Source organism: Rhipicephalus microplus, chromosome 9 (genome assembly GCF_043290135.1).
Source record: "Rhipicephalus microplus isolate Deutch F79 chromosome 9, USDA_Rmic, whole genome shotgun sequence".
NCBI lineage: Eukaryota > Metazoa > Arthropoda > Arachnida > Ixodida > Ixodidae > Rhipicephalus > Rhipicephalus microplus.
In genome coordinates, this window is record NC_134708.1 from 71,057,486 (window position 1) to 71,124,276 (window position 66,791).

Sequence of the window (66,791 nt, forward strand, 5' to 3'; positions counted from 1 at the left end):
CGGATGTCTTTCTGGTTAACCTCCCTGCCTTCTCCTTTTTGTTGCTTCCTCCTTTCAATTCCTAGAACAAGAGTTTTTTTTGGCGTGTAAATTCACTATTCCATTTTCTCATGATAATCAATATACTCGCTGCTCTAACAATGTTTCATATGTAGTGTCAACTACTGCTCAGGCCAGTGGACTCAGTTAACGCACATATGCAGGACAACTGTTTCCCCGCTAATCAAGGCACCACTGTTGCATCCACTCAATAACCTCCACGGGTGCAGAGAATACTGAGAACTATGTTAAGCGATATATCGTGGTTCTGGTGCGTAAGAGATTATTATTATTATTATTATTATTATTATTATTGTTGTTGTTGTTGTTGTTGTTGTTGTTGTCGTTGTTGTTGTTGTTCATATTGGAATCCAACTAAATAAATAATTCTAGGGGGGAACCATAATTATTGACTTGTATGTCGAGTAGTGGCTAGCGATGAAAAACTGTCGATAGCACTATAGGTACTATCGATAGTTGAGTCACTATTGAACTGTCTATGAGAGGAAAGAGCTATCGATAGTACTACCGATAGCAAATTTGTTAGTGCTATAGATAGTGAAAAATCAGAACGCGTCAACTAATTGCAGCTGAGACTAAGCTCATCGAGTGCGTCGTATGTGGTGGATGGAGCCGGGAGCCAAGGATGGGTGACGAGAAAGTCGGCATACTTGTGTTTCTTGCCATTTATTTATCAGAAAAAAAATGGGGGCCGCGTCCAAGAAAATTGCCTTTCGCAAGTGAATTTTTCTCAATGACAGGCCGAATGCTTTAATCGCCTTTATAGCGTTATATTTGGATGACGTATTTTCTTACAGACCAGCTGCAGCCAGGGACATTTCACTGAAATTTTCGAGTGTCGACCGAGTTCTTACTCTACTCGGCAGATGTTACTCTTAACCTTCGCGATGTGTAGGTTTTGACAAATTGTAAAATATGTGTGATCCTTGAACCAACAGGCGCTTCGTAGCTTTATCGAGAATGTCGAGCTCGGCGTAGGCGACCCTCCGTCCCGCGTGAACGATGCGTGAGTCCATGAGGATGACGTCACCAAGTTTTGCCGGAGAGAGAAACCTGGGAACGGAATGGAAAAAAAACGTTTATTACAGAGGGAAAAAAATGAAATAAGGTTTCAAAGCAGGTGGGCGGGGCCCCTAGTCCAGGGCTCCGCTGGCTTCAGCAGCCCGGGCGCCTGGTCTAGAAGCGCCACTGGAATATCCTTTTCCGCGCTGGCGAGCAAGTTCTCCCAATGCTACATAGTGAATTTTTTTCGCCGGAATCTGAGGCGTATTAATTTTGGCCAGCCTTAACTCATATGCCCACGTAATGTGAGCCGGTGTTTGCTGTCCTCCACACCACGTGCAAGAACTGGCGTATGCGGTTGGGTGCATCGCATGTTTTAAACGCAGGCTAGGATATGTAGTTGTCTGCAGGGGGTGCCACTCATGTGCTTCTTTCACACTCAGCCGAAAATGGGGCGGGGAGTATTGCCGTTGTTGTCTACGCTCGTGTTCTAAGTTATCCCGAGGTGTGGGGGGGGGGGTGCCTGGAGTAGCAGACGAGTAAGGACGAGGGACAAGACACGCGTGGTTGGGTTTTTGTTTCCTCGCATTGTTTCACTGCATGGTTCCCGTCATCATCAACATCAGCCTGACCACGCCCACTTCAGCGCTTTCCCGCCAGTCAACCTGGTCTTGTGCTTTTTGCTGCCACGTTATACCTACGAACTTTTTAATCTCATCTTGGTAGGAAGCGCAGCCACTATTACGCAGAACACACAACACAAGCGCTTAATAATAATAGTGTAATAGTGGCTGCGCTTCCTACCAAGATGGATTCGTACCAACTGGACCGATACAATTGTTTATAATTCTCATCGACCCACCTAACATTTTGTCTACCCCTCGTGCATTTGCCTTCTTTGGGAATGCACTCATTACCCTTAATAACCAGTAGTTATCCTGCCTACACGCTACGTGCCCGTTCCATGTCCATTTCTTCTTCTTCTTGATATCAACTATGATATCCTTAACAGCAGTTTGTTCCTTGACCCACTGTGCTCTTTTCTTGTCTCTTAAGGTTACACCGATCAATTTCCTTTTCATCACTTGATTGCTCGTCTGCAATGCAAGCTGAGCCCTCTTTGTAAGCCTCCACGTTTCTGCTCCGTGGGTAAGTAACGGCAAGATGCAGATGTTATAAACCTTCCTCTTGTGGGTTAGCCCCGCCACGGTGGTCTAGTGGCTATGGTACTCGGCTACTGACCCGCAGGTCACAGGATCAAATCCCGGCTATGGCGGCTGCATATCCGATGGAGGCGGAAATGTTGTAGGCCCGTGTACTCAGATTCGGGTGCACGCTAAAGAACCCCAGGTGGTCGAAATTTCCGGAGCCCTCCACTACGGCGTCTCTCATAATCATATGGTGGTTTTGAGACGTTAAACCCCACAAATCAATCAATCAATCTCTTGTGGGTTAGCGGCAGAGTACCAGTCATGATTTGAGATTGTTTAACGAATGGTATTTACCCCATCAATATTATTTTAGTTACTTCCCTCTCATGGTTCGGCTCCATGGCTACTTCCTGTCCTGAGTAGACATATTCCTTACAACGTCGACTGTCTCTGCACCTATCACAAAGTGCTGTTTTCTTGCCGAGAATGTTACGCCTGACTTTAGTTTCATGGATATTAATTTGCACATCATCTGTACAGCTTTCAGTGCCCAGCTCAGTAATCATGAGCTGTAATACATATCTTCAGTTACTCATCAAAGCAAAGTAATCAGTGAATCACAGGTTACTAAGATACTGTTAGTTAACTGTTATCCCCAACTCCTCCCAATTTAGGACCATGAAATCTTCCTGTAAACTGTATATTTTTTCCAGTATGTTTACGTACGGTTCATTGATGCCCTAATTCCGTAGTACCTGCATCATTGCTGATGTTTCCACTGAGTCAAATGACTTCTCGTAATTTATGAAGGCTATTTATAGGGTTGTTTTGAAATGAGAGCGCACTACTTAGACATGGACAGAAAGACAGGGGCATGCGCTTATGGACGCACGCACGTACCGATGGATATACAGACAGACGAACGAACGGACGGACGGAAGAACGGACGGACGCATGGATGGATGGACGCACCGATGGTCACACGGATGAACAGACACACGGACGGACGCGTGGACGGACACATGAACGGATACAAGCAAGAAATGATGGACGGACGGAAACGCGGATGTACTGACGAACGCTTCGCCCCCCAAATCATCATTCACTCCGTGGATATGTTGTGATTCTTTTTTACACCATGCAGCCAATCGCACCGTTCGCCGCTCGTGGCATTTTTCTGTCGCGAGAAACGCGGTGTGCGTTCCCAGCTCTAGTAGCTAGCGTGCACGGTGAAAACATACTTGAGGTGAACAAAACAAACAGCGTTCTCTGCTCGGCGTTGGCGTTTCACAGTGGCATCTCTAGCACACATTTCCAGTTGTTTTTGAGAGGCGCTTAGCCAGTGGAACTGTCGAAAGTGAAGTGCGAATGGACGAGAAAGTGGGGCCAGGGAGGAGAGATTGCGAACAGCAAGAGAAGGATCGGCGAAGCGCTGCACCTACGCTCTCCTACATTCTCTCGCACTCCATGCTCTGGTCAACGCCGGCTAAATTTCAAGGCGGAAAGGCTGCCGCAGTGACGTCAGAGGTTGGGGGCCCAGTTGCCCAACTGAGCATGCTCAGTAAGACGTCTTTTCCACATCTTTTATCCGGCCCAATCAAGCCGCAGCAGCTGCGAGAGCGAGAGCCTTGGTTCTCCTACGACGTGAACGAAACACAGGCTTTCCGCCGCGTTCGCGGCGTAACTGGGCCCCCACCCTCTGACGTCACTGCGGCAGCCTTTCGGCCTTGAAATTTAGTCGGCGTTGCTCCGGTTGCTAGGGGCAAGGATAAGCGCGTGCGCCCGCAGCTATGGGTGAGGGAGTTAGAGCGAAGAGTGAGAGCGGTGCCACGGACGCCGTAGACAACGCCAGATGCCTGACATATACTGATTAAGAAACTTACTCACGTTCAACAAAAACTGAATTCTGCACATATGTTAGTACAGTACCTTCTAGAAAAGTGAAAGTATTGCTGCAGCCTCATCACGGCAAAGTAGTAATGAGAAGAGTGGTATAGACGTTGTAAATCGTTCAGTGCTTACTTAAACAGCATTTATAAAGTTTGATGTTATGGCATCGACGGAATTCATTCATTACACAGAGGCAATGCATTTCGCAATTAAGAAAACTTTATGGAACCACAGTGCGTGCCTGCAACGCGCTGCACTTCACAGCACCTACATATAGTGCATACGCATACAGCCTGAGCGTCTGGCAGAAAGCCTAGAGAACCTAACAAACTTGTGAGCTTTACATGGGCAGCAGGATATGTTTTTGTCATAATTGTATAAAGAACGTCATCCTCTATTACTGGACAAAAAGATTGCCACTCCAAGACACAAGAGTTGACTTCAGGTAGAAGCTAAGTAATTCTAGAAGACTGTATACAGAAGTTCCACACTTCAGGCTGAAAGACAATTCATCATTATCCTGCACAATGCAGCTTTGAACGCTTGCCATCAGCTCATCTTGAGGTATCGAATGGTACAAGTCCTCAATGTCTATACTGAAAGCGCTACATTCGCTAGAACTATCGGTGATCAGAAACTGTACCACCTCTTCAAAATTACTGACACGATAAGGATCCGGGATAGCAAGAGTTTCTAAACAGCTTTGCAGGTACCTCGAAACAACATTTTGCCACGTGTCTCTTTTGGACACAATCGCTCTGAAAGGCATTTCCGGCTTGTGTGTTTTGACCGTAAAAAATATATCAAGTATTCAGATACTTTATATATATATTGTGGGCATTTGTAACTTACATCGTCCTCATCCCTGCATAATCACAATCACCATCATCCGCTTGTGTCTTTGCCCTCATTGCCACTCTGGTTCATCATCATCGTCATCGTCTGTGTGCTGGCTCTGCCCGTTCGTTTTGCGAGGTCTTTCCTCAAATAAACGCTGCCGCAGCCAAGACTACCAAGACTTCATACGTGGTGGAGGTGGATTTTCGGTCCTCTGACCTCCCGCAGCCCGCTATACCCCCTGGAGCTTCGTTCAGGCCGCCGCTTGCGCCCACAGTCAGGCAGCATGTCCCAGACCGAGCCTGCCGGCACTGATGTCATCAACCACGCACCGCCGCAAGCTGCCCCTCCTACTTACATACACGGACATCAGCGGGAACCCCCGCTCTTCGCTGGTAGTCGTGGAGAAGACGTAGAAGACTGGATCGACGACTACGACCGCGTAAGTGTCGCTAATCGGTGGGACGAGGCCGCCAAACTGCGTTACGTCCCATTTTATCTGACCGGAGTCGCAAAGACATGGTATTTTAACCACGTCATTGACTTACCCGACTGGGTTACCTTCCAGCAGCAGCTGCGGCACGTCTTTGGGACACCAGACATTCGATCCGCCGTCGCGAAGAGGACACTCGATACTCGCCGACAACATCGCGGTGAATGGTATACTTCATACATCGAGGATGTCCTCGCACTCTGCCGGCGTGTCAATAAATACATGCCGGAATCGGACAAAGTGCGCCGCATATTGAAAGGCATTGGGCCTGTTGCCTTTAATGCCCTCGCTGTGCAAAACCCAGCTACCATCGCTGATGTCGTTGCGACATGCCAGCGCCTTAATGCGCTGGACTCCGTCCGCCTGCAACCAGACATCGGCGACCACCACTCCACGTCAGATGGCCATCTGCGTGACCTCATCCGGGACATTATACGCGAAGAATTGCGGTCCATGGGCTTCACACCTCCTACACCACGACCTACTCAGCCTTCGGGAATGCCCTTATGTGACATCATCAGGGAGGAACTTACATCCCTGACTGGCTCTGCGCCCGTACAGCCACCTGCTTCTCACCCTTTAGCCACGTACCCTCAAGTTGCTGCCGTGCCTCCCAGCGACGCCCACGCGACATTGCCACGTCGATCCTACGCGTCAGTTGCTGCCGCTACCCCTGTGAACTACCATTCCGTGCCCCCTGACCCTTCGGCCCACCTGACCGCGCTATCTCCAAGTTCCCCGAATGCCTTCTATTCTCCACCGTGGCGCTCGTCTCGCCCTGTATGCTTCTACTGTGGCTATCGCGGCCACATATCCCGTTTCTGCCGGAAGCGCCAGCAAGATGAGCGTCGGAACGATGTGCGTGAACGGGATTTGTACAACGGGGCGTCTTATCAAGGTCGGCGTTATTCGTCTCCCCCGCACCGGTCTCCATCTCCTCCTGCGTCGACTGCACCACGAAACAGCCGAAACACGAGACGCTGCTCGCCTTCGCCCTTCCGCCGTTCCACTTCTCCACTTCGGCCCGCCTCATTCGCCTCTGATATTCGTTCGGAAAACTAAGTGATGCAGTTTGTGGAGGAAAAACTGCATTCGGAATTAGAACTGAAATTCCTCCATTAGGCCCGTGTAACATGGTTTCTGTGGAAGTGGAAGGAGTGCGAGTCGATGCTTTGGTGGACACAGGTGCGACAATGTCTGTGATACGTGCTGATTTGTGTGAACATTTAAGGAAAGTAATGACGCCTTACGATGGTCCCACGTTAGTTGCTGCCCAGGGGAACATCATTCGCCCTTCCGCGCTTTGTACTGTGCGTGTTTTCATCGACGGCATCCGCCATCATGTCCAGTTTGCTGTCCTGTCCCGCTGCTCTCACCAACTAATTTTAGGGTGGGATTTTCTATCATCTGCTTCCGCGGCGATTTGTTGTGGACAACGCGTCGTTCACCTCGCTGACACCGACTACATGCTTGACGACGATAATCAGAAGCCACTTCGTCTGGTCGCTGCGAAAGACATCGAACTCCCGCCACTACAAGAGCAAATTGTCACCATTACGTCCAACGGCATCTATCACGGGGATGTATTGGTCTCACCGTCACCACTTTGCGTTCGCAAAGGTATAGTTCTTCCGTCCGGTGTCGTTCGTTTTTGCAATGGCTCGGCACTTGTCACCGCTGTCAACTCTACACCGGAGAAGATCTTACTGCCACAGGGCACAACTGTGGCCCGTGTTGCTGACTTCGAGCCTGTACTCGTCACGCCACTTCAGGCCATCGCATCCAAAGAACCTTGCCTCGGTGAGCATGTTTCTTCCTCCGCCTTTACCACCACTATCAGCAGCGAATTGACATATTCACAGAGGCAGCAGTTGCTCGCATTGTTACAGAAACATGCAAATTCTTTCGATATTTGCTCGTCTAAGCTGGGCCGCACTAATACTACAGCACATCGAATTCAAACTGTTGGGACATCTATTGTACACCGCCGGCCCTACCGCGTGTCTCTAACTGAAAGAAAAATTATAGAAGAAAACGTTGCGGACATGCTTAAACGGGAAGTCATCCGTTCCTCATCTAGCCCTTGGTCGTCTCCTATTGTTTTGGTCCATAAAAAGGATGGCTCTGTGCGGTTTTGCGTGGACTACCGGGCGCTCAATAAGATCACACGCAAGGACGTGTACCCTATGCCACGCATTGACGACGCCCTTGATTCCCTACAAGGCGCGGAATTCTTTTCAAGTATCGACTTGCGTTCTGGGTACTGGCAGATCCCCATGCATGAAGACGATAAGGAGAAAACGGCATTCGCAACCCCCGACGGGCTATATGAATTCAACGTGATGCCTTTCGGGCTCTGCAACGCACCCGCGACTTTTGAGCGCATGACAGATACCGTGCTGCGTGGCCTGAAATGGAAAAGTTGCCTTTGCTACCTGGAACACACTATTATCTTTTAGTCAACGTTTCCTGAGCACCTAGAACGATTGGATCAAGTTTTGACGTGCCTTGCCGGCGCCGGGCTTCAAATAAACACGAAGAAATGCTCTTTCGCTAGCAAATCTATCAAGGTCTTAGGACACGTCGTTAGCAAAGATGGCATCCGGCCCGACCCTGACAAGATTTCTGCAGTCCTTCACTTTCCGCGCCACGAAAAACCAAAGGAGCTTCGCAGTTTTCTTGGCCTTGCCTCCTATTTTCGCCGGTTTATCCAGAACTTCGCTTCTATTGCTGCTCTATTACACCAACTACTTGCTTCCAACGTCCCCTTTCTGTGGTCTCAAGAATGCCAAACAGCATTCGACCTGTTGAAGCGGGCACTCACGTCTGAACCTCTGCTCTGCCACTTTGACGAAGCCGCACCAACTATCCTCCATACCGACGCTAGCGGCCTTGGTATAGGAGCCGTACTTCTACAACGCGACAAGTCTTCCCTAGAGAAAGTTATTGCATATGCCAGTCGCGTACTCACCGCTGCTGAAAATAACTACACTATAACTGAGCAAGAGTGTTTGGCTGTGGTTTGGTCGGTTCAGAAGTTCCGTCCCTATCTCCACGGGCGTCACTTCACAATCGTTACGGACCACCATGCCTTATGCTGGCTTTCTACACTGAAGAACTTGTCCGGACGCTTGGGTCGGTGGATACTACGCTTGCAGGAGTACGACTTTGATATAACTTACAAGTCAGGCAGAAAACATCAAGACGCCGATGCTTTATCTCGTTGCCCGCTTCCAACTACCCATATGAGCGTTGGTGAGAACTCAACCACCACATCTACCAAAGTTCATACGCTCGTATCAATAACGCAACCCTTTTCGGATGACGAGCCAACATTTATCTCCCGCCAGCGGTTCGATTCATACTGCAGACGCATCATGGACCACCTTTCGGGAGTTTCTCATCCACCAAACGCGCGACTCCGTCGTCAACTCCTGCACTTTAGGCTGGACAATGGGGTTCTCCACCGCCACGTCTACCACCCTGACGGTCAGCGCTGGGTGCCTGTACTGCCACGCTCTCTCCGACTTCAGGTGCTCGAAGTCTTCCACGACGACTTGACTGCTGGTCATCTTGGTTTTAAAAAAACTCTTGACCGCATTCGATGTCGTTATTACTGGCCTGGCCTTTCTTCTAGTGTAGCTCGGTACGTCGGTTCCTGCTACCCATGCCAGCGTCGTAAACTCCCCACGTCGGCACCTGCTGGACCTCTACAGCCACTTCCGTGCCCTTCAATGCCATTCGAGGTTGTAGGTGTTGACCTTTACGGGCCTCTCCCCGTCACATCTGCTGGCAAACGATGGATAGTGACTGCCGTGGACCACCTGACACGCTACGCTGAGACTTCCTCCGTTATTACAGGCTCAGCTGTGGAAGTTGCAGACTTTATTCTTCACGCAATAATATTGCGTCATGGGGCTCCTCGTGTACTGCTTAGTGACCGCGGCAAAGTGTTCCTGTCACAAGTTGTAAATGAAGTACTGCGCGCATCTGGAACTACTCACAAGACAGCTTCAAGCTACCACCCTCAGACAAATGGTCTCACAGAAAGATTTCACCGAACCCTTGCAGACATGATAGCCGTTTACGTCCAACCCGACCACAAAAACTGGGACACTCTTTTACCATTCCTGACATTCGCTTACAACACCGCCGTTCAGCGAACAACTTGCTACTCACCGTTTTACCTCGTGTACGGACGCACCCCGACTACCTTTCTCGACGTCTCCTTCTTTAGCAGCCATGGGAATTCATGTCAGTCTTCTAGCGAAGAATACATTTCCCGCCTGGCCCAGTCTCGCCATCAGGCTCGCATCAATACTGAAGCGAGACAGCACGAGAGGAAGATCATCTATGACGAATCCCACCGCGTTGTGTCTTTCCAACCTGGTGACGAGGTGCTGCTTTTGACACCTATTCGCACTCCTGGTCTCTGTGACAAATTCCAACCACGCTTCATCGGGCCGTACATTGTTTTAGAACAGACTTCGCCGGTTAATTATCGCGTGACACCACTCGTCGCCCCAACAGACCGCCGCTACCGCAGCACAGAGATTGTACACGTTTGTCGCATGAAACCTTTCACGCGACGTTCCCCATCACTTTGACTGACGGCGGCCAGGGTGTCCGCTTTCAAGTGGGGGGGAATTAGTGTGGGCATTTGTAACTTACATCGTCCTCATCCCTGCATAATCACAATCACCATCATCCGCTTGTGTCTTTGCCCTCATTGCCACTCTGGTTCATCATCATCGTCATCGTCTGTGTGCTGGCTCTGCCCGTTCGTTTTGCGAGGTCTTTCCTCAAATAAACGCTGTCGCAGCCAAGACTACCAAGACTTCATAATATATATATATATATATATATATATATATATATATATATATATATATATATATATATATATATATATATATATATATATATATATATATATATATATATATATATATATATATATATATATATATATATTCATATACTTGATATATAGGTACACGTTAAAGAACGCCAGGGGTTCGCAATTTTCAGAGCGGTCTGATAAGGTGTGTATTCTGATGATGTCGTGGCTTTAGGATGTCACAACCCAGAGGCTAATGCACTGTTATCTCAGCCCATGCAATTTATTTCTTCTTCTCAAGTCCGTTTATAGATATTCATCACGCACTTGCTGTCACTTCCTCGTGTTGTGTGTAACAGCGCTTTTAGGATGTTTATTGTGCCGTCTCACACAACACGGGGAAGTGACTGGAAGTGCCTGATGAACATTTATAAAAGCCTCATACGCACAGGCCTAGACTACGCAGCTATAGTCTACCAGTCTGCCAGACCAAAGGCATTCAAGATTTTGGATCCTGTTCGGAATCTTCGCATACGCTTTTCTAAGGGTCCATTTCGCACGAGCCCGGTGGAAAGCTTGCACGTTGAGTTTAACGAGTGGTCGCTACACCTGCGAAGATCTTATATATATGTCGTTTTTATATCATCTCAAAGTTAACGCCGACAAGGAACATCCCTCCGATTATTCTGTCGATGATCTGTCTAGTGATGCGCAGTTTGAAAACTGTCCTTCATTTCCACAGCCCTACTCACTTCCTTTGAGGAATCTAACCGCGGTGACGCGTGCGCCACTTGGGAACCGTTTATTTGCTCCCGCGGCATCCCTGGTGCCATGGCATTGGCGGACCATAGATTGAAATACGTATTTGTTGTAGTTAACGAACCACACGCCCATCGCACATATCCACCCACACTTCCTGGCACTACAACGAAAATACACATGTCCCGAGTTCTTTACAGACGCCTCAAAGTGTAACACATCTGTGTCCTACGCTGCGGTCGCTACATTCTTTACAGACACCGGTGCTTTGCATCCCGAGATAAGCATCTTCAAAGCCGAGGCTGAGGCGAAAATTACGGCCCTTAAACACAATGAACGAAGAAAGCTACAAAATGCAGTAATTTACACCCATTCCTTGAGCATGGTAGAAGCTCTGAAAACTGCCTTGGCACTGGGAGATTCGAGGCAATGAGATGGCGGACGAGCTAGCCGCATCCGCCCAGCAAAGTACTGTCAATACATGCACATCCCTCCATGTGCTTGACCTAAAACAATCTCATAAACAAAAGCTTTGAGCTTATTGGCAGGGCCCCTGCGATAAAGACACCCAAAATAAACTGCTCGTTATAAAGCCGTTTAATGACAATTGGACGTTGTTATCGAAGTCACGCAGCACACAAGTATCACTAACAAGGCATCGAATAAGACGCACACATATGAGACATGGATACCCTCTGTACGGTGATGATCCAAACAGGTGTGAAAGATGTGGAGAACCACTTTCCGTTCTCCACATAAGATGATATTAGAAAGAAGCGCTTTACATTGACTTTCTATAACAGTACCGACAACAATTTCCTTTAAAACTTGCGATGTTCTTCGGCAGGGACCCGCTTTTCAGATATCAGTCACTTTCTGATTTTTTAAAACGATATACATAGTTTTGATGTCGTATACCCAGGGATTCCGTAGCACGACCTCCAAGCAGAGGTCACGGCGGCGGTGACTGCTATAAAATAAGCGCCCACCTCGTGGCCCTTGTTGTCAAGAGCATTGACAAGACACTCATGCTGACTCCATGTGCCCATGATTTTGTTACCACGAGCACATGTCATTTATCTTCATAGTACACAAGTCACGTCACTTCCATCATATTTTACATCTTATACGTTTTACCTGTCTTTAGGACGAGGAATTTCAGGCCCCTATACAGCCACTGACTTTCACCACCTTTCCTCACGACTTCACATCCCCTGAACGTCATTGTAAATAACGATTCATTGTTATTGTTGCATCACCTTTCATGGTGCCCTTTCACCTAGCATGAACCTTGCATCTCTACAATCCATATATCATCATCAAGTTGGTATTTTGCGTGCCTTTTGCCATGCAGATTCCAACTGTGTTGATTTGTTGAAGTGGTCAGGCTTGTCAAGCTGCCTATATTGCAGCTTTTGGCCTGTTATCCCCACCATGAATTGTACTTTTTTTTCTTCTCGCTCTTCAACCTCGTTACACTTGTATCAATTTATATGAAATAACCCAATTATCAAATCTCAAAAAGCAACCAACTAGACCAATTTCGCATGCTATTAAAACATATGGTCATCGACATATTAAACGCATTCTGCTAATACCTGGCCTTAAGGTTGAGGCTGACGAACGGCGTGTCCTGGTCGTACAGCGTGCAAGCCGTCGTCCACGTGTACAGATCTAATAGGGCGAATGCCATGCCGGCGTGCAGATTGCCGTGCAAGTCGCAGTGCTCCTTCTCGAGTCGAAGCTCGTACACCACTTCTCCATCGCGTGTCAAACACGCTGGCTTCACCTGCATATGACAGGATAGCAAGCTGTTGTCACATCGCTAGCAATTTTTCATGGCACATTATTGTATCTGAGGCGTATATGCGAGTGCAGATAGTGGACAGTGTCCTGTCTTTCTACACTACTCTTCAGAGCGTGTACAGCGGAGAGCATGCCTAGCTGCATAGTCTCAGTTGCGCCTGATAAATTGTGTCAGCTTCACCCATTGTCTTCAAGGTTTGGCTATGTCTAACCCGGGTGCCCTACCTTTTGTATGCTCCCCCCTTATGTCATCTCAATCTGCGGGCGACCAATTTCTTACGCCGAAACCCACCAGTTTCTGGGCATCATTATTGATAGGGACCTCTTTTGGAGTCCGCATGTGACCTGTATGAAGAAGCGCCCGACCGCTATTTCCCAACTGTTCAAGTTCCTGACAGGAAAGACAAGGGGGATGTCAGTAGACGCAATGATGGAGCTCTACAGGGCCCTGTTTCTCGGTTTCCTCAGATATAGCTTGCCCGTGCTTAGCAATACCTGCAAGACCAATGTTCGCGTTTTACAGGCAGTACAAGCCCAAGCGCTGAGAGTGTGCCTCGGTCTGCCCAGATGTACGTCAACAGAAGTAACAATTGCAATTGCTGGTGACTATCCGATACAAACTCACATTGTTGTAGAAGTCCGGAGAACGCACATCAGATACTTCGCACGTGCTCCCTGCCATCACCTTGTACTGTTGCCTTCAGAGAGGCGCCAAGCATCGTTCGCCAAAATGATTGTGAAATACAACAATGAACTTCCCTCAGGCTTCACTCCTGCATCTAAACCATCCATACCACCTTGGTGTCTTATTCGACCCACAGTGCATCTTAGTGTACCAGGGATCCGGAGGAAATCTGAGCTTTCGTCGCCCGTGCTGAAACAACTGTCTCTTCCTCTTTTGCACGAGAAATATTCAGACAGCATACATGTATACACCTATGGTTCCACGAACCACCAGTGTTCGTCAGGGGCAGTAGTTATCCCAGCAAGAGGTGTTACCATCAGCTTTAGGACTGACCACTTCACGGCATCTACAGCAGCGGAACTAGCTGCTTTGCGCGCTGCACTTTGTGTGGTCAATCGGGAACCACCGCAACAATGGTCGATTTTCAGCGACTCAAGGGCTGCCCTACAATCTGTGCTCTCAGCACTGCGTCGCGGCCCGTACGAACAGCTTGTTTTCGAAATTCGATGCCTTCTCCACACTTTACTCGAGAAAGGGCATCATGTGACGCTTCAATGGCTGCCAAGTCACTGCGGCATCATAGGGAACGAACATGCCGATACTGCCGCGCGGGCAGCCCTTGAAGGAACACGAGAAGAAGCCATACCACTTTCGAGGACCGATGCTGCCAGTAATCTTCGACGACTTGCGCGCGAAATGACGTTTTCACTATGGTGCCCACCAAGCATCGATACCAATCGTCAACACCACCAGTCCTCTTTGATGGCTCTCCGCATGCCCACTGGACTCGACCGAAGAGAAGCCACCCTTCTTCATCGCTTATGGCTAGGAGTGGCATTTACAAAATCTTACTCCTTTGTCATAGGAATGGCCGACAACGCTCTCTGCGATGCCTGTCATTGCGAAGAGACGCTACGCCACATCCTGTGTGACTGTTCGTTGTATGAAATCCAGAGACAGTCACTGGCGTCCGCTTTTGCGCGCATCGACAACAGCCAAATGTCTGTTGACACTATTCTGTCAAGTGCCCGAGAGAAGACTTTGCAACAGAGGGCAACGAAAGCTCTGTTGAAATTCCTACGTGACACCGACTTGAACAAGCGACTGTAAAAGCAATGTCAAAAACCACGAAAGACAAGACTGGACTATGACTGAGTGTGCGCGCGTGTGCTGCCGAATGTGCTGTTTCTCTCTTCCCTCTCTGCTCTCTTTTATCTCCCCCATTCCTTTCTCATGCGTAGGGTAGCAAACCAGCTGCCTATAGGCTGGTTAACCTCTTTGCCTTTCTTTTCCCTCTATTTTCCTTCCTTCCCCCGGTTTGTCATTCGTGTAATCAAAGGTCCACAAAGGATCTGTACATTTTAAACTTTGTAATAGGTTAACCCCGCATCATGACGTTCGCTGAAGAAGAAGTGACAATGGTACACCACCCTTTCCCTCTGTTCTGGTTGGAACATGATTCCAATCTAACCATCTCTTTGTGTCTGAATAAAATGTCACCTAAAGCCAGGCTATTTTATGGTGCAGTCTGTGTGGAAAAACTAGTCCCCTTTAAGACGAGCTGTAGCAATCTAAACATCAGTGTGAGTGTTCAACATTGTGGAAAGGGCAAAGCTGAATCACGGCGACCACCCACTCCCCCTTGCTGCCGTGTTGGTCAATTAGCAAAAACAAAATGTTTGGAAAGGCACTTTTTGTTGATCTTGAAAACACAACTGGACAGGCTTGGTTAAAACTTATGGCAGATCTTGCATCCCCATAATGTTTTTTATGAGGAGGACAGCGTCCTTCCTCTTTTCCTTTCCCCATATGGGCGCACGCCTGGGGGCGATTCGCTTGCGAGAAATACCGCAGTCCATGTAATGGAGTTGAAACTGTGCTTTCCGTATCGTGAAGTTTTAAAAGCGGTATTTCACGGACCATTAAGTAAACATGGGAGTCTTATCTTCAGCACAGGCACGTAAACCTTGTGGTAATAGTAATTCTAGTCACTCTTTAAATAGTGCAATTTTTAATGCTACCACAACAGTCTAAAATGACCGCTCAAGGAAAACCATAACATAATCTTCTGCCGTACGGTGTGAATATCACAGAAACAGCATCACAGTTTTCGCTGCTCGGTTACGCTATCATAATAGCAGTGATTATTGATGTGCGAACACTGAAAAAAAACTGTAGTTGTGTTTATTCCCGGTTATAGTTTCCAAAATTCCTTCAAATCGTAACTGAGACCATGCAGGGTTGGCAGCTTTGGCTACTTTTCGCCAATTGCGCTAACTTTTTTTCATGCTGGTAGCGGCTGAAAAAAAAACACGTATTGACCATTTGGCTACTTTGTTGCTACTTTCTCTGTTCCCTCGATTTGAATCAAATGAATAATACCACGAGGCGTGACTGCCGCTTGCGTTTGAGTGTGTGGTGTGAAAACATGGCAGCAAAGGCACGTTTTGAGCTACTAAAGTTACATTTATCTGCAGCTCTATGTAAAAGAAAATACTTTTGGACACGTGGCTGGGACTAGGTGAGGGTGGAGGGGGGTAGGTTTTATATGTGGCCTCATTTCGATGATCAGGTTATTGCTGTGCGTGAATTGAAACTAACAGGAAAATCTAACGTTCTTCGTGCCCATGATGCTCGGCAGCCGTCGACGTAGGAAATCGGCTATCCAACGAACTGTTCTATGTTGGTATTTATATTAGGTAAGACATGTGGTGGCCAATATGACTTATAACCAATCTTTGGGATGCGCCAAAACTTCATCATATGAACATGTTGTGATGTAACGGTGAAGGAAACTTTTATTAGGCCCAGAAGACATGATGAAGCGACCAAGCTCAAGGCACAGAACTCAGACAAGCCAAGTCCCCAGAGCAGATGAAGATGACGATCACTCACGATGATGAGTATGTGTAAAGATAGTAGATGTGCTTAATGAATGCCTACACTAACTCCCCTCCCCCCCCACGTGAAAGCGGTCATCCTGAACGCAGTTCTTGGCCGCAGTTTAAAGCGAAGATGAACGCCGTATGAAAGGCTTCATGCGGGATACGTGGACTATTTCTGCTGCCCTGTAGCGACGCTCCATCGGAAGAAGAACGGGTGCGACGTGATAATTTACGGGAGACGTTTGCTCCAAGACAGTGTAGGGGCCAATAAAACGTGATTGAAACTTCTCGCACAGTCCGGGAGTACGAATGGGTGTAAGAAGGAGGACTTCGTCGCCAGGGATGAAAGACACGGCACGATGAGAGGCATCATATTCAAGCTTGCAATCCTGTTGCTTGGCTTCAGTGTTGACGCGAGCCAGCTGACGGCAATGAAGTAGACGAGACAGGTGTTCTTCACTTGAAGATAAAATGGTTTGACAGGCGCAGAGAAGAACGAAACGTCGAGGAAAGAAGAGGGAAGCGACCGTGGACGAGGTAGAACGGCGAGTAACCGGTTGGGCACTGTACAGAGGTATTATACGCAAAAGTGACAAATGGCGAAATGGTTTCCCAGTTTCTGTGGTCGGGTTTGAAATAAATCGCTATCATATCTGACAGTGTACGAAGAAAGCGCTCAGTCCGGCCGTTCGTCTGAGGATGGTAACTGGAGCTTGTTTTGTGTGTACTGCCGGATGCCTTGAGCACTTCTTCGACGAGTTCTGAACGAAATTATCTTCCACGGTCGCTCAGGATTACACGAGGAGCTCCGTGTCGAAGGATTATTGCTCGAAGGATGAAGTCGGCCACTTCCGAAGCTGATGCAGAAGGCGCGGGAGCTGTTTTGGCGTAACAGGTCAGGTGGTCGACAGCTGTAACTATCCATCGATTGCCCGTGACAGTCATAGGAAACGGACCATACAGGTCAATGCCAACTACCTCGAATTATTGCAGGGGACATGGGAGCGGTAGTAATTGTCCACTACGAGTTGATGTAGGTAGCTTGCGACGCTGACAAAGGGCGCATGAGCCAACGTACTTCGCGACACAGGTGGACAAGCCCAGCCAGTAGTAGTGACACCTTATGCGGTCATACGTTTTCTGAAAGCCCATGTGTCCAGCAGACATGTCGTCGGGATATGTCTTGAGGACTTGAGCCCGAAAAGAGTGAGGTAGAACGGGCACCCAGCGTTGACCATCAGGGTGGAAGATATGACGGTACAGGATGTGGTTGTTGAGCTTGAATTGCGTCAGCTGTCGGCGAAGACGGGCATTAGGGGGCCGGCAAGTCCCATCAAGACAGTCCATGATGCGGCGACAGTGAGGGTCAGCACGTTGGTGAGATAAGAACAAACCACACTCGCTTGGATAAGTTGGTTCCACAGTAGCTAGTGACCAAACATGTAGGGAAGAGACGGCCGAAAGCTTCTCGAGTGCGGCAGTGGCGGGTTTGTTAAGCTGCTTCGAAGAGAGCGGGCAACGTGAGAGTGCTTCGGCATCTTGATGCTTGTTTCCCGACTTGTATGAGATCGTGAAGTCGTATCCTTGTAAGCGAAGAATCCAGCGACCAAGGCAGCCGGACAAGTTCTTGATTGTCAAGAGCAAGCACAAGGCGTGATGGTCCGTAACCACAGTAAAGTGGCGGCCATAGAGATAAGGTGGAAACTTTTGTATCGACCATACGACCACTAGGCACTCCTGTTCGGTGATGGTAAAATTCTTTTCCGCAGGGGTCAGCGCACGGCTCGCGTATGCGACGACTTTCTCGCGTGAACGTTTGTCTCGCTGTAGGAGAATTTCATCAATGCCTCGACCACTCGCGTCTGTATGCAGGAGCGTAGGCGCGGTTTCGTCGAAATGGCAGAGCACTGGTTCGGATGTGAGTGCACACTTCAGTTGGGCAAAGGACGCTTCACATTCAGGAGACCACACAAAGGCGACGCCTGATCCGAGCAACTTGTGCAATGGTGAAGCTATTGAGGCGAAGTCTCGAATGAATCGGCGAAAATAAGAAGTGAGGCCGAGGAAACTGCGCAAATCTTTCGCCTTTTCAGGACGCGGGAAGTGTTGGACAGTGGAAATCTTGTCAGGATCGGGACGAATACCGTCCTTGCTTACGATGTGGCCTAACACTTTAATCGTCTTGCTCGTAAAACGGCACTTCTTGGTGTTCAGCTGAAGGCCTGCGTTTGCAAGGCACGTAAGAACTTCGTCCAGTCGTTGCAAGTGCTGAGGAAAGGTTGACGAGAAATTAAAAATATCGTCTAAATAGCACAATCAAGTCTTTCATTTCATGCCTCGTAAAACTGGGTCGATCATCCGCTCTAATGTTGCTAGAGCATTGCAAAGGCCGAATGGCATGACGTTGAATTCGTACAGCCCATCTGGTGTTGAAAACGCTGTCTTTTCTTTGTCATCCTCGTGCATGGGTATTCACCAGTAACCTGAACGCAGGTCTAGGCTTGAGAAGTACTCAACACCTTGCAGTGAATCCAAAGCATCGTCTATGCGGGGCATGGGGTAAACATCCTTGTGGGTAATCTTATTAAGTGCTCTATAGTCCACGCAAAATCGCATGGAGCCATTTTTTTTCCTTATTAAAACAATTAACAGGAGATGACCAAGGACTCGCGGAGGGACGTATAATGTTCCGTTGCAGCATATCGGCTACAATTTGTTCAATGATCTCACGCTCGGACGAAGAGACGCGATATGGTAGACGGCGTACGATGGAAGTGCCGTCGGTCTGGATACGATGCCTAATAATGGACGTCTGTCCTAGAGATGAGGAATGGGCATCAAGCAATCTCCTATGCTTTTGTAGCAAGGCAAGCAACTGATCCGTCTGTGAAGAGGTCAGCTCTGGACTAATAGTCGCAGCAAGAACAGAAACGCTTGACGAACGTCCAATATAAGGAAGGTCAGAACACGCTGACATAAGCGGGACAACAGAGACAGGTTGAGATTCAGAAACGCAAGCCATTGTGGTGCCTTTAGGAATGAGAATTTTCTCAGAAGTCTGGTTTGTAGCGTAGAGAAGTCCGGAGCCATTGTGGAACCGCGCTAGACCTGAAGCAAGGGCTATACCTCTTGTGAGACAGCGTGCAGATGGTTGGACAAACACGTCACCAGAGTCGATCACATTAGAAGTGATGGCAACTATCCGCTGATGACCAGGTGGTAGCTCGGTATCTTCAGCAGCGAGAAAGTGAACGAGCTTGTCATCCGCATACAGAACATAGTCAGTTTCCATCATATGAACAACATTTTTTCGACAGCAGATGGAAGCGTTCGCCGTAGTCAGAAAATCCCAGCCTAATATAAACTGGTGGGCACACGAACTCAGCACAGCAAATTGCACAAAATGAAGAAGACCAGCTATGAAAACACGAGCGGTGCACATAGCGGTAGGTCTAATGGCGTCCCCTTGAGCAGCGCACAGTGTAGATTTATCATAACGGGTGGTGACTTTTCGCAGACGGGAGCAAAAAGAATGATTAATCACAGACAAACAAGCACCAGTGTCTATTAAAGCGTCCACGTACACACCTTCTATTAAAACATATATCGTATTATATGGACGCACTGGAGGAATTTCTGTCTTTTCGTTCGATGCAGCTTTTCCTCCAAAAGCAGCAGAGGTTAGTTTTCCGGGCGTCGGTTGGTGAATTGCGAGACAGGTCACAATGGAGACGTGGAACGGCGAAGGGGTGAGGGTGAGCGGCGTCTAGTAGAGCGGTAAGAACTGGTTGGCTCAGAGGTCGCAGTTGGAGACGGTGAGCGACGTAGCGGCGGATCATAAGGACGACGTTGGAAAGCGAACCAACTTGTCCCATCATCCCACCCGTAGGTGTCGAATCCACGACGCTCGTCCTGCTGACGCTTCCGACAGACGCGTGCAAGGTGGCCCCGATAGCCGCAGTAATAACAGATCGGACTAGGCGGCCGCCACGGTGGGTGAAAGGGCAGGCTAGGCGCACTCGGAGTCAACGAAGCCAGTGGGACAGGCGTAGAGTGTGCGGGCATCGGTTGTACGACGGGTGGTGAGCCAGCCAGGACTTGTGCGTACGTCGGCTGGAGTCGAGGTACTGGAGAGTCTACATACGCTGGCCTGGTCATGACCGCCACCTCCTCTTTGATAACGTCGCGCGAAACAGTGTTGGAGGGGGGAGGTGGACTCGGTGTCATTGAGAGGCCGAAAGATTGCAGCTCTTCCCGTATAATCGCCCGGATCATGGCACGCAATGAGGCATCAGTCGTGGTGGTGTTTTCAGCGCTGTCCGGCGGTAACCGTTGGGATTCAAGTTCCTCTAGGCGTTGGCACGTGGCAACAACATCAGCGACTGTAGTCGGGTTTTGAATGACCAAGGCATTGAACGCGACCGTGCCGATCCCTTTCAATAGATGACGAGCTCTCTCTGATTCAGACATGGACGTGCTGAAACGGTGACAGGGAGCAAGCACATCCTCTATGTACGATGTGTAGGACTCACCGCAATGTTGCTTGCGAGCATCCAGTGTCTTCTTCGCGAGAGCTGAACGAACCACCGGGGTGCCGAAAAATTGGCGAAGCTGTTGCTTGAAACGAGTCCAGACCGTAATGTCCGTTTCATGATTGAAAAACCATTATTTCGCTACGCCTGTCAGGTAGAAAGAAACACATCGATGCTTGGTAGGATCATCCCAGTTGTTAGTGGAACTCGCTCGATTGAACTGGTCTAACCAATCTTCCACATCTTCACCTCGAAGTCCAGCGAACGTGGGCGGCTCACGTTGGTGCGCGGTAATAATCCACGATGGATAGGTCGCGGTAGCCGGGGTAGCCGGGGTCGTGGAGGTAGACACAAAAGCGCCGGTTGGTTCGTCCTGAGGCATGTTACTGGACACCTGGCACAAACGACAACCTGAGCGGAGCTCCAGGAGGCAGATCGGGCTGGGAGAGGATGGAAGATCGTAGAGCACACTCCACCACTTGTGATGTAACGGTGAAGGCAACCTTTATTAGGCCCAGAAGACACGATGAAGCGACCACGCCCAAGGCACAGAACTCAGACAAGCCAAGTCCCCACAGCAGATGAAGGTGACGACCACTCATGATGATGAATATGTGTAAAGATAGTAGATGTGCTTAATGAATGCCTACAATATTGTTACGTGCAAAAATGTGGGAGTTTAACGTCCCAAACCCGCCATATCATTATGAGAGGCGCCGTAGTGTAGGGCTCCAGTAATTTGGACAACATGGTGTTCTTTAACGGGCACTTAAAACTAAGCACGCAGGCTTCAATCATTCTCACCTTCATCAAAAAGGCGGCTGCCGCGGCCGGGATTCGATCCGGCGAACTTCGGGACAGCAGCCGAGTGCCTTATTCACTAATGGTGACCATATCTCACACGGATGAGACCAGGACTCGTGTAGTACGGCAAGCGGAAAGCTATCCTCTTTCGATAATAATTGCAGTGAAGCAGCACATACGTGGCCATCTTTAGGAGATTGCTCTTTTTGTTGGGGGGTTGTCTCACGTTGTTGCGCCATACTGGCTCCATACTGGCTCCACGCAGTGGGAGTGGGCGAGCACCACGATGACTGCCCGTCCAGTCGAGTTTTTCAGCCTGACGGCAGCGCCAGAATAGATAGCCTAACGGATAAAAAAGAGAATTGGCAGATCCCACGTACAGTGGGAATTGATGATATGCAAAGCATGAATGAGAATGGTTGATGTGTCACTTTAAAATAAGCACAATGTTACGAGGTGGAGGTAAATGATGCCGTACATACGCGTCATGATTATTATGTTTGGATGTGCCGCGTTTACCTTCGTCGTCAATTCAAGTCACGTGATACCAAATTTAGTATATGTGGAGCTACCAAAACGACCGCGAGCACGCTACGAGCGTGGCGTGCATGTTGTCATTTTCTTAAATGACACGCTTGTCAGCATTATCATATTTGCACCAGTCATATACTTTCGTCATCCATTGGCGTCACGTAACACCAAATTTGGTATATGCGCAATTAGCAAAACGGCCGCGAGTGCATCATGAAGGGCCCAATATACTCCAATGTATCGTTGACTCGCGCGCACGGTGGGCACAGCGACGCTACGTTAGCAGAACGCGAGCGCTCTATAGTCTGACGCCAGGCGCGACCGGCGCAACCAGCGTCCGTCGGCACGGCCGACGGCAACCGGAGCGAAATGCGACATGCTGCATTTCGCGCCGATGCGTTACCCAGACAACACTGCGTCTCCCTTCTTTCATGATAAAGGGACGCTGGACGCGCTTAAACGCCCACGCGTCAAAGCAACGCAGCGTGGCGCACCTGCAAGTACATGGCAAGAGCAGCGCCTGGCGTGGCAACGCCGGCGTGACGCCACGAAATGAACGCCGGCGAGCTCGCGCACCGTGTCACGTCGAAATGTATTGGCGCCTTGACTGTGGTATGTAGTCATGTTCTCACATGACACGCATCTCATGATTATCATATTTGCACCAGTCACATACCTTCGTTATCGACTGGCGTCACGTAATACCAAATTTGGCATATGTGAAGCTAGCGAAACGGCCGCAAGCGCATCATGAGTGCCGCATGTGGTCATGTTGTTACATGCCACGCATGTTATGCTTATCATGTTTGGATGTGTCATATATCTATGTCGCTCATTCGCGTCACGTAATACCGAGTTTAGTGCATGTGTATCTGACGAAACGGCCGCGAGTGCATCATGAGCGTAGCATGTAGTCATGTTGTCACATGACACACATCTCATGATTATCATGGTTGCACCAATCACATACCTCCATTATTCATTCATGTAACGTACGCAATACTCAACTTCGTATATGCGACGCTAGCGAAACGGCCGCGAGCGCACCATGAGCGTTGAATGTAGTCATGTTGTTACATGACACCCACGTCATTATTTCCATGTTAGGGTCAGTCGCTTGTACTCGCGATGCAATCATGTAATACCATACCAGTTTCGCAACATGTCATGTGAACGAAGCCACCACAAGAGCTGCAGGACCATGAATTGTAAATCATGACATTCATGACATTCATGTCATGATTTTCATGTTATGGCTAGTCATATATGTTCTTCAAACAGTCATGTTATGCCATACCATGTTTGGTATTGATACCATCATCAAAACGGCCAGGAGTGCTAAATGTCGTAAGCGGCTAGATAGATAGATAGATAGATAGATAGATAGATAGATAGATAGATAGATAGATAGATAGATAGATAGATAGATAGATAGATAGATAGATAGATAGATAGATAGATAGATAGATAGATAGATAGATAGATAGATAGATAGATAGATAGATAGATAGATAGATAGATAGATAGATAGATACGCTTGAAAACGCCGAGGTTCGCTAAGAAATGCATCGCTCTTAATAACAGCGCTGAGTTCGTAACCAGAGCACAGCTGATGATGAAGGCCTAAAAGCGTAGCCCTTGCCCACTCTGAGGATTGGCCAAGAAACGAGTAATTGTGTAGAGGAAATCGCATATGCCTTGTAAATTTAATGAATTATAAAATGTTCAGAAGAAATTAATTTTTTACTAAATGAGAGATTTGTAATTAAAACAGCCTTGATTCGATTAAGAATTTTTCTACAGCAGAACAGATATCCCGGTGACAGTGACCTATTGAGGAGCCTCCCAAAGAAATTATATAGAATAACAGAACTCAATCTGATTGGATTGAAACCGCTTTGGTAATGTTTATCCTTAATGACTTGAAGCGACCACACGATAAAAATAATGATCGATTGTTTGATCCTTGTTACAGAATGAGCGAAGAGGAAAAGGAGCCAGACCAGCTTTACGCATGTAGTAATTTAGTTTTAGAATTCTTCAACGTAATTCAGATCACACACATACCTCCTTGCTCACACACAATACCAACCACTTCACTTCTAGTCTGAGGTGCATTTCTGGGTATGTTCCACTACGCCCTGTTACCGTAATTGCGTAACAGAACTCCCGGCATAAGAATACTGATAATATTTCAAAGAATGCATCGTGATATAAAAACAATTGGATATATAGGATACATATAGAAGAGATACAGTGACTATTGCGAAATGGCACAAGCATACCAGCCAGCTGCTATAATATCACCATTCAAAATAGATATATCGGACTTTATTACACTGTATTTTTTATTTACGTATGTGTTTGTAAAAAAAGAGGTACATTGAAATAGCATATTTGTAACTGCTTGAATAAATGACGTGCTGCATTAAATACATCATTTCGGCAATATCTTAGGATTTTAGTGTACTTTTGAAGTTAAACCTTATCTTAGAAAGGAGAACAGCGAGAAGTAGGTCCCCGAGTGGAGAATGTTGGACACGTAATGAAAATTAACGTTCAAAGGTTTCAGGTCCTGCGCAGCATTGACATATGTCGCGAGACCAGCGCTGTGTATATGCAGGTTTATTGGGGTTAACTGCTCGGATTTCGTCACTGTGCGAGCAACAATTGCGAAAGTGACTACAGGTATATGACTCGATTTCGGCAGCAACGATATTGAGCGCCCCCACGCCGTACACATTGATGGCCGAATGGCTGGTAGTTCTTGTCCTGTTTGAGAAAGTTCATGCAGGACGCGTGAAAAGAGATGCCGCCGTAACAAGAAACTTCGTCGTCGTGCTTAAACTCAATGCTAGAGTCAACAATGTATGCTTTACTCACTGGCCCTTTCTCTAGCTACAAATTGCACTATAAAGGCTCTTCCATTTGATCCTTTAAATAGAAACCTGGCAACTCTTTTCGCACACACGTGGCTACTTTTGGCTACATTTACTGCCCTTGACTCAACTCTGCAACTTTATGGCTAGTTCTTTCCAATGTCATGGCTATTTTTTATCTTTTGACCTGGTGACTCTGATTGAGACTGCTTTTATAGTCAATTAGCAATGATCTTTAAATAGTGTCTTTGCGAATGGTGGGACCTTAGGTGCCCTGTTACTGCAGTTATTATTTCTGCGACCTTACATCGTACGAATTGTCAGGGAGAGAGAAGGATAGAAAGGAGCGAAGAAAATATATTATGAGAAACTTCACGAAAACAACAAAAAAGAATTCTTTAGCTCCCATTGTGGATCGGTAATAGGGCTGTAACCATACGTGGGCTGTCCTGTACTAAGCACGGTCATTTCACCGAAGTCCCATGAAGTTTACTTTATTTGAAGTTGGTGTACGCGATAACAAAGTTTGTACCTTCTGCCGTTTTGTTTAGCGTTTCAACCAAGTTTGATGGGACTTTCTAATATTTCCTACGCTTATACACATAGCACACACACACGAAAAGTTTACGCGTCACTTGCCTCAAAGGGTAGTTTAGTCGCAAATTTAATTGTTTGTCAAAAACAACAACCACAAGAAGCGCCCTTCTCTTCTCGAAAAGAAGAGATTTCCCGAAAGGCTGGATCATACACCAACGAAATGAAAATCTTCGCCAAAAAACTGGTGCCTTGTGATCTCTAATAAGAACAAACCTCGAAGTGTCTGAGACTATATGGCTTGCAAAAAAAGCATGGAGAAATATACCAATATAATTTTTATTTCTTTCGAAGAGGATAATACGGAGATATTGATGGCCCCGATAACTATGTTGATGGCCTCGATAACTATGCTCAGTTCCTGCCTGTAAACGCGTTTAGTAACACTCTATTTCTTGCCCCAACTACACCACTGGAAATTTTTTCTTGCTTCAGTACTATTAGTAACAGCCGCTCCTTGGACGCCGATGGTATCCAGATTCGCCCCATAAAGCATGTGCTTGACATCATATGCCCTGTTCTTACCCATATTTATAATTTAATATTATCTACAGGTGTATTTCCAAAACAAATGCAGATTTCACGCGTTGTTCCTGTTTTCAAGCAGGGTGCTAAAGAGAACATTAACAATTATCGACCTATTTCAATAATCCCAGTGTTTTTAAAAGCAATGGAAAAATTAATGCATATCAGAATGTTATCATTTATTAATCACCACAATTTGCTTCAAGATTTTCAACATGGGTTCAGGAAGCATAGCTCTACTGAAACAGCCCTCTTGACTCATAATGAAATAATCATAGATGCATTTAGTCGTAAAAAAATGGCATTAGGCATATACATCGATTTTTTTAAGGCATTTGACTTAATCAATCATTCCATCCTTCTCAGCAAATTAGAAAACTATGGTGTGCGTGGGACAGCGCATGCCCTTTTAAAATCCTACCTTTCAGACAGAACACAATTCGTAGATGCCAACAATGAAATATCTGCAAGGAAGCCGGTCATTGTAGGTGTGCCACAAAGAAGTATTTTGGGGCCACTTTTGTTTTTGATTTATATTAACGACATTGTACACTGCACAAACAACGCAACATTTGTCTCTTATGCCGATGACACAACAGTTTTTATTACAGGGAGCATGAAAACAGAGATAGAAGAAATGGCTAGTGAAACACTGTCTGCTATAGATACCTGGGCTTCCGTGAATTTACTAAAACTAAACCCTTCAAAAACACAAGTCATTTTATATACGCCTAAAGGAAAAACCTTGATAAATAGGATGAGCTTATTTCTGGGCTCTCAGCAGTTAGACACGGTTGATTCTGTTAGTATTCTGGGTGTATATTTTTCACGACACCTTACGTGGAATGTACATGTTGATATTCTATACTCTAAGATGTCATCGGCCATTGGTGTCCTTGCACGTATGCGATCTCTTCTTCCCACTAAGGTCAAAATTATGATATACAATGCACTGGTATCATCTTTGTTACAGTACTGTAGCTTAGTGTGGTGCACAACCGGTGTGACGAATTTGCGCAAGTTGCACTTACTACAGAAAGGGGCCGTACGACATATTGCGGCTGAACACTATCTGTCATCTACAAAACTTCTTTTTCTAAAATATGATATTCTTCCAGTTTTCTTTTTGTACAACTACAGGCTGATGTTATGCTATAAAGAATTTGTCAAACATTGTACCAATACCACAATACATCTTGCTAAACTTAGCGTAAACACAAATGTTCGACTCACCAGGCACAAAGAAGATTGGACTGTACCCACCCCAAGAACCTTTTATGACAAACAATCATTGTCCTACAGACTACCTTCTTTGTTAAATTTTTTAAACCGCGAAGATTTCGATCCTTCCTCTAAACAAATCATTCAGATTAAACACTTCGCCCAACTGATACATTATGCCCAATGATACATCTCTCAGAATTTATGCCCATTCTTTCTTTTTTATTATTGCTTTTCATGTTCATGCCACTTCATGACCATACATTTGAACTACTGCCTTTTTATCTTAGCACTGTTTTCATGAAGTTTTTGTTTTACTTTTTTGTGATGTTATACCTGCATATTTATTTCATATTTGTTGTACATGATTGACTGCCATTCCTGCTGCTTTGTCAACTTGTGAACGAGGTCAGGACCTCGTCAAGCTCTTGAGATTTTAGTCCTGTACTCCACCTTATCTAAAGGAAATAAAATGATTGATTGCTTGATTGATTGATCAGTGAACCGTACCTTTTTGTTAACAGCGGCTTGGTTTAATTAACCAATATACTCTAGCTGATGCAACAGCTGATGCGATTGAATATTCTAATGACGATAATTCCAATGGGTCTATTTAGGAATAGCATATGTTGACTTTCGACAACTCTTTTAAATATGGAACAGGACATTTAGATGGATGTTCTAATTTGGCTCGCATAAATCATCGCATGAAAGAATAGCAAGAAAGAGCACTTTTTTAATTATAGGTGCCATTATTTCATAATAGAGGGCGAGTTTTGGCCGCGGTTTTGGATTAGCTGATAAATGGATCTTAGGGCCGATCAGCGTCAGGGTGTTAGGCTGGTACCAGTTCATGGTAATTCATTGTATGCACACAGTTGCATCCGTCTCTGATAAATATTCAATGGAGTCGCTCTCGCACGAGACTGTCCACCGCTTCCACGCCACTCGAAACAGGCCACTTATATTAGTATAAATAAGCATTAGCTTTTTGCGCCGGAGTACATTTTAAGGTTAAAAGTCTTCAGCCATCTTGTAGAACTTTCAGTCAATTTAGGAAGAACTTATTTCGTTGGCTCAAAAACAAAAGACCACAAAAAGACGGAGGAGTTGGTTCACTGTAACCGCAATTCTACAGACGTTCTCCTTTACACGGTGTCGTACTAATAATTGTTAAGGTTTCGCGTTACAAAACTAGCGTACTTTTTATTTTATTTATTTTGGGCATAACGCAGACAGAGAGTCTGCCCGCCAGTTAAGGCAAAATGCGAACTTATACCTCTGACTTGGCCACACTGAAAGAGCAGAAGCAACAGATTTCAAAACAGTGAATCAACTTTGATACACAATGAATTATCCAGGACATAATCATTAATACAGAAGCATATAGTTACTATATATAAGTTGAGGACTATTCAGCGAGCAATGTAAAGGAAAATTATTGGTGTAACCCAAGAAGACAAGAAGAGAGCAGAGCGTATCAGGGAACAAACGGTTGTTAAGCACATCACAGTCGAAATCAGAAAGAAATGGTCAAGGGCCGGGGACGTAGCGCGAAGGCAGGATAACCACTGCTCATTAGGAATCACAGACTTTATTCCAAGAGAATGAAAGTGGCTGAGAGGGAAACAGAGGTTACGTGAACAGGTGAGATTAGGAATTTCGCGAGCGTAAAGTGGTAGCAGCAAGCACAGGACCGAGTTGACTGGCGGAACACGGGAGAGGCCTTTGTCTTGCAGTGGGTGTAGTGAAGTTGCTGCTGATGATGATGAAAAAAGGAAAGGAAAGAAGAGAAACACCTGTTTGTAGCACGAAGCCATAAGTAAATATATACGGACTTCTAATAAAGAAAAGGTCTTAGTTGCCGAAAAATTGGCCCTGGTCAGGGGTTCAAAGCCGGGACCAACGCTTTTCCGGGGTGGTCGCTTTGCGAATCGAGCTAACCAGGAAGCTGGCGATTGTTGGCGGGAATGCTAATTCATCGACCACTAGAAGCACGTGGACACAAGTAAATGACGATGATTAGGAAGTTTAAGCAGATAGTGCTCTTGCGTTTCAGCTCCATCGAAATGCGTCCAGCACTGCCGGGACTCGATCCTGCGAACTTCGGGTCAACAATCGAACACTGTAACCACTGGGGTGGCTATTATGACGGATCATAGCACCATACTAAGAGCAAACGAACAACCATACCTTGTCGACAAAGTCCTTTGTGTACTTTAACTTCCTGAGCACTTCGCTGATGAAGCGGCCAGCACGCTGCATATTCGAGTCTTTGACAAAGATTTTACAGTTGTCTGTCCCTTGTAGCCGCATAACGTTGTCCCCTTTCTGAAAGCAAGCTGTACGGAATGAAATCGCGAGCATACACAAGAACGCAGGTGCTGCTTTATATACGTGATGTGCTGCTATACTAGCGCAATCGCAGACAGTGACGGGCGGGCTCAATCGTAGCCATGTCACATAGCGGTGCTCGCAGCTGACAAGAGTTGGCTTATACACACGCGCGCCGGCTTCATGAATCGGATCTGCTTCTATACGAGCTGTACCGATGTAATGGGGGCTTCATAGTGTACTGTCCTTTTAATGTTTTGGAGTATGAACCGCAGCTGTGCATCGGAGCGGATAGACAAATAAATGAAGAGGCAAGGTCGTAATTCGTCGTAGGAGCAACACACGTGGAGTAATTGTGAACTTTTATTGATTATTGGTGACGCGAGTAACTACAGTGAGGTCTTCGTTTCTCTTCCAATTACTTCCATTCTAACATTTCCGGCAGTCCGAACATTCATAAAACCTGTTTCGTTTTTTTTTTTTCGGCGCAGTAAACCTGAAAGTAATATTAAGCGTACCTAGTTGGCTCAAAGCTAACATTGGTTTCAGCACCGGAACTCGAAGTTAGAAAAAAAAAAAAAAAGACAGATGGGAACTTTGTCATCCTTGTCTTTTTAACGCGAAAGCGTTAGAGAGCTCTTGTCGCCGTAATTCCGCCATCGGCGTCGCCACCGTTGGTCGTGAGCGAAAAATTGTCTTTGAGCGGAAAAAAAAGCAAATAAAATAAAGAACAAACTTTTCGGTCTCGTTGACGACCGAACCTGGGACGTTAGCGTGGCAAGCAGGTGTCCTACCACAAAACCATGATGTTACTTGCCGCTGCTTTGAGAAAAAACACTACATAAATGTCATGTATATATAGTGAAAGGAGTCTTCTTAACGCATTTTGTTCGACAGGTGTCACGACAAAAACGAGCCTATTCAGCGATTTGTAGGCGCATTTAGGAGGCAATGAAACTACGTCGAAAAAGGCCGTGATTGTGCAGCTATCGCCGCTAAAAACACACAGGAACTTTCAAACAGCTCTAAAAAATTGACAACTATGTCCATCTAGCGGAAAACATATCATGCCTTTGCAGAGGCGTTGATCAAGCAAACAGCAAACCAGTGCAGCAAACGCTAGATAATGTGCTGCCATCTGTGAGGCATTGTGAAACTCTCTATGGCCTCCGAAATTGCGAGCGCGTGGTGTGTATTTCGGAGGCTATGCGACTCCTGCTTTAGATCAAAACCTGTGTGTACGGGCGCTGGTACAATCCATTGTGTGTGTGTGCGTCGAAAAACATATTAATAAGCGTGCACTTGACGGTTGAAGGGTGCAGTGGGGGCCGGATTTCGCTATCGCGTTCAACTCCTAAAGGCGAAGCTTAAGGGTCCCCAATTTGTTGCCCCGCGTTCCAAGTTCCGTTGCTCAAGCCTGTAAACGTTTTACAGCATGTAAACCTTGTATGAAATCCGTGCTTATGGTTCTATTTAACAGTTTTATTGGATACACGTTATAACAGAACAGAAGTTTACTTGAGATAATTTTCTATATAATTGTCTGAAGAATTATTGAAGTATCAGTTGATGAAACCTCCCGAAGTTTCTTACAAGCATTTCGCACCACAGTCATTTCATCTCTATAGGCTACGACGAAATTTTCAAAAAAGAAGATACGCAAAATGCAGCTCATTTTCTTACATTTCAATCCTGCCCATGCTGCTGTACTTCTATACTGTTATGTAATAATTATGTGCAACAACCTTTATCTGGTCTAAGTTATTAGCGGCTTGAACTATTGAATAAACTGCGCGCATCTGGTATTAACTTCAATGAATCTTCACTGTAATATGTCATCGGCCTATCCAGAATTCCTCTGCATAATTACTCCATCAAAATACCGTTTCATTTTCATACCTGTTCGTACTGCTAGTGTGTTCGTTCCTTAATTTTTCTTTTGTATTGCACTCATTCGCTATGTCGGTGCTCTCATCTTCATGAATGAATTACTGACACATCAACTTCCAGAATAATGAGATAAGTGTAAATTGCAACTGGTCATGGCACTTATCTCATAACCATTAATCACTAACCATACTTTTCTCACGAGTCCACGTACTGGAACAAAAAGAGTAAAGCATTTCGCGTAAACTTTTGGCGTATAACAGTATTTGTATTTTATAAGTAGCACATGCCTTTTTTTATTCTACGCTAGCTTTTGGGGGCGACCCACTGTATTCTTGACTGACATGCTGCTGGCTCTCAGAATAAACAAATTTCTCAAATAAGCCTACAGGACCACAAAATATGCTTCATGTGCTTAGAAAAGTTTATGCATTTCCGTTGGGTGCAGCTGCTTCACATACTCGCCATTCAACTCGCCTCATTAAGCTGATAATAGTTGAATGAACTTCTTTTTCTTACACACACACGCACACACTATATATATATATATATATATATATATATATATATATATATATATATATATATATATATATATATATATATATATATATATATATATATATATATATATGTTTTTTTGTGTGTGTGTGTGTGTGTGTGTGTAAGTGTGTGTGAAAAAGCGTATACTCAAGGGCTCGTTTTTTCCGTGTTTTTGACACAACAATAATGAGATCTAACAGACAATAGAGAGAGAGAGAGAAAAGAAATGTAGGAAAGGTAGGGAGGTTAACTAGGCTATGCGTCCAGTTTGCTACCCTACACATGGGGAGGGGGAGAGGGGAGTAAGAAAGAGAGAGAAGGATAGACACATGTCACATCACACACACAATGCCGAGTTTCACAGGCGGTCCCTCAATGAAGTTGCTGTCAAATATCTCAGGAGGGCTTATGTGGCTTTCTGTGCTGATGTGCTGCGCGACCAGGATCCTAAAATCTTTGCTTCATTCAAGGCGCACTGGAGAGTCCGGAGATCTTCATCAAATTGGGCACTGTGGCACAAGAGATGTTCAATAGTCTCTATACAGTTGCAGCTTTCACACATGGATGAATCTGCCATGCCAATGCGATGGCTGAATGACTTAGTAAACGCTACACCAGTCCGCAGCCGGCACAGCATTGTAGGGTCATGTCGAGAAATCTTGGATGGCAGTTGTTTCTGGAGTAATGACTTAAGGTTCTTAGGGCGATGATTGAAGTCAAGTGGAGAATTCCAGTGCGCAAGCGTGGCATTATGCGCGATGTGACGAAGTTCTCTAGCTGCGTCTACTCTTGACAAGGGTATTAACAGTGTGGGCGCTCCATCGTGGGCACATCGGGCAGCGTCGTCGGCGAGGTGATTACCACTGATGCCACAGTGGCCCGGCAACCATTGTAAAGCAACGTCATGTCTTTGATCAGCGGCGCGATGACAAATTTCATTAATACGATACACCATCTGGTGGTAGTTTCCACGTCGTATACTTCGCACGCATTGAAGGGCTGCCTTGGAGTCGCAGAATATGGCACATCTACTAGGGGATTCTTGCGTTACAAACTCCACAGCGGCTCGAAGAGCGGCGAGCTCGGATCCCGTAGATGTCGTGACGTGTGATGTCTTCAATTTGACGGTGATTGATCGAGATGGTATGACAAAGGCACCTGTTGAACTTTCTGAGACCGAACCGTCCGTGTAAACATGAATTCAGTTAGCATACGACAAATGCAAAAGGTCCAGTGAGATCTGCTTGAGGGCTGCAGATGACAGGCTTGCCTTTTTACATAAAGCCTGCACTTCCAGGTGCACAGTGGGTCTTCTCATGCACCACTCTGCAGATAGTGGTATGGTTGCGGGCGAGAATATCCACGAGATGGAATTCTGGTTAGCCGCAACAACTTTGGAAAACGCTGCCTTTGGTCTTTCTAGTGGTAAGCTAGCAAGGTGGTGGTTAGGCACTCCGGATATGTGACGGATATGTGTCCGGAGTGTGTCTACAGGTATATGTGTCGTGATCGGATGGTCTTTAGCAATACCAATTGTTGCTAACGTATTAGCGCACCGAGGTAGCCCCAAGCATGTGCGAAGGACTTGGCCTTGAATGCTTTGCAGGACCCTGATGTTAGTTTTTCCGGCGTTGGAAAGCACGGGTGTGCTATACCGCAAATATCCCAAGAAGAGCGCTCTGTACAGCTGAAGCATAGATGACACTGATGGGCCCCACGTTTTACCAGCGAGAAATCTTATCACGTGTGTCATAGAGCTGAGCCTATTCATCAAGTGCGAGATGTGAGCACGCCACGAGAGATCTCTGTCGATAATGACGCCCAGAAATTGATGACGTTTCGTATGCGAAAGGTTCACGTTGTCGATGGAAACAGGATAATAGATCATGGGCTTGCGGGTAGAGGGACTAAGGCGCACTTCTCGGTGGAAATTGTGAGGCCTCGAGCATGGAGGTACGTCGACGTTATTCTCGCTGCTTTTGGGAGCCGTGTGCGTACCTGGAGTCGTGTCACTGCTGAAGCCCAGATACATACATCATCAGCGTATGTAAAGAGATTGACTGATCGAGGTAGACTTTGTACAAGGCCAATGATCGTGAGGTTAAAAAGCGTAGGGCTGAGAACCTTGCCTTGTGGAACGCCACGAGCAGTATAATGATCAACGGTGCGGCCCTCCGCAGTAGGCACGAAGAAGGATCTCTTCTGTAGGTAGCTCCGAATCCATCGAAACATTTCTCCACCGATTCTAATGTTAGCCAAGGCATCTAGGAAGGCATCGTGCGTTACGCTGTCATATGCACCTTTCACATCTAGGAACAATGCAACCGAGATGCGCTTGAGGTATTTTTTGTTGTTGCACAGAGGTTACGAGGTCGATGACATTATCAATAGAAGAGCGGCCTCTTCGAAAACCAGCCATGGCCTCTGGATATGTATTAAGTACCACTCGAGGCGTGTCAGAACCATTCTTTACATTATTTTCCCCACGCATCTGGATAGCGCAATGGGTCGATATGATGCCAGATTAAGCGGCGATCTCCCAGGTTTGAGGATTGGTGCCAAGCGGCTGGATTTCCACCTTTCTGGAACGACGCCATCGTTCCATGACTAGTTGTAGCATTTTAGTAGGTGTTCTGGGCCGCGTCTTCCAAGATGGCATAAAGCAGCGTATGTAATACCATCCGGCCCAGGTGACGATGAACGTCTGCAGGTGGCTAGAGCTGCATCCAGTTCCTCGAGTGAGAAAAAGCATATTCAGTTCAGAAACTCGTGCTACAGGAACATCCCCGAGAACTTCGTCACTCATGGTAACCACATTGCCCGCAATCCTCACGCAGAAATCTTCAGAAACGTCAACCTGCAGGTGGCCTTGATGGAGAGCCAATGTGCTGAATGGACGTTGTTGTGGAGTCGAGCCACGGCCACACACCGTCCTCCATATATGGGACATGGGCTTGCAAGGATCGAGTGATTCAGAAATTTTTTCCACCGTTGGTCCTCCAGCTTGCCCATTCGACGTTGGATTTTCTTTTGTAGACGTCGATCGTCTCTGAGGTCATGAGTCGAATTAGTGCGCCTGTACCTCCTCTCAGCCCGCCTACGAATCGTTCGTAGTCGTTCCAGTTGTATATCAAATTCTGTACGCTTTGATGTGTATTTAAAGGTGCACGTGACTTCTTCCATCACATTTTTCATTACCTCCTTGAGGCCGCACGCGCTATCATCGCATGCCTCTTCCACCTTTGTCTTGTACATTGTACAATTAACTCTTCTGTTAGTTGATGAGGAGGAAGTTGCAAAACCTGTGACCTTCAGATACGTTGAAATATGATCACTGCCGTGAGTCTCAATATCAGTGAACCATCGCACTTGTTGGGTGAATCGCCGTGACACCAACGCAAGATCCAAGCAACTGCTATATCTCGAACCATGCAAATACGTTGGAATGCCGTCATTCATAACGTCAAGTTCGTGGCGTGAGGCGAATTCAGCAAAATTCCGGCCTCTGGAATCAATCTTTGTGCTTCCCCAAAGTAACTGATGAGCATTAAAATCACCAATGACAATCCAGGGTTCAGGTGTAGCGGTCAAGATGTCACGTAGTCTTTCACCATCGAACTGACCAGATGGTGAGAAGTATGCGCCGATAAGCGTGAAGGCTACCTTCTTCTTTTCAACGCGGAGGCATACGCATTGATTTCCGTTATGGGGTAGCACCAAATCTGGAATGTAGGTTAAAGCTGTGCGGACATATATAATTACTTTGCTGGGCTCACGACAAGTCGATGAAGTGAAGGCTTCGTAGCCAGAAAGCTTTATCGCTTTTAACAAATTTGGTTCACATATTACTAATATAGGAAATCTGTTGCAGAAAACATCTGTCGAAAACATGAGATCCGTCATTTAAAACCTCTGGCATTCCACTGTAAAACTGTCGCACTACGTGCTTCGTCTCGGAATGAAGGCAGTGAACGAGCCATTTTGTCTATGCAAAGTTGGCAAGCACTGGACTCAGGGCATCCCATACTTGCACGGTGCATCGTGCTGTAGGCGTGTTCGTGTTGCGTATAAGCGTGCGAATGGCATTGATGAGTGACTTGATCATCGTCAAAATTTCACGGTCACGCTCTGTCGCTTCATCTTGGCGAGATGCAGAAAGTGGTGCTACCGGTGCAGGTTCCAGTTTTTCTGCAGGGATTATCCTTGGAAGTGATGGCTATGCTTCTTCCAGAGGCTCCTTTTCAGAGGCAGCATTCTCAGTGCACGTGTTCCTTCTATCCGGCGGTGGTGGTGAGGCCGATTCAACGAAAGGAGGCATTACAGAAGGCTTGATACTGTGGGCAGGCTTTCTAGATGAGCGTCTGCGACGAGAACGATGTCGCCTGACGACAGCAACCGCTTCTCGGTGAGTCGAGCGGTCCCTCACCATTTTCTTCAAAACCGAAATCTCCTGCCTTATTTTCGGACACTCTTTTGATGTGGCGTCGTGGGGCCCTTGGCAATTCGGGCAATTATAGGAATCAGCCTTACAGTTGTCGGCAGAGTGTGGTGCACCACAACGAGAACATGTTGTAGGATTTCCAGAGACGGCACTCACATGACCAAATTTCTGACATTTTCGGCACCGGAGCGGTTTAGGGACATATGGCCGCACAGCTTGTTGGAAATGACCCACCTTAACATGTGTCCGCAGGCAATCACTCTTAAAGTCTATCTTCACACATCTCGACTTTCCTAGCTAGACGGCACACCTGTAGTATTTGGGGCCCATCATTAGCAGGCTTAATAAGAATCAGCAGATTTTCGTTCGAGATGGTCACATTGATGTCATATATGACGCCTGTAGTTGACTGATTTCCTAGTGGAATGATAGTGTGATCATTCATGCCGCCGAGGACGGTGACTTTGCTCAGTGAATCTAACGCTGACGCTTGAGTGACGTCCACTGCTACAACATTTTTCCGGGGATTTACTCTGATATCCTTAATACTGTTCGGCAACAGTGTCTCGAGCTCTGAAGATACAGCTTGCCTGTTCAGTAGTCTCATGTTGATGGATGGTTGCGTAGGCGAGAATAGGACGGTGTACCTCGGTGGGCCCTCACAGCAGATGCGTCCATGGATGCCCTGAGCATCCTCCGCTTTGCTTTCTGGCTCATGACGGTCACGTATTCGTCGTCGGAGCTGTCGGCGCTCTAGGCAGTGTCAATGAGGGTAGCCTCGCTGTCACTGGAAAGGCAGTTTCGCTTTCTTGAGGCTGCCGGTGCTGTCGCCGGCAAGTCGGGTGGGCGTGCAGATGAGTCCACTTCCATCGCCGCCGAAAAGGAAACTATGTTCCTCGTGTAAGTGCGAAAATAAGTGAAAAGTCTGAAGATGAACGGCAAACACTCAGCTACAGCAGCACTTCGTCCTACCAGAGAATAAATGCCCAGAAAAATATAGGGGAAGTTATGAGACCAAACTGTAATGTAAATATGAAGAACGAAAAGGTGAAAAGATAAATTGTCGTGGACAGGAACAGATCCTGCGACCTTCGAGTAACGCGTTCGATGCTTTACCACTGAGGTACACGGTGGCTATTCTCCCAGCCGCTTTATTGGGTATATTTGTGAATTTAAACGTGGGAATGTCGGGATCAAAATATAAGCGTCGAGATCAAAACATAACCTGGCTACTTCCATACTGGACGTTGTCTCGCAAGTGGTGTAGCGCGCATTCGTTCCAACGTCCTCCTGCTCTACCGAGCACTCCTGGAGCTTCGGTCTGCTCGTCGTTTGTGACCTCAAACAACAGCGATGGCAGGAACTAACGCGCCTTCTGCAGCAAGCGCTTCTTCTCAGCCATCACGCATGTCGTGAGTACACTTCTCAACGAGACGCTCCGGTATTCTCCGGCCTCAACAATTATGACCGCACCAGCGTTGGTAATTATTGGGACGATGCGCAAAAGCAGCGGTACCTTCCTTTTTACTTCAATGGGGTAGCTAAAACCTGGTTCTACATCTACGAGAGCGACGTCTCTGATTGGTTGGCCTTCACGGCCCACGTACGTCAGATATCTTGCACGTCTGCAAGATGCTCTGGAGTAGCGAAACAGAAGCTCGCAACCCGCATTCATGGGCGCGACGAATCATTTACGTCCTGCATTGAATGTGCTCCGGCTCTCTGTCACCGGGCCTAAAGTGACATGACGGAAGCTGATCACGTCCGACACATCCTGAAAGGTATCAACTGTGTGGCCTTCGATGTTCTCGCGATCCAGAATCCAAATAGTGTTCAGGACGTTATCACAACGTACCAACGCCTTGACGCGCTTCATTCCACGTGCCTTTCGCACGCCTCCTGCGACGCTTGCTTTACTGGATAACACGAATCGCGAGACCTTATCCGCACAGCTGTCGGAAAGGAACTTCACGCCCTTGTTCCTGGCAACCAAATCGTTTTGTCTGTCCACACTGCTCCTCTCAACTTGCGTGACATTATGAAGGACGAACTGGCATCGATGGCAAGCGTCGCACATGTCCCGCCTCCTGTGCCCTTTTGTGCGCCGTCGTACGCAGAGGTTGCATCACGGGCCCCTGCACCACATCCAACTCTGCCTGCGGACGTTGGATGCGACTATTTGGCTGCCAATTCCACCCCACTATTCTACATGACGTCCGCCACACCCTGTCTGCTTCCATTGTGGAATAAGGGGCCATATATCCCACTTCTTCTGCCACCGCCAGCAGGATGAACGACGTGGCTATTCAGCTTACGAAAGAGACTTTGCCCGAGACCTGATGCTTACGTTCCTGCACCGTTGCCCTTCCCTCCACGGTCCCAAGCCGGGCCTCATCGTTCCCGTTCATCAGTCACCGTTATCAGACACCATTTTGGCGTACTTCATCACCCCTGCCGCTCCGATCCCTCTGGACAGGCACTCAGAAAACTACAAGGTGCATTTTTCGGAGGGAAAACTGCTTGTTGTCGAAACGTCACAACTCCTCCGTCTCGTCCAGCTATTTTTTTTTTGCCTGTTTGTGTGGAAGGTGTTTTTATTGACACCCTTATATACACATATACTGGAGCCGACATTTCGGTAAACAATCGTGAATTGTGTTTTTGCCTTCGTAAAGTGTTAACTCCTTATGTCGGTCCAATGTTATGTGGCACTAATGACAGTTCAATTTGTTCCGACCAGACAGTGGTGCAAAGGCGGATTGTAGGCGCTGGGCCCAGAGATTTTGCACCTAAAGCTTTCTATAAATACCAATAAAGGGCAAGTTTGTGGGACCCTTGTGGCTTGTGTAGTGCGCTCATACTGAAAAGGAGATGAAGAAAAATGGGCGGATGATTCACAGGGCAGGGAAGCGAACCCAATACTTTCACGGGAAGCTTACCCGTGCCTTGCAGAAGTTTCTTTCAAGATCAAAGATATTTAGGTGATAGAAAAAATTATTTGCTCCTGCTTTTCTACCTTTTTAAACTGCTGCATTTTTCGGTAAAAACTATCCGTGTCATTGCTTATCCTATTATTCTATTCCTAATATTTACATGTCCTTTTTATTTTTACTTGTTTCTTTTCAAAGACACGAAATATAATTTACAATAATATAGTTTATTAATAATATCTTAAAACAATCCGGTTGCTGGCGCGTTCTCTAGGGTGGGTACGGTCACGGTTTCAAAGTTCTACTCTACTCTATTGATAGAGTAGAGTATTATCTATTAGTAGAATATTATCTGTTATTAAAAGAAGAGCACTGTTTTTTTAACTCACCGTAGTGAGCACCAAATTCTTTTACATGATTCGTAACGTTTCTATTCTAGAACTCCGCTTTTTATAAAGTTGCAAAATGTTCTATAAAATCACTCAATTCCTGGCCAATCCCTCATAGTGAGTGTGAGCCACAGTGATAGATGAAAGAGAACTGGTTGTTACATAGGCTTATTATAAAGTTAAGAAAATGACGAGAAAGGAAGAGTTCAAGTGTAAATGACCACGCTGTTAAGCATCGATGGTGGCTGAGTGCATCCCCTACAGGGCACGCCGTGGTTTCCTTGTTGTGGTGCTGAGGTAGCGGTATAGAATCCAGACCACGGCAACCTCACTTCACTGCAGGCGAAATGCTGTTAGAAGCCCGTGTAGCTACAATCAGGTGCACGTTAAAAAGCACTACATGGTCGAAAAATCCGGAGCTTTGAACTAAGGAGTCCTTCGCAATCACATCGCGATTTTCGGACTATTGCATTAGCTACGAGCGCAATGTACCGCACTTATAATGGCTCCAGCAGAAACTCCCCACTGTGTACTGCTACGCGTGGTCGCACGCTCTGTCGGGACAGTAAGCAGTGACCGCGTCTCATTACGTCGGCGTTTTGTTGAATAACGCCCGGTTGAATGATAACGAAGTCAGGTGCCACCGTCGTACATTGTGTCAAACGCCAATGTGCTGTTATCGCATTCATTTCTGCTTCTTTTCGACGAAACTGTGACTTTTTTATTGACCATCTTTCATTTTTGTTGTGGCAAAATTCATTTGATGAGGATGAATTCTGCGGCAGGAATTCATCAAATCACGATTGATTTGCGCTAGCACATATACCTCCTACTGGTGTACCTCTCTCTTGTACAGCGCCGCATCAACACAGGGGATGCTGCTCCCATTCACCCTCGACTGTATTGTGTGTCGGCATCGGAGCGCCAGATTTTCAAGCCGCAGTGAAGATGTTAACTAAAGGCATCATTGAGCCCTCATCAAGCACATGGGCGTAACCTATCGCCCTAGTTCAAAAAAAAAGGACAACACATGAAGCTTCTGCATCAATAACCGGCTTCTAAATTGAATTACGGAAAAGCACGCGGCCTCCATTTGAGACTCCCCTTGAGCGTCTATCGGCCATTCTCGACGTCTTCTGCAATGCTGGGCTCCAGTTGAACTCCTCGAAGTGTGACTTCGGCCACCAACAGATTACAGTGTTGGGCCACCTTGTCGATGCTTCCGGTGTGCGGCGGGACCCTGAGAAAATTCGTGCCGTCATGAGTTTCCCAGTAAACCGATCCGCCAAAGATGCCCGGAGCTTTGTGGGACTCTGTTCTTACTTCAGGCAGTTCATGAAAAACTTTGCAGCAATCACCCGACCACTTACCGATACTTTGAAGAAAGTTGTCCCATTTTCGTGGCGGTGCACTCAAGCCACTGCCTTCTCTCGCCTTATCACACTTTTTGACGATGCCCCCTATCCTGGCCCACTTTGACCCATCCGCCCAAACTGAGGTCCGAACGGGTGCCAGTGGTCACTGTATCGGAGCCGTTCTCGCCCAATGTCAACAGAGACACGACCACGTTATCGCCTATGCTAGCCACCTCCTTACACCTGCAGAGCGCAACTATTCGATCACTTAGCGAGAATGTCTTGCTCTTGTCTGGGTGGTCTCAAGGTTCTGTCCATATTTATATGACACTCACTTCTCTGTCATCAACGACCACAACGCGCTCTGCTGGCTTTCATCCTTGAGAGATACCAGAGGTCGACTTTGTCACTGGACTCTGTGACTGCAAGAATACACCTTTGCTGTGACATACCAGTCTGGACGCCTGCATCAGGACGCCAATTGCGTTTCGCGCTGTCCAGTTTACACCAGTTTAACCAATTGGCGAGTCATCCGCTGTGCCTGACGACGACGTCTGCGTGTGCTGCTTTTCTCATCTGACCCACATAGCCGACGAGCAACGCCGGGATGCAGCCTTACGGGCTATCATCGAGTGTCTTAACTCCTCTACATCGAACCGATCCCATCGGTCATTCGTACTCCAAAATGGTACATTATACCGGCATAACTTCAATGCAGACGGCCCATCTCTGCTGCTTGCTATACCCAAACACCTCCTCTCGGCTGTACTCAATGAGCTTCACGACGTTTCTACTGCCGGTCACCTCGGCGCGTCCCGCAGATATGACCGGATTCACCGTCGCTTCTATTGGCCAGGTCTCGCTTGCTCCGTCAGACGATACGTAGCAGCGTGTCAGAAATGTCAGTGCCACAAAACACCGTCGACGTTTCTGGCTGGGTGTCTTCAACCACTCGGCATTTCTTTTGAACCTTTCTTTCGCGTCGGCTTGGACTAACTCGACCCATTTCCCCCGTCATCTGCTGGCAACAGGTGGATAGCTGTGGCCACTGACTGTGCCATCACACGCGCCCTTCCAACAAGTTGCGCCGCAGAATCCGCCGATTTTCTTTTACACGACGTGATCTTGCAACATGGTGCTCCACGTCAGCTGCTCACGGTCCGAAACCACAAATTTCTACCGAGAGTCATAGTGCACATGTGCAACGCGCTACAAGCTCACTATGTCGTACCATCCGCAAAAAAAAATGGCCTCACATAGCGCCCGAACCAAACCCTAACCGGCATGCTTTCAAAGTACGTTTCCTCAGACCACTCTGACGGGGACCTCACTCTACTGCATGTGATATTTGCGTACCATTCTTCGCGCCATCACACAGCTGGTTACTCCACATTTTTCCTGTTGTTCGGCCACGAACCCACTTTGCCCCTCGATGCAGTCATTCCGCTGCCAGCAGCTCCGACCACAGAATATGCCCTGGACGCCATCAGTCGGGCTACCCACGCACGCGAAGCCGCGCATGCTCGCCTTTTGACCTCCCAAGAAAATCGGCTGCTCTACCTTGGCTGCTCAACGCTTCTTGGTGGAGCGCGCACGGGCAGCTTCCAGCTCCACTGGCGTCCCGGAATAGGGTCTGGCCACTCTAGCACGCTGATGAGCCACGTCGGCACTCTCTAGTAGACGTTTTCTGAAATAATTGTTTTTTACCACCACCTACCAAGAAAATCAACGGCGTCAGTATGATCAACGGCATCACTATGTTCACTTTTCCCCCGGTTCGTTGGCTCTGCTGTGGTCTCCGACCAGGAACGTTGGCCTGTCTGACAAACAGCTTTCTCTGCACACAGGGTCATACAGAGTGCTTCGTGCGGTGACTCCCGTCACTTATGAAATCACTCCTGCTGCCTCGTCGTCTTCATCTACCCCTCGGGCCAGTGACATCGTACACGTCACACCCCTGAAGCATTACCACTCGCCCGATGACGTTGACGTCTAGATACGCGGAGATGGCATCTTTGCCGACGGGGGTTCTACTACATGTAGGCTGCCGCAATGCATATTGCCAATGCGCGTGTGTGCCCTACGAAGAGGATGAAAGTCGCTTGTTGCTTGAGCTCGTATCCAGACTGGCCAGCGCTGCAAAGGCTCTTGCAAATATATTTTGCAAATATATTTGCAATATATTGACTCGTTACTCACGTAACAATGCAAAAGTAAGCTTTCTTTGACAGCGAGCCAACAAAATCAAATTTGCATCCAATCATGGCGATATTTTTGGCTCACACTTCTACTTCATCTCATAGCACGTTGGCAGGAGGTATAAATAAACGCTATCTGCTGCTTAAAACAAAGATCTGGTTTGACTTATGTGTGCGTCAGTGGCACTCGCGTTTCGGCAACCTTGTGGCCCGGTGTATTCCTTGATTTACACTCACGTTTCACGCACCACCTAAGCGCATCTCAGTAATCACGTAAAAAGAAGCGCCTTCAAAATCGGCTCCGCCAAGTGCCGCAACGATTGTAGACGCTCAAAATATTTCAATGAACGTCATAACTCATGAAGGGTAAAGCCTTAAATGTCTCCTTAAACGGGACGAGTTATACAAAAAATTGCCACGCGATAACGTCGCCACATGACTTCATGACGGAGTCACAGATTGCTAAAATTTGTGACGTTACCATGACGTGACAGCTGCTGGCGTGTCACAGCTGCTGGCGTGTCAACATGTGACGCAACGCTGCACTACGGCGTTGTAGCGCCCTAGTTTGGTCGGCGCACAGAACCAATGAGCGTGACACTTCAAGATGAGAAAACGAAGACAGCACTCGGTAGGGAGACGTGAAACTACGGCTTGTGTCCCATACTCCCGTACCCGCCGATTGAGAAGAAAAACAAGATGGCGTTCACCTTCTGGTTGACTTTGGCGGATGCACAGGGAACCAGGGGACCAAGTTTTTTCCCTTAATCATCCAGGTAGTTAACTGCTGTCCATCTTAATTTGTGTTCCGATGTCATAAGTATTCAATAGGACTTTTAACTTGAACCAGGATCATCTGTTTCTCTTTTGTGGGAAGACTTCGTGAATATTCTTCAAACCGGAAGTAAGTGTTCGACTATATATGGTTCGATGAGAACTAAAACTAAACAAGGAAGGTTTCTGCATTTGCAGCGTACGGCTCCTGGCTCTTGTTTTTCGCGCTGCATTTGTGTACCACATAAAGACGTAATAATGTACACGGTTTAAAATCTAAAAATATAATCAACCACCGTGGTGGCCCTGAGGTTACGCTGCTTGGCTGCTGACGCAAAACAGCACGGCTTCGATAACAGCCAGGGTGGTCGCATTTCGTCGGAGTCCCAAGGTGAGAGTTTCGCGCACTCTGGGATGTTTTTTATTTGTTTGATTGTTTGGACAATTGCATTGCCCGTGGTCAGGACAAAAGGAGGTGGTTTGCCTCCTGACGAGGCGCTGCTCGCGCTGGGCCTGACGGAGGTAGTCCTAAATAGACATTCACACTTGAAAGGAGCGTTGCATATACAATCGAAAAAAGTTATTACATAAAACATACAGATTCACAAAGGCAGCCATCAGCATGACAGCAGAACTCTGCACTAGAATATGCCTAGGACAACAAGCATTACTACTTGACACAGTTGCCACAACTGAGCACAAGTAGGTTGAAAAGCAAAGAATAATAAGAAAATCATGTGAATGCGCTTACAGATATATGCACACATACATCAGCTCGCACGCAACCACGCGCGCACACACTCACACACACACACACACACACACACACACACACACACACACACACACACACACACACACATATATATATATATATATATATATATATATATATATATATATATATATATATATATATATATATATAGAACTTGAAGGGAAGGCACGACAGGTCCGGGTATTTTCTATATTGAATTAACTTGCAGATAGCACATAAGAAAAGGATCGTATTTACTAACGTTTCGGCCGTGGCACGGCCTTCGTCAGAGTAAGTAGGTATGATACAATGCAGCCGCTTTTATAGACTCACGTGATGAACTCTCGGTATAGCAGCTAGGACAATCAAAGTAAAAAAATGGTAATCTGTCAGAACCTTGTGTTGAGATGACTGACATGTGACGGGTGTATGAATATACAAGTCTCAAACTTCCTTGCGCATCGACACGCGGGGCACAGTATGGTTGGCAGGACATGCAAAAGAGCTCTGAAGTAAGGAAACGACGGTTGACTAATATACATTCTAATATACACGAAAACATTTTACTAATCTAAGAAGTCGTGTTGTTATAGTGCGAGGCAGGTGAGCTTTCCTACGTTTTCATTGATACCTGAACGAATGGTGTTAAATTTATGGATCAAGAAGGATTCCCTCACTTCCCTATCGTGATTTGTCTTGAAACCGGACTGAATAATAGTGGCCCTAATTTTGTCGAAACCATGGCCAGGCATACTGACGTGCTTCGACAGCGGTAGATTAGGGAGGCTTACGGCATGTGCACGGTGATTATTAAAACGAATTCTGAAACTTGTCTCTGTTTGACCGATGTACTGAGCTCCGCATGTTGAACACTCGAGAAGATAGATGACGTTTATACTATCACACGTGTAGTTCCCATATATCTTTAAAGAAAAACTGGACGATGTACTTAAAACTGTTTTAGATGTCGTCATGTGCGCGCACACTTTGCAACGTGGTTTGTTGCTGGGACGTGGTTGTTGGGACGTTTCTTATGTGCTATCTGCAAGTTAATTCAATATATATGTATATATATATATATATATATATATATATATATATATATATATATATATATATATATATATATATATATATATATATATATATATATATATATATATATATATATATGTATATATATATATATATATATATATATATATATATATATATATATATATATATATATATATATATATATATATATATATATATATATATAAGGCCTTTATGCTGCGCATTCTAAGGTACGCCTGGATGGTGAAAGCATTAAATATACCCAACTACGAGCCAGGGTCACTTTTTCTTTTTTTTTTCTTTTTTTGTACTTTGGTAAAGTACAATGCATACGACATACCAAACATATAGCAACGTAGTCGGCTTAAAGGCGTCAGTCGCACCTATAGTAAGTAGAGGGTGATCTATATAAGCACAGTTGAACATCAGAGTTTCATAGTCTCACCTAAAATAAATACATATCTGTCAGAAAGGCGAACAAAATGCAGTCAGGCGAACAGAATATAAACGAACTCCCAATAATGGCACGATTTGTCTGTGTTATCCAAGTGTCAGAAACAGTGTCGACAACCTGAATATTCACACATGCGGTCGGGTGCAAAAACAACACATACTTCTGTGTTTTTACTTACATCAAGCTTCGTTACTTTGTGAAGGTGACGAAGGAATTTTTCTTTCGAAACTTGCTGCAATGGGCAACAATAGGCTAGCAAGGCACCATGAAGTTTGAGTGCAAAGTAAGAAAATACACCATAATCTAACTAAAAGAGAAAGCTGAGCATAACCAAAACAGAAAGCTGAATATTCCTTCTGAAAGTTCAAGCATCTTGTAGCTGACTCTTTACGACCCGTACGTTAGCGGCCATAAAATAAATACTGCCCCAGAGACTGCTGCTTCGTAAATACAGAATAAGTATCGTCAGCGGCTTCCCTTTAAGACCTCTAAAAGAAGCAAAGAAAATACACACAGTATGCTTTTTGCAGAACAACGCGGGAAAAGCAAGTGTGTGCATGGAACGGTGATGGCCAACATCCACGGGCGATTCAAAACGAGGTCTCAAACGGCCCTGGCGTCGATACGTTCGTAAACACTCAGACGTCCCGAGCGTTCTCTTCTGCGCGAAAGCTTTTCGCAGTGGCGCCTTATAGGCGTAACCTTTAAGTGTAACGACTTTTCATGGTCCGCCGGTCGTTAAAGGGAGAACGCATTCGCAGCCGCCGATTGCTCGAGGTGCTTTTCATTTCAAACTCGTGGCTATTCAGATATTCCCTTTCTGAAAAAAAGCCAGGACACACCCTTCCCCTCCACCCCGCTTCTTACTTGGAGGCCATCTTGCAGCATAGATCTGTGACTGCGGGCGAAGGTAAACAGCTAGAGTGAGACATCTCGTGGAAGGCAGTGGCGAGACAAAAGTTTTATCTGCTGTGAGCAGCCAGCATGCACGCGATTTAGTATTATACGCCCGTTTTTTCGGGTTGAGCGAATAGGCAAGCGTCGAGGATTAGCCGGGAAGAAACGAAGCAGAGCTAGAGCAGGTCTTGAGATAGACGTAATATTAAGGTCTTTAAGAAAGCGCTGAGAAGTGGAAAGGCGGGGTGTGTGAATGGCCGCGTCCGTAGCATTGACGGGGAAAGCTGCTTCGACGGCGACGTTGTGCTTGGTTGTTCTCTTCGCGTTGCTGTCTACACCGGCGACATGTCTAGACAAGAAGGCGACATCTCGTCTGCCAGAGAACGCCTCGTCTTCATCTACCCTTAGCTGGGAACATGACAAGCCTGCTTCAGCTGCCTTTAATGAGGAAGAAGACGATGCGTCATCACCGCAGGTATACAGTGATTAGAAATTTTCTAGTTTGTTCAGTTTAGGTGTACAAAAGGGTGTGTACGGAACACTCGTCTACAGGATGAAAATATATATAGACATCTTGGGACGTTTCATAAAACCAGGATTATATAAACACGCCTTTTTCGTTTTTTTAAATACGAAGCATTTCTTAGTGAACTTCAGGACCTTTGAGCGTATCTATATATCTGGCCACTTACGTTTTGGTACTCTCATGGTCACCTCCTTAAATAGGCGTGAACCAAAATTAGCGCGGCAGAGTAAGATGGTTTGACGAATATGGCGCGCTGGTCAAGACAGGAATGTTGACACAATACCGTCGCTTACGTCGTAAAACACTTCGCGCCAAACGGGGGCACATACCCACGGGTGGGTATGTGCCGCTGGTATGTGGGTATGTGCCACAGGTGATTGAAACTTGGTATCTACCCAGGAACGACAAGAGCACACAAGGGGCAAATTTCCACATCCCCACTTACCTGAAGATTAAAGGTATTTCGAACACGTACTCCTCTACCACAACACAAAGAATAGATTGGAGTGTGTTAAAAACTCAACTTGAGGATGCTTGTGAAGAAGGCCTGTCCAATGGTCTTCAGCAAGCTATTAAGGAAACTGCACATGCGACTATGCGCACAATAATATGCTCTTCGAAGTACTCTGAATATGATCTCGAGCTGGAGCGACTTCGTGCGATACGCCGTCGTGCCGAAAGACGATACCGACGCACCAATTCCACAGACAATCTACGGACAGCCCGGCGCATCCAAAAGAAGATACAACGACGCCTTGACAAATCAGACACCCAACGATGGAGGAAATTTTGTGCGTCGCTAGATCCTCATAAACCACTGTCTCAGATATGGAGAATTGTGCGAGGCCTACGTTCTGTTCCAGAGCAGCGTTTTCCCTTCAAAGCCCTTGCACTTTTTCATCGCCGGCATGAAATTGAGGTAGCGGAAGATTTCTGCGCTATGACCGTGGGCCAGACAACGTACACAAGCATACATACAGTGAATCATATCCCTCACTCACGGGACCAACGCATGGATCTACCGTTTACATCACAGGAGCTCGATGCGGCGCTCGTCTTATGTAATAAGTCGTCGTCAACTGACCCGGATGACATCTCATACAAGATGCTGTGCAACCTTGGTAAACGGGCACGAGAAGCACTCCTTAACATCTTCAACGATTCCTGGCAAGCTGGCGTCGTTCCGTAAGATTGGAAGATTAGCCGCTTGGTACCGATCCTTAAGCCTGGCAAATCTCCCCTGGACATTGCCTCTTACCGACCGATCGCACTCTCAAGTTGCGTAGGAAAGGTAATGGAGAGAATGATCTTGGCCAGGCTTGAATGGTACCTGGAATACTATGAGATATATCCGAACGCCATGGCTGGTTTTTCGCCGTCACCGATGTGCGATCGACAATGTTATAGATCTCGTCACATATGTCCAGCAACAAAAGGCAGGTAAACGACTATCTGCAGCCATGTTCTTTGACGTAAAAGGAGCATACGACAACGTTCTACATTACGCCATCCTCGAAGCCATCGAGTCAGTGGGCCTAGGCGGGCAACTGTATTGTTGGACACGCAGTTATTTACAAGGGCGGACCTTGTTTGTGAACACTGCAGATGGTCCAACTTTTCAACACCCAACGCATCGTGGAGTCCCGCAAGGTGGCATCTTGAGTCCAACCCTCTTCAACCTCGTTCTCATTGGTCTTGTAGAACGATTACGTAAAAGGAGCATACGACAACGTTCTACATGACGCCATCCTCGAAGCCATCGAGTCAGTGGGCCTAGGCGGGCAACTGTATTGTTGGACACGCAGTTATTTACAAACAAGGGTGGACCTTGTTTGTGAACACTGCAGATGGTCCAACTTTTCAACACCCAACGCATCGTGGAGTCCCGCAAGGTGGCGTCTTGAGTCCAACCTTCTTCAACCTCGTTCTCATTGGTCTTGTAGAACGATTACCAAGTGTGGTCCAGTTATCCATGTACGCTGACGTCATCTGCGTCTGGACATCTGGCGTGACAAGGCCTCAGGTACGCGCAAGACTTCAGAAAGCTGTGACGTTGGTATCAGTGTACCTCAAGGACCAGGATCTGAAAATCTCGCCAGCGAAATGTGCATTGATTGCTTTTAGTCGAAAGCCAATGAGACCATACGCTATATCAATCGATGGCCAAGTCATACCATATGTCAGGACGCACAGATTTCTAGGCGTATTCATTGATAGAGACCTCTGCTGGGGCCCACATGTGGCCCACTTGAAGAAGAGGCTGACAGAAATTACTAACTTATTCAAGTATCTCGGAGGAAAAACCTGGGGGACTTCAGTACATGCAATGATGCAATTGTACAAGACGCTTTTTCTTGGCTATTTGCGCTACAGTTTGCCTGTGTTGACCAACACCTGTAGAACCAACATTCGGACTCTCGAAAGCATCCAGGCCTGGCTCTGCGAGTTTGTCTGGGGCTACCGCGATGTTCATCAACAGCTGAGACAATCGAGATCGCTAATGACTACCCGCTAAAGACGCATATCATAATGGAAGTGCTCAGAGCACACGTGAGGCATCTTACTCGTGCCCCTGCCCATCATCTAGCTTCACTGCCAGAAGCCCGACCTCGTGCCTCATTTTGCCAGACAGTCTTGTGATATCGCACACGCATTCCTACGGGATATACAACTCCATCGAGGATTTCAACTCCCCCATGGAGTATGACCTATGCACATGTTGAACTCACGGTTCCAGGCATAAGGTCAAAAGCCCGGCTCTAGTCTTCAGCGCTAAAGCAGCTTTCTCTTCTCTTGTTATATGAGAAACACAGTGAGCATACTCATCTATATACTGACGCTTCAACTAAAGTGGATGGGTCTGCAGGGTCGGTGATCTTTCCTGCAACAGCGACAACGGTGAAGTTTCGTTTATCCCACCAGACATCATCGACAGCTGCGGAACTTGCTGCTCTACGTAGCGCAATTCAAGTCATTAAACACCAAGAAGCCAAGAAATAGAGCGTGTTCACGGACTCTAAGGCAGCACTACAGTGTTTGATATTCGCCTTACGCCGGGGACCTCATGAACAACTAGTGCTGGAAATTAGAGAGCTGCTTCACCACCTCTTCGACGAAGGACACAGAATCACGTTTCAGTGGCTTCCAAGTCACTGCGGCATACTGGGCAACGATCATGCCGATGCAGCTGCCCGATCAGCACACGAAGATGGTGAAGAAAAATCTATACCATTTTCAAGGACTGATGCTGCAATGACCATCCGAAAAATCGCTAATGCAGAATTAAAATCCCTGTGGAACACCGAGTGCTTACGGCACACGCGACTGCATAGACTGGACACGTCTCGTCGACTCCGGCCTCCGTCTGGACTCTCCCGACTCGAGACAACGGTGCTTTACCGACTATGGCTTGGTGTCGCCTTCACCAAAGCTTTCGCCTTCCGAATCGGCATGGAAGACAGTGCTGCTTGCGGTCATTGCGGCAGCGATGAAACTATAGAGCACGTTCTCTGTCACTGCCCTCGTTACAGCGTGCAAAGACGGCAACTAGCTGCTGGGTTAGCTCGCCTTGACGACAGACCTTTGTCTGAAGAGTCAGTGCTTGAAAGACGGCATGATCCGTGTGCTCACAGAAAATCAGAGAAGGCCTTATTGAACTTTTTGCGTGGCAGTGGCGTATTGTATAGACTGTAGCACCCCAGCTCCCCCCCCCCTCCTTTTTTTTCTCGCGCGCGTCCATTTCCCTCTTCGCTTTCTTTCCAATCTTTCTTCCCCATTCCCCCTTCCCCTAGTGCAGGGTAGCAAACCGGATGTTCCATTTTCTGGTTAACCTCCCTGCCTTTCCCTCATTTTATTCTCTCTCTCTATAGGCAAATTTAACGCGCAAGCGTTGAGAAATATCCGATATCGGTAGCATCGACCCGAAGAATGCAAATAATAACTGTCAGGGTCCCAGCTGAAATCAAACCCTAGCATTCTGCGTGGCAATAAAACATTTTACCCCAGAGCTACGCCAGGTCTCGTAACTACTTTTTAAATACACGATAATCTTAGTGAAACGTCAATAGTGGTTGCAGTGCTGCCTACCCAATTTTACAAACATTACATATATACTCCTTTCATACAGCCGTCACGTCGGGTTAGCGTCAGATGTGGTTAGTTGCCATGCGCTGAATGGATCTATGTAGCAGTGTCCAGAGCCAGCATCCTCGCGAACGTCAGCGCTTCATATCGGCTTCTAGTGTTGCTAATACGCATGTTCCAGTTGGCATCATTGCGCAAGAGAAAATACCTGGTTATATGAACATCTGCGACTCTTCAACATATGTCTGTGCGTGCAACATTTGTAAATATATTTAGCGTCATTTCATGATGTGTCGCTCAATAAAATATTGTAACACAGTTACCTTCTCTCCACACGCTTCGCATAACGTCAATTCCTATGTACGTATCTGCCGAATTTTCGTTCTCGCTCTTCGCGAAAAAAAAGTTTGGAAAGGCATCTCATTTGTTATTAGGGCACTACTGAGGATTCACACCAGCATAAAAGTAAAGGGTGCTAGGTGTCTGCAAAAGCGTTTTCACACTTTCCTGTCTGATCTCGGCACCACCTGCTGACAGCACCTAACCGGCCTTTCATAATTACGGATACGGTATCCAGTACAGGCGAACTCAAAGAAATTTCCGTACAGACTTAACGTCTCTATAATTTCAGAGTTTTCCAAGGAGCAGTCTGACCTCGATGCATGAACAAATCATGAAGTGTAGGTCAACTGGTACTAAAACTACACATGTAGGGGCTACAGCAGCGCTAACCCGCTGTGGCTGTTTCTATTTCGTTGGTTTTGAGACCAGCAGCTGAGAAATGTGATAGAAAAATCAGGGACTAATACCTTAAATTTGGCACGTGGATTGGCTAATGGCCTAATTTTGTCCTAAATTATAAAACATTGGTCGCTAACAGAACTCTTAAAAGTTTATCCTACATGCTTGTGGCGTTCGATTGCGGTTATTTTTCCGTTCGCTGTTTCAACAACGGTGCCAAAACAATACACTTAGCATACTGTACTTGCTCTAGTGCTTGTGAGCGGATATTCGAAACATTATCGGGCTATAAATCACTTTGCACCCTTAAAGTGACTCATACTATTCAAAACACTATTTTGCAATACCAGAGAGTACAAATGTTTGATTGATTGATTGATTGATAGGTGGGGTTTAACGTCCCAAAACCACTACATGATTATGAGAGACGCCGTAGTGGAGGGCTCCGGAAATTTAGACCACCTGGGGTTCTTTAACGTGCACCCAAATCTGAGCACACGGGCCTACAACATTTCCGCCTCCATCGGAAATGCAGCCACCGCAGCCGGGATTCGAACCCGCGCCCTGCGGGTCAGCAGCCGAGTACCTTAGCCACTAGACCACCGCGGCGGGGCATGAGAGAGTACAAATGTTGGAATGTGAGGTTGCTTTGCTTCCGCAAAATCTGGCTCTTTTGCGTAAGAGTTAACGTTTTACCTAAAACACCCTTTAGGAGATAAAAGTGTTGTAGATTACTGGAACACCTGTGGCGCATACTAAAATAGTGCGAGCTGAAAGTTCCAACTTGCTTATTAAAATCTTGATTATGCTGATTTAGTATCAGACTCTTCTTTTTTATGGCTCTATACTAGGCCACGTACATTTCACATATCCTGTGAGATTTTGCAGTTCAATTATGCAGATTAGAAATATATAAAGGTGCTATATGGCTATATAAACCAGATGATTGGTGTATGATTGTGTATCGCAAGCACTCTGTACGCTTGGTGTTTAACAAATCTATGCTTGTGTCTCTCTCCGTGTGCTTGTCCATTATTTTAATGTTTTCTTTGTTTTGCTACCAACGAATACATTTGTCCAAATGTCCTTTTCTTAGCCTCCTGAAACTAAGAAAGCAATTCCAGGTCAATTCATTTCAGACATCTTTATTTTGCTCGTGAGCATACAAGAAAACTAAAAAAACGTGATTTTGAATGAACAATGAAGTAAAAGCTGGTGTAATTTAACAACTTTTATTTCAATTTAGTTATTTTAAATTAATGGAACTAATTTGTACCGCTGTTAACTGCAATTTAGAACACATATCGGGCATAATAATTGATTGCAACTTTACTGGAGACCATTCAGCACTGCTGACACACATTGGTCAAAATAAACAATTGAAAATTTTGTTTACGTGCCGCGAGGGTGAAAAGCTTGACGTGACATTTCAAACCCGCCAGGCATCGCAGATATTTGGTATGGAGTGCCATCTCGCCAAGTTTACATATTATAATGCCTTCCCGCCAGAAATTTCATTCCGAGATGAAAAATATTTCCTTCTAAATTCACTACGCTTGCTCGAAGCAATGGCCCCGATAGACCTTTTTTTCACAATTCGCAGGTGGGTTTCTCTGCGCTGCACATTTCAACATGTAATGGTGGCACGTGTCGTGCTTCAAGCGGAGACGCGGTCCTTGTTGAACGTGCTGACGCTTGTCTATTATGAGTTTTCATATCAAAAGAGCCGACTCCACATTTTCCACGTCAATGTGTAAACAAACCGTGCCTGAACAGGCCATTTCCACTGAGTGATTAGCCGCCATTACTTGTTCATACTGCATAGCAAGAAAGCTCGCTTTACAATTTTGAAACTGGTCTACTGGGGTCACAAGGACTGAAGAGGTTAGAGTTTCAGGGGGTTCAGTTACTAGCGTGGTAGCGTAAAAGAGCTCGCTTAGGAAAATTCTGGTGCCAGTGTTGGCTTTGGTGTCGGCGTCGTTGGTTCATGTAGAAAAATACGAAGACAAGTTCTTCTCGGGAAGCCAAGTTTTAAGGAAGCGCCGGGCTTGACAACCTTCTTTGTTTCTGTTTGGTTTCTTTTTTCTTCCTTAGAGTAATATCTCGCGTGGCAAGGGTGCCAAAAGAGGCACGTGAAACCTTTCAGGCGCTGTGCCGAAGGTGTCATTCACGAAAACCCGCTCATATGAGGCAAGTCCTACGTTGAACAATCGCGAAGGTATTGGCCGCCTGAGAGGGAGCCGTTAGCATTTGTTAAAGCTTTGCTGCGCATCTTTCGGCGTATGTTTAAGGGACACTGAAGCATTTAAAAATAATTCCTTGAGGCGTTTAAGGAACGTTTGATGTCTGCTGAATTCGAAAAGCGACGTGAGAGTTGTCAAAAGGAAACGAAACTAGAACTTTTCGGCGAAACACAAAAGCTGTGGCCATGGGGCTTCTTGACATGGTGAGCGAGCGTGGTGACGTCATCCTGGGTATACCGCGCTATCTACAATAGTGTCACGGGGTCGTGAGGTCGACAAAGTCAGACACGACGTGTTCGAAATAAAACTGTTTGTTTGGCCAGACGTGTGGCCGGTAAGCAGAAAGAAGTCCGATCACAACGAAGCACACTGGCAAAGGTATAACGGCGGACAGAGCGTCAGCCGTCGATTAACTGACAAGCGGCGAAGCGTGTTGGCATTCATATCATCTCAACTGGGCTGCGCGAAAATTGAAGTACAAAATGAAGACACATTTCACAGTGTGCTGTGTCCTACGTCTTCCTTTTGTACTTCAATTTTTCGCGCAACTCAGTTAAGATGAATCACCACCTCGCCCAGAAGTCCGTGCTTCTCGGCATTTATACATGAGCCGTCGAATATTCCAGCCTTATCACTGGTCGTCGCGCAAGCTCTGCAACAATCTCCATGTGTTGGCGTCCTGCGCGCAATCTTAACAGAACGACCTACAATAATCGGGAACCTTCTCGAACAATGAAGTGCAGTGTGCGCTGAGCATTTCTGACAGGCTGTGTGGACAAAAACCGAATGAAAATAAAGTAACAATAAGATGTGCGTGGGGCAATAGCAGCACAGCAAAGGCGCATCCTCCGCGATCATCTCCGGCAACAGCACGTCACGAGTTAGTCACGGAGGCTAATGTTGAAGATACCTGATACGCTTGTTCCCGTTGCGCTCGGCTGTTTCTTGTCATTCTAGATATCTTAATCGAGCAGGTAGGTAAGTCGCTCGACCTGCCGGAGGCGGCATATCTTGTCATTCCCGGTATCGTAATTGAATTCGTCAGAGACCGTCCAATTTACTTGATTACGATATCAGGAATAACAAGATATGCTGCCTCCAGAAGGTTGGCCGACCAACCGACCTACTTGATTACGGTAGCCGGAATAACAAGGTATGCTGCCTCCGGTAGGTGGACCTAGACCGACCAACCTACTCGATTACAATATCAGGAATAACCAGATATGCTGCCTCTGGTAAGCCGACCGACCGACCAACCGTTATGGGGCAACAAGCTTTATAGATGTCCTTAGAACCTAGAGCTACAGAACTTTCAGCTTTGTCATTTTTACTTATGCCTTCTTCACATGAACAGCGCTGTCGCAGTTCGGGTCAGTTAGTTGCGGTAGCCTTCTGTCGGAGTGCACCACGGCTGCGCCAGAGGAACCGAAGATGATGTGTGCTTCCGCGCCCGCACGTTCAGCGTTCTCGCGTGGATAGACCAAGACAAACTTTCTCGCGTATCCTAAAGCTCCTGCTGCAACAACCACAGAAAAAAAATACATTGTCGGCAATAATATCTGTTTTTTTTCTAACCATCGTAACCACGAAGTTTTATCAAATTCTAAAACCTCGTCAGCTTGCCTTTAACTCGTTCGTGCTCATCTGTGAAACTCTTTGCACATGTTGATATTGTTGGCGAGAGCACAGATGAAAAAAGCAGAGGATTGTTAGAGGCGTTGAACAACAGAACGAATGACTCCACCTGTGTCAGTGCCCCATCTCTTGTGGCATGTTGATCACAGTCATTGCTTTTTTTTACGCCACTGCGCATGTTCAGAGGTTTACTTGATTTCCAGTCTTCGTCATCAATAAACATTTAGCGTTTTGGCGCACCTCCGCCTCTTTTTTTTTTTTTGCCCTTTCGTAATGTTTCTATCATTGCTCTACAAATAACATTAAGAAATACTTTCACTCACACTCATTGTAGCGACACCAATATGAACACGATTGAAGCAAAAACTCTTATTTGGTATTTTTTTCTCTTTTTTTCCCCACAAACTACTCTCATGTGGATTCGACTGGCTTCGCCGATGTGATCAAACAGGCCTTGCCAATAAAAGAAGCCACAACGGTAAGTTTAGCCTTTTCACCATAGACAACATTGAAAGAACACATTACTATGATCATCTTCATGTCTTCAAAAAGAAGAACCACAGATTGCTTCTAAAAATCCTAACAGACTTTCATACCTCTTTCGATTCATCTTCCTATCTTGTGTAACTTGCAAATGTGGCACGTGACTGTTTTTCCTTTGCAGACATTGTTGTACATAAGTCGTTATCCTCAATATTTATGTGTTATACACGTACCTATTTGGGATTTTTTTGGAAAGATGGCATTTTTGTTGTATTGTATACATTCATTTGTTTTATCACGTATAACTGGTTATCCATGTATATGCACGACAGACAGGCACCTTTTCAGGCTTCCATTGCCTCTACTCCAATTCTATGGGCAACTGTATACAGGCTGTCTGAAATGAACATAGAATGAAAATTCTCGACTAAAATATGCGTACACACGCTCTTCCATTGTGCTTTGAACTATTTCGTATAGTGAGCCATTCAATCTACTGTAGAGTATACTCCAACTGGGGTCTCCACCGTGTATTACGTGGCGTGTCCTTTTTCCAAACACAGTAAGAGTCATCTAATAATGTACCTTTCGTATTTATAAGACGTTGAACTTCATAAACAAACCAAGCAATTACATACAAGATGTGGTTATTTTCAATAAAGCAAGTTTTTTTTTAATATAAAATGCTGAGATACGTGTAGTCTTCGGTAACAAACTCTACGGCAAAGCTCGCGCCGAGTCTTTTACGTCCCTAAACCACGGTATGCTTATGAGAGACGCACTAGAGAAGGGATCCACAAAGTTAGACCATCTGAAGTGCGCTGATACCGCGTAGCACACGGGATTTTACCGCTGTCGAATTGCGACCGCGATCGAACCAGCGCACTTCGGGTCAGCAGCCTTAATCACTGTCCCACCGCGGCGGATGTTAATTAGCTTTTAATTATTGACTTGAAGTCAGTTGCGTATATAGAACAGGGTGTTTAGTCGAACGGAACAGGTTTTTTCTAAACTTGGCGCTTGTTGCGAGAAGCCATACATAGGAACGAGGCCCACAAATAAAACAATTGAGGCAGCTTCGACCTATAGTGGTTGCAAGCCTGAAAAAAGGTACCCCGCTGTAGAGTGTACTCCTATAAAAAATTCTCATATAAACACCCACGCCCTCATATCCAGTAATCTGGTGTGAACATGTATGAATTATGTGAGTTTTCGTACGGCGATGCGAGATTATTGGATATGCATTTTGGTATTTGAACATTCGGCCCATGCAGGAGTGGTAACAAAGAAAAAAAACATTAAAAAAGTGACAATCGGGAACAGAAATAAACGGCTGGTGCCTCCAAAACCATAAGTTCTACAGCACTGTAACTGACAGCACTACCCAGAAACATGTTACACTGACCAGTTGCTCTATAAAACAAAGAAGCTCAATTTCGCAATTTAACCCACCACAGTGGTCTAGTAGCCAGGGCACTCGATCGCTGACTTGCAGGTCGCCGGATAAAATCCCGGCCGCGCCTGAGGCATTTCCTAAGGTGGCGACAAAGCATGAAGTCCGCGGGCTTAGATTTGGGTGCTCGTTGATAAACCCCACGTGGTCAAAACTTCCTGAGACTTACACAACTGCGTCTCTCATATATGGTGGTTTTGGGGCGTTAAGCCACAATTATCATCTCGAGATATAAAACTGGAGCTCACAGCTGCCGACGCCGAAGTGCGACATTGGGGGGGGGGGGGGGGAATCTGGCGGTTGCTAGGGACGCACGCGCCCACAGCTGTTGCTGTTGAAGAGGGCGGTGGATGGTTCCCGACGGACGCTTGGCATAGCCCTACTAAGAAATACATTATCATTAAAAACTGGGTAATGATTGAGAGTACTTCGTACTCTACTATGGAAGAGCTCAGAGCCATCCCGGGCAAACAGACACAAGAGATCTTGTGTTTAAGGCTAAGAGGTTAACAACTTAGAGTGCTTGGAACGTGAGCTGCTTCGTGGTCTTCATTGGTGATTCTCAGTGTCAACAATGTCGCAAACGTAAACTTAGGACGACTTCCACATTTTGCTCTGCATGCCCACCAAAACTGTGACAGGAGGACTGCTTCATTTTGTTACCGTATTACGTTTAAATACTCGCAATTTTATTTTTAACAAACGTGCCGCAGGAGTGCTGTCTCGGCCACGTATTACTCTTATTGAAGATATAAATATATTTGTGGTAGAAAAAGAAATTAATGTTGATAATAGGCCCAACTACCTTATATGGGTTCCGCTGCACCTAGAAAATTCAACCTGAATAAAGTCCCCGTGCACGAGCAAAGGAACCAAGGAGGTTTTTAACAAATCAGCGCATATCAACGGAATGAATGATGATGAGTGGCCCAAAGCGTCCGTGAGTCTGTCCGTGCTTTCGTTCATCCGTCCGTCCATCCGTCCGTCCGTCTCTCCATGTGTCCGTTTTTCCAGCCGTCCGGCCATCCATCCGTGCGGCCATCTATCCGTCTATCCATCTAGTGAACACTCCAAGTATCGCCATCTCGCATTTGTTCATCATATATTCACCATATAAAAGTACTGCCATCGAGCAGACATTCCAAGGACTAAACCAGAAGTGGCTACCTACTACTACTACTACTACTACTACTACTACTACTACTACTACTACTACTACTACTACTACTACTACTACTACATACATTGAGGATGCACAACACGTCGCTTAAGGAGGTTCGCCCCTAAAAATTGCTGGAGTGGAAGCTACCGCAATGCTTTTGCCTGCTGTAGTGAAGCCAGCTTTTGCCCTCTAAAAATCTCACAAACACGCTATTTTCTGACCGCGAAGCTGGTCACTGTTGGGGGCATAACGTTGCAATCTTGGCTGATGCTAGGTCTTTCCTTAGCGTATACAGGGCAAAGCCGAGCCGCAGTGTCTCACAGATGCTGCAGGAATGTCGAAGCTATAGCGCCAGGAACTAACGGGCAAATCTGGCAGTCGCACTCCGGGTAGAAAATGCAAGTGTGGCAGCTTGGGCTGCTTGGTATGACATGACGATAGTTATAGCGCGGGAACAGAACGGCGACACAGATACAAGAAGGACACGAGAACTCGTGTCCTTCGTGTCTTTCTTGTCTCGGTGTCGTCGTTGTGTTCTCGCGCTATATCTATCGTTAGAAAACGGAGACGAGTTTCGTCGTTCGTACTCTTCTCGCGCAACGCCGGGAAATCTCGGTGCGGTGGTTGCGCGGGCTGTCTCCGTCAGCGGGCAAGGCTCGGCGGCGGCTGCTCCTCGGCGCACGTGTTTCATCTCGGTGAGGTGAAATGCGCGTGGTGCGCAGCTGGGACTTTGTTATTGATAAGCAACGACGTGGTAGATTCATTTAACAGGAAAGCGTTTTATGCCAGCTTCCACCAGGACTTCAATATTTCCGTCTCTGAAATGCACTATTTCATCACTATTTCCGTCACAGAAATGACGCCGAGAAAACACGCGCGATCAGAAGGGCAAAGTAAAAACGTTCCGTCAGTGGGAGTCGAACCTGTGCCCTCTGGGTCCACGACAATATCTGTCAGGAAACTATCCACTGCGTGCCGGCCACGTGCTTTGTAGGCTTTAGGACATACGCCTTCTACATCTGCCCCTGTCCCCTCAGCGTTCTTCATAAAGCGCAGTAATTTATTGTGACTGTGTCATCCGCAATTAGTTCCTCAACACGTTGTTTCTAAGCGTCTGTCCCATTCGGCACGTTTCAAACAACATAGGTGAAATTTTGTCAACGTCTTAACACACCCCCAGGTGGCGACCTTTCTCTAAACGTCACCATTGTTCATAGCATCCAACCATACCAACTTAAGTGTGCGACGGCCACCGGCGTTGCCTCGATTAAACGTGGCGTTCCCCACTGCGTCGTGTTCCCCGGCTGCGAATAATTGCGGCTGCCCAAGGGAAGACACGACGTGCGTTGCGGTTCCCCTTGGTCGGGCAGTGGTGTCCAAAATTTTCAACGTGTCGCGGGTAGTCAACTTTACCCTAAATTTGGCGTCCAGTCAGTCATGTGCTCTGGCTGTCACATCGCTTTCTCTGGTTACGCTCTCACCGTTAGCTATACTACAGCACCACAAGCATCTATGACCATAATGGTTTGGCTAATCATTGATGATAAACGCTAGTTGTCGGGATTGAGATGTATGACTAGCATCAAGCTGGTGCATCCACGTTAAGCGGTGGTATAGCTGTCAAACACCAATAGACATAGCGCAATCTCTCTTATATCAATGTACAGTTAACATAAACTACTTCATCAAGGACACGTTTTACTTTCGTGTTTTACTGATTCTCAGGGCTTTACGAGGCTTAGCGAGTTCTGAAGACACTTTGCAAGACCTTGTCGGCGTCAACACAAATAATAAAGAAAAATAATTAAAGTAAACCAGAAACCAAGCGATCCTCAAGTGAAATAATGTTTTTGACGAAGTGTAAAAAGTATCGAAAAAAAAGTGTCACATAAGGTCATCGTGGTGCTATCACATGACTTACACGTGACAGTGTTGCTTGGACAACGATGGGTCGATCCCGGAGGTATCGGAATACCATGTGAGGTCCAGGAACCTAGTTGGGTGCCCCGCCGCGGTGGATTAGTGGCTAAGGTACTCGGCTGCTTATCCGCAGGTCGCGTGATCGAATCGTAGCTGCGGAGGTTGTATTTTTGATAGAGGCGAAAATCCTGTAGGCCCGTGTGCTCAGATTTGGGTGCACGTTAAAGAACCCCAGGTGGTCTAAATTTCCGGAGGCCTCCACTACGGCGTCTTTCATAATCATATGGTGGTTTTGGTACGTTAAAACCTACATATCAATCATCAGCCTAGTTGGGTGGAGAGGGGCTGAACGCATTAAAGTGAGAAGAACAGGAAGGTGGTCTTCGACATTTAATCGCTCCAGGCGAATGCGTAAGAAACTGTGGTTTCTGTGACGATCCCGTTTTGGTCATCGTCCGTGGTGGCTATGAGAGCAAGACATTGTTAATGTTTTGTCATAGAAAGCATGCACAATTTTTATATTGGAACACAGTAGTGTCAACCATTTTGCGTCGGCTGCTGTGGGACTCGCTCAGTGGATTTCAAGCTGAACGATTGTGTCGATCCCGAACTCCGGCGGCAGTGCAGCTCTCGCCGATCGGCGCACTGTCTGCGATCTCCTGACGCCGCGTAGCTCTCGCAGATCGGTGCCCCGTCCTCAGACACCGTGGACCGTGTCTCCCATATTTCCTATCTCTTCCCTCATTTTTCTTTCACTCGCTTCTGTGCGCGGAGTGCTCCCTCTTCTTTATCTTTCTACTATTCTCTTTATCCCCTTTCTTTACAAGGAGCTTAGCCGTGTCGTCAGATTAGGCATATAGAAATATTTCATTTTTCCTTTGCTCCTAGAACTACTGACTGACTGTTGTGGAACGCATGCACGCGCTGCCTATCACGGTCTCCCACTTTGCGAGACAGTCGCGCTACGCTCCGTCTGAGGCGGTTGATGTAAAATTTGCTGCACGAAAATTGCCCACGCCAGTCACACTACCCGCAGTGTTCTCTTCTGAATGGAAACGGTGTGGTTATATGCAAAATTGTTTGAGCCAGTTCTTCGAACTATTTGCGACGAAATTGGTGGAAGTGCGTCGTCTGCCGCTGCCGACAAACGAGCTGCCCGAGTGGAGGCTCGGCGCCGCCGACACAAAAATATATAAGTGGGCGTCGCCGAAGCAGAAGCATTTGCCTCAACTGATCACAGAATTAGAACACCTAAACAACTGAGTTCATAATTCTCATTATGGGGTATCGTAAAAAAGCTGGTGATTTGTTTCATGCAGATGTTCTTAATAAATATTTATATATTTCTTTTTCATTGCGCAGCCGCTACCTCCGTACAAGCCATTCAGTGGTGGAGCTAGAACTCCCGTAAGTATACGGCAGACACCCAAACATAAGCACGGTATTGTTTACCACATATGGAGTAGCATATTTTTAGAAGTTTGTTTACGTAAATGTAAGTTATCTAGTAACCTTTCTAATATTAACTTGATTGAAAATGTTGAAACCCACTTTAGAAATGGAGGTTACGGGAATACTCTTTATTACTGGCTCACAATACGGTGCGTTTCCACCTAAAAATAAATGTAGGGTTTATACTTGCAATGTCGCTACAGATGCACTGTTTCTATCGCGTGCAAAGCCACGCGATAGGAAAAGTTAAGTCACGCATTCATCAGCTTCGATGAGGATGCTGTATGCGCTTCATAAATTACGCAAGCTTGCTGAGCAACAAAGTTGTGCAAGGTACGGATTCCCCTGAAGCCTGGCGTGCGAGAACACCTGCGGCAGTGATGTGCCAAAAGCCCCCGCCACTGAATTCACTGCGACGCGATGCTCTCTCAGCCGTTCATCAATACAGCGCACAATTCGGCCACCATAGCACATTCCCCAAGTAGGTGGGCAGCACCAGACCCATTTTGCATTCAATGAAACTTGTGGCGTGCTATCTTGTGCGGGCAACCTTGACAGCCCCATTCGCACAACTGAGCATGGGTGCAAGATTGCCAGGTAACCGAAAAAGCAACCGCAATGCCGCGCTTCTCAGCCACCTTCTTGAGGCGGTGGAAGAGGTTATGCTGGTACGGTAGAACCGCGAGTGGCACTGTTTTGGTGTTCAGGGGATTGCGACTAGTCTGGTTCGAGGTATTTCATTTTCTGGTCAAATTTCCGCCAATCGAGGCCAACAGTGCAGCGGGGAAGCCATCCCTTCGTAGGTGGAACGCATGGAACAGAAGGCAGGACATCGCCTAGTGAGCGCAGGAACTTTCTGAGAGCGCGGCCAGTACTTGGCATTATGCATTCTCATAATCTCGGAATGGGTTGACTCGTACAGCTGAATACTACTTTTTTATATTTTATATCACATGGTATCTCCAGTAACACTGACACCACAAAAAACGCCAAACAATGCATTTAAACACACTTTTTTTCCCAGAACGGTGATTGATTGAAATTTATTAACAAATGAGCTTGCAGTCTTCCCTGGCAACTTTTACTTCCAGCCTGTTTTCATGACTCTGGTTCTCATTTATATTTCGTTCGTATGTATACACGCGTACTTAGTACGAGTGCACATTTATTCTTGAAGCGCGTGTGCATGTATTGTGTTTTATTTCATCATTGTTATTTCGTTTACGTACACTCTGTGTTTTGATCTTAGGTCCACGTAACTGCATTGAGTATTGCTATAAATGTGTTTACGTCGTATATGTTCACATGTGTAACCGTGTTTCCTTTGTTGTTAAGTCAATTTTCGTTCTAGGTCATGCGAATTATGTGACTCGGTGACGTCAACCACTTGCTTCACACATTTCGTTGTATCAGATCATGCATTGTTCATCTACTAACCCTACCAAAGTCCCTCCTATGAACTGTAGTTTCTATAAATCAATAAATACGTAACCTTCATGTGCGTCCGCCTCGGTAGATGAGTGGCTAGGCGTGCTCTCGGCTACTGACTCGAAGGTCATGGGTTCGATTCCGGCAGCGGAGGTCGCATTTCGATGGCGGCAGAGTGGTTGAGGTCCATGCACTCTGCGTCGTCAGTGGGCGTTAAAGAGCACCTGCATGTGGTGGAAATTTCCGGAGCTCTCTACAACGGCGTCTCTCATAATCATATCGTGGTTTCGAGACGTACAACCCCGCATAATATTATTACTAACCTTCACAGGCGCTCCATCAGATATCGAGAAACTGAACACATAGTGATTAAGGTAGCTCAAATGCGAAACCAAGCCCTATGTCACGCTTAAAACGCTGAGCACCATTCATGGAGTGGGCGTCTTTTTTTTTTTTTTCACTAGAAGCAACAGCACCTTCTCAAATGAACGAATGTGCTGTACGAATCTCTAAGCTCACTCGTCCCCGACGCCGTGGGACCACAGACGCCGCCGACGCGGGACGCTAAGGCCTGACCCCACGTAACTCGTTGCAGCATATAGTTTCCTAATGTACACTAGGGGAACTCTGGCGCTAGTGTCTATGGGATCTGCAATGCACGACGCTTCAGCGAGCATGGGAATGATGGGTAGTACACACATTTGTCTAATCTTCGTACTTTTGGCCTGCTTTTGGCTCCGTGCGTGTTCGTGTGGCTTGGAGCTGTATTCTCACGAAACAGAAATCGGCAAATGTTTAGTAGTTGCGCTTCACCACCTTATTCTTTTAGACTTGTCTTTCCAAATCGGGTCACGAAGTTCGAAAGGGTTCATTTTTTCCTTTGAAACGAAATCGAAACACAGCAATAAACGAAGCCGCAAGTAAGATTCGCCGCCCGCAAGTACGAAGACTTGGCAAATGTCTGTACTACCCATCATTCCCATGGTCGCTGAATGATCGCAGCGACAGAGTCCCCTCTAGTTAATTTTAGGAAACTCTATGCGTTGCAGCACGTCATCGCGAGGCTTTTTTACCGGGCACTGTGCCCTTCCCTAATTAAGAGAGAAGGCGCGTGGCTACGTGAAGGTGCGCGCCTTCTCTATCAATAGGGAGAAAGGGAGACGCCACGTCAAAAAGGCACACGCTGACACGCTGCAGCAAATACACGTTGTCAGGCTTGTACAGTTGGCATTCGATGGGTCATCTAAGGATGTCGCCTTAACAGGGTGAATGAAACAACACGCAGCCTTGGCCTTGTGGTCGGCGGCACGCAGGTGTACGAGGGCACGTTCCGGCCGTGCTCGTCTCACGAGGACTGCCTTCCCAACGAGTGCTGCGTCTACGGTCTCAGCAGGGGCGACAGCTGCATCAAGCAGGCCAAGCCATGTCCCATCAATAAGATACCCGTAAGGCGTAAGTATACGACAAAAAAGCAGGGCAATTGGAATAGACATGCACATATTTTTTAACGACTGCCGTTCTCTGAAGCTTCCGGATTTTGATCAATCAATCAATCAATCAATCAATCAATGATCAAATAAAATTACTTTCACCCGAAAACAATTACGGAGAAAATGGTGGCTGGGAAAAAGGCTGTCCAATGACAGCTAGACAAAGCCCCAACCACCCATCAGTTGGGGCTTGTTGTCCCGCTAGCATTTGGCCTAGCCCATGCACATGCAAGCTGCAGTGCCTGCGTCACTCGGAGCTCGCAAGATGGTGCCCGATTCTTCTTTATATTTGCTCCCCATTCTCATTCCAACAGTATTATCTTCGCACATTCTTAATTCAATGTGTGAGGAGACCTATGGGCAGTGATGGGGGAGTATGTGGTGCCCCCTGAGCGGGGTGGCGACTGGGGACCTTTGTGGCAGGGGCGGTGCCAGGGGGCGGGGGCAAGGGTGGGCTGGAGCCCCCCCAAAATTCTCGCCTGCCCCCCCCCCCCCTATGCCCACCCAAGTGCCCGGAAGCATATATTGAAAACCTAGTAGGAGCAGAGCTAGCTTGCCCTCCCGGAGGAACTCACTTTTCGTGGTTGCCCATCCCCCCCCCCCCCCCCAGTAAAAACATCCTGGCGCCGCCCCTGCTTTGTGGGCAGTGTGTGAGCGGAGGCG

At 46.6% G+C, this 66,791-nt stretch overlaps 2 protein-coding genes across 2 annotated transcripts in view; one reads left to right on the forward strand and one right to left on the reverse strand.

Moving 5' to 3' along the window:
• Nucleotides 1–709: 709 nt before the first annotated feature.
• Nucleotides 710–29,916, reverse strand: LOC119163267 (acyl-coenzyme A thioesterase 13). The gene is made up of 3 exons (XM_037415228.2): nucleotides 29,688–29,916; nucleotides 12,631–12,821; nucleotides 710–1,113 (listed from the first exon to the last, which is right to left on the reverse strand). The coding sequence occupies exons 1-3, from the start codon at nucleotides 29,859–29,861 to the stop codon at nucleotides 936–938; spliced, it is 543 nt and encodes a 180-aa protein (XP_037271125.2). The 5' UTR covers nucleotides 29,862–29,916; the 3' UTR covers nucleotides 710–935.
• Nucleotides 29,917–47,722: 17,806 nt separating this feature from the next.
• The window catches only part of LOC119164783 (uncharacterized), a 20,216-nt gene continuing 1,147 nt past the window's right edge, over nucleotides 47,723–66,791 (forward strand). The window contains exons 1-4 of the mRNA XM_075873793.1: nucleotides 47,723–47,987; nucleotides 57,192–57,218; nucleotides 63,121–63,165; nucleotides 65,924–66,090. Of these exons, the coding sequence (XP_075729908.1) occupies nucleotides 47,766–47,987; nucleotides 57,192–57,218; nucleotides 63,121–63,165; nucleotides 65,924–66,076 (447 nt within the window). The 5' untranslated portion in view covers nucleotides 47,723–47,765 and the 3' untranslated portion in view covers nucleotides 66,077–66,090. The remainder of the gene's footprint in view (nucleotides 47,988–57,191; nucleotides 57,219–63,120; nucleotides 63,166–65,923; nucleotides 66,091–66,791) is intronic.

What these genes read in the sequence shown, in the direction of transcription:
- LOC119163267 (XM_037415228.2), bottom strand. Translation starts at nt 29,861, where the DNA reads ATGCTCGCGATTTCATTCCGTACAGCTTGCTTTCAGAAAGGGGACAAC. An exon ending in CAAAGGACTTTGTCGACAAG is followed by an intron (nt 12,822 to 29,687) that starts GTATGGTTGTTC and finishes TGTCATATGCAG; the next exon opens with GTGAAGCCAGCGTGTTTGAC. An exon ending in AGCCTCAACCTTAAGGCCAG is followed by an intron (nt 1,114 to 12,630) that starts GTATTAGCAGAA and finishes TTCCGTTCCCAG; the next exon opens with GTTTCTCTCTCCGGCAAAAC.